Source organism: Oreochromis niloticus, linkage group LG16 (assembly GCF_001858045.2).
Source record: "Oreochromis niloticus isolate F11D_XX linkage group LG16, O_niloticus_UMD_NMBU, whole genome shotgun sequence".
Classification (NCBI taxonomy): Eukaryota; Metazoa; Chordata; class Actinopteri; order Cichliformes; family Cichlidae; genus Oreochromis; species Oreochromis niloticus.
The window spans coordinates 28,815,358-28,878,327 of NC_031987.2; the positions used below are offsets into that span (position 1 = coordinate 28,815,358).

General features: G+C 42.3%; 1 protein-coding gene and 1 long non-coding RNA gene across 5 annotated transcripts; one reads left to right on the plus strand and one right to left on the minus strand.

Moving 5' to 3' along the window:
- Positions 1-5,531: 5,531 nt before the first annotated feature.
- Positions 5,532-28,462, minus strand: LOC109197686 (uncharacterized). 4 transcript variants are annotated; one of them, XR_003216863.1, is made up of 11 exons: positions 28,330-28,462; positions 21,936-22,038; positions 21,689-21,824; positions 19,686-19,807; positions 19,062-19,124; positions 18,804-18,897; positions 10,035-10,302; positions 7,257-7,366; positions 6,760-6,940; positions 6,180-6,669; positions 5,532-6,099 (listed from the first exon to the last, which is right to left on the minus strand). It is a non-coding gene; the product is annotated as an uncharacterized LOC109197686 (long non-coding RNA). The 4 variants fall into 4 exon arrangements; XR_002058795.2 differs by lacking the exons at positions 18,804-18,897; positions 28,330-28,462 and having other exon boundaries at positions 5,533-6,099; positions 21,689-22,417; XR_002058799.2 differs by lacking the exons at positions 10,035-10,302; positions 18,804-18,897; positions 28,330-28,462 and having other exon boundaries at positions 5,534-6,099; positions 21,689-22,417.
- Positions 28,463-39,294: 10,832 nt separating this feature from the next.
- LOC100694162 (olfactory receptor 4C12-like) lies at positions 39,295-45,089 on the plus strand. Its single transcript, XM_003449527.3, has 2 exons — positions 39,295-40,375; positions 45,019-45,089. Exons 1-2 carry the CDS (start codon positions 39,469-39,471, stop codon positions 45,087-45,089), a joined length of 978 nt encoding a protein of 325 aa, XP_003449575.2. The 5' UTR covers positions 39,295-39,468.
- The last annotated feature ends 17,881 nt before the right edge of the window (positions 45,090-62,970 follow it).

Here is a 62,970-nt window from a genome sequence, read left to right on the forward strand (position 1 = left end):
CAGTGTAGATGAGGCTGGGGGTCATGGGAGGCCACCATAGCAGTCTCTTCAACATCATGACATCATCATAAAAGCTGCTGGACTGTCTGATGGGCTGACGGTGAAAAAGCCGTCGGGAAGGAAACAGAAGACATTTCAGAGGCTGCAGCAGATTTCTTTGATTTGGGGCCTTTTTCAGCTTTATTGGACAGAGCAGTGAAGATAAGTGACAGCAAAGCAGAGGGAGAGAGAAAGGGGGCGTGGTCAGAATCAAAGCCAGGCCAGCTGCTCTCCACCTGGTGGCACATGGTCACCTGCTCATCCTAGTGAGCTCCACCAGCAGCCCTTTCACACAGTTTACACTGTCAAACACTGTGTGTGGACCTCAGCTAACAATAGGCTACATTTAAGTCTGGACTACATGCTTTTATATTGAGGCAGATTTTTACCTGTTTTTATTCCATCAGCAGCTCAACATCATGAGCAGCTTTGACATAAAGACATCAAACTCAAGCTGACTTTAAACTGGATCTACTTTTAATACAGGGGCTCAAAAACAACTAACATCTTTATTATATATCAGGACAGAAAGTCATTTCATCTCAAATGGAAAACAGCTTTATTTGGAATAATCAGCACTATCAACTGGTTTGGGATCTCCACCAGTTTCATGTCTTTACAGCTTCTCCAACAAAGTTCCTGTAAAATCAGCATCTTTATTGGTTTGATAGTGATTGATTATTCAGTCCCAATCTGCTGTCATCTAAAGAACAAAATGATGTTTCTATGAGTCAAAAAGCTCCAGATGTTGTTCACAAAGAAAACAAAGATTAGGAACTTAAACACAAAGTGTTTGGAGCCAAAATGTTCCCAAGCTGCTCTTTTTGAAATGGCAGAGGTACAGTGGTGTCTAACAGCACACTGTGGAAGGCAAACATGTTCTTGTTGGATGAAACTTCATGAATCCTTTGTAGATTTGAGCTTTTGGAGCCTTTCTTTTCTCTTCAGGTGTACAGAGGCTGAGGAGGCAGGTGAAGCAGGTGGAGCTGTTGTAATGCTGGCAGAGGGTGTGTCTTAGTAACTCTGTGAGGTAGAACTGGATCCAACATTGTGGATGTGTTGATGTTGGAGCCATTAAGATTCTCTGCACACTGTAGGATTTCCCTGTGATTCACTGCGGGGGCATTTTGGAGTCTGTCAATGAAACTCTTCATATTTGTGTTTGACACCAGTTTATAGAAACAGACAAATGTGTCATGCTTTTGTTCGGCCTCCACAAATATACACATTTGTTCATTGGTTGGACTTTTTGGAAGGAGACACATTGAAAACCATGTTAATAAGATCTTGTTGTTTCCTGTGGATCCGACACAGAGAGTGGACTTCAGACAGAAAGCGTGGAAGAGATTTTAGAGGCCGTGTGTGGCAACAGGAAGTTTCTGTATGTTTGCTGATCTTACATGTGGAAAACAACACGTGATGTTTGTGAAGTTCTACAATGATCATTGTTCTGACAGCATTTTGAGTGGGAACAGTTCAAACTGGGAGTAGTGGGAGTTATTTACTGATTGAAACAAGCTGAATGTTTCTGTGCACGATGAAGATCAGCAGCTCAGCTGATCAATGAATTGACATGTATCAGTCATTTCATGAGATGAAGTCATCAGCAGACATTTGTTCTAACTGTGTGATAAATGTCAGAACGTCAGGGCTCTGCTTTAGTCACTACTTGATGATCATTGGCTCATTGTTGAATCACGTGGCCCAGTCTGACCTCTGACCCTTTGCTGCAGGTCTTCTGTGTTATCTCCACTTTCATGTCTGATCTTCTGCTGTATCGTCCAAAATAAACATCTGAATCATTTCCAACACTTCAGCAGATCTTTAGTTTGGGCAGCACAGTACAAAATAACACATATTGTACTATACTGCCCACTTCCTGATCTTATTGGATCTGTGTGTGAGGTTGGTGAAGGAAACACATGTTTACTGAGTGAATCGCTGCCATTAGGAACTAGTTTTTATATCACAGCCTAGAAATCACACAGGACCATTTCTGCAAGTGAAAAGTCGTAATTGGAGGAAAATAATTATGTAGTTTGTGCGACTGTTGTTTGTAAATGAAGAATTGTCCCAACTACATGTGCTGCTGACCTTTGACCTTTTCTTTAGGTGCACAGAGGAGTCTGTGGAAACATCCAGACCTGAGGCAGTGCTACAGATGTCTTCAAATAAAGTGGTGTATTATCCATGTTTTCTATGGATCACATCAATATCCTGATCTAACAAGCCCCCTTTTTGTGGATTTTAGAGCCTCTGACTTTTGCTGCGTCTGCGTCTCATTTCAAGCACAAGAGCAAGAAGTGGATGAAGAAATGGGGCGAGTGGGGTCAGTGTGGTGCATGTCAGCTGTGCTCATGCTTTCACAAAGAACATGTGTATTCATTGGCAGCATTAAGGTGCACTTTAGTCTTCACAATAATAAAGTATTGTGACTTTATTATTGTGAATCCTCACAGTCATGTTGCAGCTCTGCTTTGCTTTAAGAAAATGTTCTACCAGGATGTTACTTTCCTAAACGTGTTCTCCAAATGTTCCCAAAGACTTTGTTCTAAGTAGTTCTACATGATGAAACATTCACACTAAGTTTAAGAAGGACACACAAACACCATCTGTGCTTTCATCATGTGTACAAACGTGTTCAGATGTCAAATGTACCGTGAATGGATGCAAATGTGGATCGTTCCAATAAAATGAGACAGTTTTGTAAGTGGATCCCAGTTTGAAGTTCATTGAAACCTATAAGAACATGTTATTCAAAGCAACTTTATCCAACAGGTAGAAGCATCAGGGGAACAGGAAACATTCAAACATGTTTACTGTAAGAACTGCACAAAGGAAGGAAACACAATCCTACACACGACCACTTTAAAATGGACATTTAGCTTTTCAAACATCAGGGAGTGCTGCAATAACAACACTGTGCCCATTCTGATCAGACTGAAAGATTTATAGAGATTTATCCATGTGCTGCAAAAGGATTTGATATCAACATATATGCAGATTAGTAGGAGCATTTTCTTCATATTGATTTAGAGTTCAGTACTAGGAATATGTAGAATTAACATCTGTGTACATGACGAGTGATGAAAACTTTCAAAGGACGTCAGAATTGGTGTCTCTATCTGTGACTGTCCCAGAGGAACCTACCTGAGGGATTATTAAAGATCTGTCTATCTAGAAAGACTTGCATTGATTCACAGTGTACAATTCTTTCTAATCTATTAACATCTTCCTCCAAATCCTGTTTCTGCTGCATCAGAAGGGCTCAAACCTCCTGCTGTTGTCTGCTGGACCATCAATTCTACTTTATGATGATCTTCAAAGATAAAAACGTGAGTTTATTTGTGAACTCTGTGAAATGATGTTTAGTTTGAACCAATCCTGTGTCAGCTGCAGCCACATCATTGCCACGCATACAAATGGCTGCGTTCCTGTTTAGACCTGCTGGCTGTCAATGGGCTTCATTCCATTTCAGACTGCCGGTGGTCGCTGTGATCTAAACTCAACATGGCTCCTGTGTTAGAAGAGACGATGATTTTAAACTTTGCACATTGAATAGTTTCTTTGCAACACTATGGAGCTACCAGCCCAGTATATGTAGCCCACAGTAGATGGAGTTATCAAGCTGCACTGACAAACATCAGGACTCATGTGATCCCTACATGTGGACCTTTCACACATGGATCCAAGTGCAGATTCAACTCTGCATTACATTTGACTTCAGCTGTTACACACTTTCATTTTCTAGCTGTGTCACTTCCTGCTTTTTGGATCAGAGAGTTTATCCATGTCCACAAATGTTTAGCTGCATGTTTGTATCATCTATATTTTCCAGTCTTCATACAGCCGATATTTCATGTGGACTCCAATCTGCCACCTGCCATCACGTTTTCAGGGTTCATTCAGTGTTGAAATGTAGGACAAACAGCAGCACATGTTCTCTAAATGTTTGCAGTCATTTTAAATGAAGCTGATACTACATGAGACATTTTCCACATTTCTTTGAACAGAGAATAATAAAGCCATCAAACATATACAGGCTGTGCAAATACAAACTTCTGTGGTGCATTTGATGACCTGCAGAGGAGAACAAGTCGGGCTTTTCAGCCCTAACACAACCTCTTTGTTCTCAATACTACAAAACCTTCAAAGGCTGATATGCAAGTTTGCATGAATCACCAACACAGTTGTGTTTGTTTCTAGTATAGTTATAAATAAGCTGATCAAATATCTGCTGACTGATTAGATCCAGTATCTATTACAGATGAACTGGATATCACAGCATGTTGTTAATCCATCATATCAAACTAAACAGTGTTGCTGCTGTAAATATCCTCCAATAAAGTCAGATGAGGGCTGCTGTTGCCAGGTAACGATGATGTCACACTGGATCTTCTGATCTTTAGCATCGTAGCGCTCGGAGTCTGATGTTGGCTCATGTGTTGTCAGACACCAACATGACGTTCTACTAGTCAAGGCCTCACCTTAACCCACTGATGCTGATCACACAGACCCACTAATAGAACTGTTTTATCAGGTTTATGCAGCGTCACCATTAATGTCACATTTAATCACATTTACATTACAAGCCCACTACAACCATTATCAACATGTTAAATTACATTATACATCTGCACTGATTTAAAGCACCATTAGCCTTCAGTTAATCCAAAATGCTGCAGCAAGGGTCCTGACAGGGACTAGAAAGAGAGAGCAGATTTCTCCTGTTTTGGCTTCCCTTCATTGGCTTCCTGTTAAATCCAGAATTGAATTCAAAATCCTGCTCCTCACATACAAGGTCTTAAATAATCAGGCCCCATCTTATCTTAATGACCTTGTAGTACCATATCACCCTATTAGAGCACTTCGCTCTCACACTGCAGGCTTACTTGTTGTTCCTAGAGTATTTAAAAGTAGAATGGGAGGGAGAGCCTTCAGTTTTCAGGCCCCTCTTCTGTGGAACCAGCTTCCAGTTTGGATTCGGGAGACAGACACTATCTCTACTTTCAAGATTAGGCTTCAAACTTTCCTTTTTGCTAAAGCATATAGTTAGGGCTGGACCAGGTGACCCTGAATCCTCCCTTAGTTATGCTGCAATAGACGTAGGCTGCCGGGGATTCCCATGATGCATTGAGTTTTTCCTTTCCAGTCACCTTTCTCACTCATTATGTGTTAATAGACCTCTCTGCATTGAATCATATCTGTTATTAATCTCTGTCTCTCTTCCACAGCATGTCTTTATCCTGTCTTCCTTCTCTCACCCCAACCAATCACAGCTGGTGGCCCCGCCCCTCCCTGAGCCTGGTTCTGCCGGAGGTTTCTTCCTGTTAAAAGGGAGTTTTTCCTTCCCACTGTCGCCAAAGTGCTTGCTCATAGGGGGTCATATGATTGTTGGGTTTTTCTCTGTATTTATTATTGTGCTATCTACTGTACAATATAAAGCGCCTTGAGGCGACTTTTGTTGTGATTTGGCGCTATATAAATAAAATTGAAATTGAAATTGAAATATTTTAACCTGATTCATTTTTAACACCTTAACAGTTCATTCCTCAAATCAAACAAGATATTTGACCCTCAAGAAATGTACCAACAAATAATTTTGCAATAAAATATTTATTTTTCAGCTTTTCCAAGTGAAATCAAACAAGTGTATTTAACAGTGAAACCAGAGTAGAAGCTGCTCATATAGAGTCCAACCCAGGCTAACAGTAAGTTGAGCAGAGCAGCATCATCAAAGTGTCGGCTCTTTGAACGCGTTGCAAGAACGCCATCTGCAGGACACTGGAACATCATCATTGCATTATACAGTTTCCTCTCTAACTGGATGCAGCTGTGAACAGGAACAGCTGTGGAACCAGAGTCCTGAGTGTCATCTATGGATGAATGCAGGTCAGTGTGTTGCTGGTGGAGGTGATGAGTCACAGCGTCCATCTCACGTTGGAGTCGCAGCTTTTCTTCAGCTGCTCTGCTCTTCAAATGTAAGGCATCGACGGCTCTCCTTTTCAGCTCTGTTGGAATATCACCTTCTTCTGTCTGAGAAATATTCATGAAACAAACCTGACAAAACACAAACAGCAGCAGTAACAGTAAATTGTACTTATAAAGTCACTGAAAACCCACATTTGAACTCTACCTACTTGTTCATCAAGGCATGAGTACAAGTGCAAGGAGACGTCACAGACATGTGGAAACTGTCCTTGTGATGTGAAGACGGTGGACTGTGGAGGCCTCTGCAGACTGTTGGACTCCAACCAACTGCGGCTTGAATCACTGAATTTACACCAAGCACTGCAGATATATTTTAAGTCTTCTACGTTTTATAAATAGTGAAAAAAATGCTTTGTGTTGTCGATAGAGACACATTAAAGCAAAATTTGCTAGATGACAATGAACACAGTTAAATCAGTACAATAAGTGTGGAGCCCTTCCTTCAGAATGTGTCTGCGTAGGTTCTCAGTCATCCAGGTCATGGTAGTCTAAGAAGCAACCACAACCTCCCTGCACAACATTTTGCAAAGTGAAATTTGTTTATTGTCCCATCAACAGTTTACCTGCAGAATCTTCTTTGCAGGAGTACAAATATCTTTACTGTGAGGAAGAGACGCAAAAAATACAACGTTTCCCTCTCTGTGACAATGAAAACATGCTTGTTAATATCAAAAGGCTCATCATTATAATGGCCATGATGAATATAAATAACAGCTATAAAACAAGTACCAGGAGATTTTCTTTGAGATTGAGTAGAGCGATCCTTCTTCCTTGATTCATTTCCTGCTCACAGAGCTGACCTCTGACTTCCTGGTCAAGGTCTCTCAGCGTTGACTGGAAAATCAAATCGAACTTGGCCTCAGCAGGCTGGTGACCTCCTCTTTGTCCCATCTCTGAAGGAGCTGCACTTCTATAACAGAAATATGTATACCTAGATCTGATGACTTCCTCCTCCCAAGACCTGTTTTCTATGAGCCTGGGCCACATAACCCAAAGCACAATCAGGCCAGATATGGCATGCAGTCACATAAACAGTGGCATCTATGCCAGGCCTGGCCCGTATCTGGATGACATACGTCTTATGGAAGTCAGCCAGCAGTGCCGGCTTGATACCAGATCCGGGCCAGACCTGCTTGCTATGTGGGTGTTTGTCTGATAAACACCAAACAGTGTTTTATAAACAGGAAATGTTGTTCTTGTGCCATATAGTAAAAGAAGATACTGACATGTATATGTGAGGACAGCACACACAGTGTCGTATATGAAGTTCAGGCTGATGTTCTTGTCCTGGCATCTTTTCACCAGCTCACTGATGACATACACTGGATCTGCTCACCTGTTTTAAAATAAAGATCATGTCAATAGTTTCAAGTCGATAAGAGAAATAATATTTTTGAGACACAGCGCTGCGGCTCATGAATTGGTGATAACGACCTACTGAGCCTGCTAGCAGGTGCAGGAGGGCCAATCTGAGCCACAGTTATGGGGCTGATAACTGTGTCACGATCGGCTGAGGCAGACTGTGCGGAGGTGTGTGTGTGTTGGACCCAGGTATGGACACAGGCACAGAGACAGAAATATCTATAACAAAAGGTGAGCCTATACAGGGAGTGCAGAATTATTAGGCAAATGAGTATTTTGTCCACATCATCCTCTTCATGCATGTTGTCTTACTCCAAGCTGTATAGGCTCGAAAGCCTACTACCAATTAAGCATATTAGGTGATGTGCATCTCTGTAATGAGAAGGGGTGTGGTCTAATGACATCAACACCCTATATCAGGTGTGCATAATTATTAGGCAACTTCCTTTCCTTTGGCAAAATGGGTCAAAAGAAGGACTTGACAGGCTCAGAAAAGTCAAAAATAGTGAGATATCTTGCAGAGGGATGCAGCAGTCTTAAAATTGCAAAGCTTCTGAAGCGTGATCATCGAACAATCAAGCGTTTCATTCAAAATAGTCAACAGGGTCGCAAGAAGCATGTGGAAAAACCAAGGCGCAAAATAACTGCCCATGAACTGAGAAAAGTCAAGCGTGCAGCTGCCAAGATGCCACTTGCCACCAGTTTGGCCATATTTCAGAGCTGCAACATCACTGGAGTGCCCAAAAGCACAAGGTGTGCAATACTCAGAGACATGGCCAAGGTAAGAAAGGCTGAAAGACGACCACCACTGAACAAGACACACAAGCTGAAACGTCAAGACTGGGCCAAGAAATATCTCAAGACTGATTTTTCTAAGGTTTTATGGACTGATGAAATGAGAGTGAGTCTTGATGGGCCAGATGGATGGGCCCGTGGCTGGATTGGTAAAGGGCAGAGAGCTCCAGTCCCACTCAGACGCCAGCAAGGTGGAGGTGGAGTACTGGTTTGGGCTGGTATCATCAAAGATGAGCTTGTGGGGCCTTTTCGGGTTGAGGATGGAGTCAAGCTCAACTCCCAGTCCTACTGCCAGTTTCTGGAAGACACCTTCTTCAAGCAGTGGTACAGGAAGAAGTCTGCATCCTTCAAGAAAAACATGATTTTCATGCAGGACAATGCTCCATCACACGCGTCCAAGTACTCCACAGCGTGGCTGGCAAGAAAGGGTATAAAAGAAGACAAACTAATGACATGGCCTCCTTGTTCACCTGATCTGAACCCCATTGAGAACCTGTGGTCCATCATCAAATGTGAGATTTACAAGGAGGGAAAACAGTACACCTCTCTGAACAGTGTCTGGGAGGCTGTGGTTGCTGCTGCATGCAATGTTGATGGTGAACAGATCAAAACACTGACAGGATCCATGGATGGCAGGCTTTTGAGTGTCCTTGCAAAGAAAGGTGGCTATATTGGTCGCTGATTTGTTTTTGTTTTGTTTTTGAATGTCAGAAATGTATATTTGTGAATGTGGAGATGTTATATTGGTTTCACTGGTAAAAATAAATCATTGAAATGGGTATATATTTGTTTTTTGTTAAGTTGCCTAATAATTATGCACAGTAATAGTCACCTGCACACACAGATATCCCCCTAAAATAGCTAAAACTAAACACAAACTACAAACTACTTCCAAAAACATTCAGCTTTGATATTAATGAGTTTTTTGGGTTCATTGAGAACATGGTTGTTGTTCAATAATAAGATTATTCCTCAAAAATACAACTTGCCTAATAATTCTGCACTCCCTGTATTATGGCTGATACAGGGCAACATAAAGCAGAAAGGGCAGTGGCGAAACTAAACTAGAACCTTGTGCAGAGTGCATGAGAAGGCTATGCAATACATGAATAACTTAAACATGAACTGCACAACAATCCTGAAAACACTTAACCTGACATGACACGAGGGATGTCACACAGACTACGAGACATGCCAGACGGTGGCCCCTTTTTTATCCAACAGGAAAACAGATGTGAGGGCAGCATCAGTGAGAGTCACAGGGCGTCACACACTGATCCATCCTCCTCCTCTTCCATCTTCTGCTGGGCCCTGAGGCTACTTTTGTTGTGATTTGGCGCTATATAAATAAAATTGAATTGAATTGAATTAAAGCAGCTGGACTGATGCTCGTGGACATCCATGGAGGAAGAAGCTGCTCTGACACAGATCCACATCTATTCTTTCATTTGAGACACCAAGCTAACAGATGTGATACTGGAAAGTCCACTGGTTCTTAAACATGTCGTTGTGTGGCTGTGGAGAAGGATGAGGGAGTCTGACCTGAGCCAGTGTTTGACATGAACACATCAGCACTGCTGTCAGTGAGCCTAATGACAGCCGTTAGCATCATTTCAGTGTTTCAGTCATTTACAAACACTTCCTGTCACTGTGGTGGTTACAGTGACATCATGCAGTTTGTGTTTTGACCTCCAGAGGGCGACAAATCAGCACAGACAGAGAGCTCCATTCAAACTTTGCTGCCATCAGTAATAATTCTTCAAATATAATCATCAGTGTTTGAGCAGTTATGATATCAGGGACAATCTAGACATGTGTGACAATACTGAACATGTCACATGACTCACCTTAAACATCATGTGATCCACTCTCAGTCTGCACTTTCATTCATGACTTCAACAGGTTGAAATGAGCTTTGAAGAAACACTCAGTGAAATAAATCTTTCATGGATTCATGTGAGCAGCAGATGAACTTTGTACCAACAACATCTTCAATAACAGAGTCTGAATGAAGCTCAGGTGTTGATGCTGCTCCCTGATTGGACGGTTGGTTTCAGCTCTGCTCTCAGTCTTTACTGCACAGGTGAAGGTAGAAAGTGTGACTGGATCTATAGACTGGAAACAGAGAAACATGCTGAACATTTGAAGCTTTGCAGCAGAAGTGTTCATGTTACAAATACAGCAGAGCTGATCTGGGATCAGTGTGTTCACACCTGCAGCTACAACAAGGTTTCATGTCTCCACACGTCAGCATGTGAACTTTACTCTGACTCAGTCTGAGCAGTCAGACGGCATATTTTTAAAGTTAACACATCAGCACACACAGATCTCTTATCTTTAATCTGTCACCAGTTAAGCACACAGACGGTAATGTGTTGGTTCATCCTCAGCGCTCAATGAAACTGGGACAGTTTTATAGCTAATAAAATCATACTAAACCTAAAACTATGAGCAGAAAGTGATCAGTCATCAGTGATGGGACTCTGTTCTCCCCTTTAACTGGAAACAGCCAGCATGAGCAGATAAAACCTGTTTGTTCCAGTGAAGTCAACATTCAGATTTTACTGAAGTGGAAAAAACAATAATGTTTATGTTATGTTTAAATAATGTTTAAATGTTTGATTTTTTTGACATTAAATGACATTACAGTGTTTAACTTAACATTAATTTAAAATACTTCATTACAACCAAACAGAACGTAACACTTTAGCTATTTAATTAATTTTGATATAAATTCATCTATATGTGCAATCAAAAACATGAAGAGATTATCTAAATGCATTTTAAGCAAGATTAATTTGTATTAGTCAGCAGAGCCAAATTCAGAACAACAGACTCAAATAACAAGAAGCAAACCTTCATTCAGGCTAAAAACAGTCTTTTTTTTTTGCCATCAGAATTATTGTCTAAAGAAAGAAGCACTCAGAGCAACTCTCTGCCGAGGCAGCTAATTCTCTGGGGATCGTTTGCTTTCACCAGAATACTCTTATATTTTGGATGTATTCTTTGGCTTTACAATACTTTCTTTGAAGAAATAACACATTTTGTGGCCAATGTCATATTTAGAATCTGTATTATTATTTCCTAATGAAAATGCAAACAAAGGCAGTAGAATTTTAAGCATAGTTTTAAATATGAAAAAGCATTTTATGAAAGTTTGCCCTTATTTGACCTTAAGGAAGAGGTCAAAGGTCCACAGTAATGTGACTGTCTTAATAACTGTGCGTGGCAGTCAGAGTGAAGACCAAAAGTGCAGGACTCGGAAACAAAGCTGGAATTACTAACACAATGGTTTAAACAAGGCAGGAACTACAGACTTACTAACTAGTAAGTTAGAAAAGCTACTGTGAAAGCTCGTGTCACAGTAGTTTGCTGCTACCTTTCAGGCTACGTTCACACTGCAGGCGAAAGTGCATCAAATCCGATTTTTTTGACCCTATGCGACCCGTATCCGATCATGGTGTGACAGTGTGAACGGCACAAATCCGATATTTTCAAATCTGATCTGGGTCACTTTCTCTTTTGAAGCAGCGCTCCTCTAAAACAGCAATAAGGATCATTATTAGGTTATTTACATTATTATGTAAATAACAAATTAACTTAAAGCAAAAATTGGGAAACATAAAGTCCGAAGTCTTTATATTAAGGGCCATCAGTCACACAATACTGTTTGCTCTGGGTCTAAACAGAGCGAGTTGTGTGTGCTTTAGCTGAAATTAGGCTACGTTCACACTGCAGATCCTGATGCTCAATTCCGATTTTTTGATCAAATCCGATTTTTTTGTCTGCTTGTTCACACTACAAATAAAATGCAACAGCAAACGTGCTCTAGTGTGAACGCTCAAAGCGGCCCGCATGCGCAAAAGAAGACGTCCTTCAGTCAAAGCTGACACTATCAATAACAGTCAGTCTAAAAAACTAGCAGACCTTCCACTCCACAATTAAAAACAGTAAGACTCCATAGTGTCAGGATAAAGCAACATTAAATATTGGATCAGCTGTTTGAAATAACTTCATTTTGTATAAATACACACCTGATATAACAGATAAAACATTAAAACCTGCTTAAAACGCACACATAGAGGAGACGTGCAAAACCACCATATATAATTTTCTCTTGACTAATTTTAAAGATTAAAGAGTGCACAGGGCGAACTACTATGTACAGCTTCTTATTAATGGCAATGATCTGAAAATTATCCTTTCAAGTGAATCTATTAATTCTGCTCATTATTCCATTAATCATTCCTACATTCTTCCTACATCCATTCTCATTCCATACAGAGTATTTTGCCTGACAGTTCAAGCTGCACCTTTTTAGTCTCATGCTGAGTCTGGTGCAGGTATTGCACTCAGCTTCAGCTCCTCTCTTTATGGCTGCTCTCCTCTCTGTTTATACCAACTTTATTGTCTGATTGGCTTTCTGACTCTGGTTTTGACTGCACACCATGCAGCCAATCACATGCAAAGACAGGGACCATATCATGCAGGCCAGGGAAGCAGAGAGACGGGGGATTTAAAAGCTAGTGTGTTGGAGAAAAAGTGACGAAGCAAGCAAAAATGTCAAATGAGCAGCATTTCAATGACAGACTGCAAAGCTGAGTGCAGAACTGATCAAAGGGATAGGAAAGGACAAACCAGCACAAGCATGAATTTGGTCTTTTAACTGTGTTTTTATAAGTGTTACAGCTTCTCCTAGTAATAAAAACCTCCTTTATTTCCATTCATGCTACGCAAAGTTGTCAAGCAAATAACAGTTAAATAACAGAAAAGTTTGTTTTTCCACTTTTTGCTACAGAAATTTCTGGATTTTTCACGACTACAGTTTAAAAAGCAAAAGGAAAAAACTGCTGTCAGGGCTTTTTTCTATATTTTTACACCTTTATTTCTTACGATTTAAGTTGGCCGTGCCAACAGATTTCTGTCACAGCAGCTTTGTCATTATCATGTAGAAAAACAGTTAAATATGTCACACTGACAGAAAGCAGCCCTGGCATTTTTGGTCTAGGTGGCCGATCATGATCGCTCCAAAAAAAGACAGAAATATATCAAAAATAAAATAATATACCATAGTGTGAAAAAGTGTCACACTTAAATGTTTCAGACCATCACATCTAAATATTACACAACAACACAAGTAAACACAGAATGCACTTTTGTAAATGAAAATGTTTATTATTAAGATAAATGAACTGTTTGTGTCACAGACCAGAAGCTCCTCCAAAGCCAGACTTCATGCCAGCATCCTAAGAAATTCAGCAACAAATGAATTGAGATCTGTGTGGACAGGGTTATAAAGCTATGGGACTCCACCAAACCACAGTGAGAGCCATTATCCACAGATGGAAACCTTCCTCGGAGCGGCCGGGCATCCAGCCACGACGCATCCAAAAGGTCCAAAACAGCCCAGAACAACAAAGAGCTGCACGACTCACTCGCCTCAGTTAAGGTTCATCACAAGGGATAAGTAACAAAGTACAAATACTTTGTACTCTACTGAACTAAAGTAGAATTTTCAGGTATCTGTGCTTTACTGGAGTACTTTTTTACTTTTCCTCATTACATTCTGAAACAAATATCTGTACTTTGGACTCCTGACATTTTGTTGTTACTTTTGGTTTAACAAATTTGCAGGGGGTCATTGTTTCTGTCACTCTGAGCGTACCGTCCTCTTTGAAATAATCACCAGGGGATGTCACATAACTTTACTAACTTTACTATGGCACACATAGATGACGTGTGCCATAGTAAAGGGTCCAAGTGGGCCGCTGTGTGGTTTTGGTTTTTTGGCACAGCTCTGCAACGACTGCAGGTGTCCATAAGTTGTGGCTGCAGTACTTCAGCATCTAATTAGCCCTACAGAAGACGATCAGGCATAAAGGGAGTAACATGTTGTGGCAGGTCATTTCAAATGCAACGTTTCTATCAGCTCAACAAACATCAGCAAACACACAAACTGTTTTTGTGCAGTTTGTCTCACAGTGTGTTGCAGCTAAAGGTCCAGTTGCTGTATTTCACAGGGACACACAGGGAAAAGAGTCTGAGATAACTTCACGCAGAGATGGAGAAAGAATACAGGGCAGGAAGAGGAGAGCTTATATTTAAAGGTAAGTCTTCACGTTCTCATACTGTGAAACACGCTGCAAAGCAAACTAACTGTGTTATTTAAAGAGCACATGAAAGTCCTCTGCAGGTTAGTGCAGGATAATCAGGTTAGTTTACAGTAAAGAACTGATGCACAATGGCTGTGGTGCTCGTGGTTACATCAAGAGTAACAGAGATGAATATGAATTTCAGCTGGTGATGCTTACATGTAGAAAAAAGACGGTGGAAACAGTGAACTGTCAGAGGGTGGAAATCAGCCAGGACAGCTCATCAAATACCTGCTTACATCTTGTTGATTTCAGTTTCTACAAAGAGCCACTGCAGCTGATTTTAGGGTCCCCCACCTGCTAAATCACACTGTAAGATGGAAACCCTGCTGAGGAAGAGGAACAAAGGCTGCTCTCTGTTTTGCCAGAAAACATCTCGATGATCCCCGAGACTTCTGGGAAAATACTCTGTGGCCTGTTGAACTGTCTCTGCTGCTCGTCTGCAGAGTGACGAGTATCTCAGCCTTCCACACAGTTAGCCTTTTCTCTTCATTTTGATTGTATCATGGACTTAAGGATCTGTTGTTTGATCTTGTCCTTCCACCTCTCCTGGTTTATTTCTCACAGATCTCACTTGCTACAGTGACTACAATAAAAACATCCTGTTTGTGGAACAGCACATCTGATCACTCTGCACTGCACGCTCAACACAAATCTCACCGCCAGTAAGGACCTCAGTCACAAAGAGAAAACCTCAACACATAATATACACACACATAAATCCCAGCTGTCATAATGTGCACCAAATTAATACTGTTTTTTCTCAGTCCTTGCAGCACTTTCTGTCACCTAGAGCCAGTTAATGTCTCCAGACCAGCCCTAAAGCTCCCTGATCTTTGAAAATGAATCCACTGTGTGAACAAATGTCATTGTCTCTAAGCCCCACAGATACAATCACAGTCTAACTGTACAATGCAATGTAGTCCAAATAATCCAGCACATATACAGCAGTTAAGAGACAGAGGGGTCAGTGAGCAGGGACCTTTAACAATGAGAAATTTTATCTTTTGCCAGAATCACACTCTTACTTTTCTGTGTTCATGTATCTTAAGTGAAATTGAAGCTAATTAGAGCTTAATGGCATGAAAGTGGAAAGTGCTAAAAATAGAGAATTATCCTTTTAAGTGAATCTAAATATTTTCCTTCCTCTGTCTAAAAGAAGCTTCATCTCCTCTCTGTTTATACCAGCTCTACTGTCTGACTGGCTTTTGGAGACTCCGATTTGAAGCCAAACACAAAAATCGATATTGTTTTCACTGAATGTTTTCTAACAGTAAATATTTTTCTAACATTTGTTTCCAGTTTCTGTCCCTTAACCTGAACTGGAACCAAATGAAGCAGAGTGTAATCACCTCCTACGAGCCATCCTGTCTCAGTGAGTGGAAGCTGCAGTATCATATACTGGCTCTTTGTGATTTACAATGTGAGCTCTTCATGGTGGCCTAAACAAACTGTGTGCATGCTCTTGTTGTTAAAGGGAATCCTCCTGCAAAGCCACAAGTCAGCTGTTTCCTGCTTGTCCAAAGTGAACAGTCATGAAAAGATCAATTCATACAGAAGTGAAGCAGCAGGATCAGTCATGGACGCACAGGTGTTTTTGCAGTCTGTTTTGTGGCACCACCAGCCTGGAGTGACTGGAGCCCCACTGGATCATCACCAGTAGGAAGAACAAAAACAACCATGTGGAACATTTTTGTAGAATCGCTGCAAATTTTCCAGCACACACTGGATGTGATCTGGGAATGCAGTTTCTTGCAACGTGTACTCAGATATTTATGCAATACTTATGTAAGAATGCTGTTTGTTGACTTCAGCTCACCACAGGTAAAGTTATTCCCTCCAAGCTGGTCACCAAACGTGTGGATCTTAGACTCAACAACTCCATCTGTACCTGGATCATGGACTTTCTCACCAACAGACCCCAGCATGTTAGGCCAGGCCATAACTGCTCTACCACCATCACACTCACACTGGCACTCCACAGAGCTGTGTGCTGAGCCCGTTCCTCTATGACTGCAGACCTGGGTATGCATCCAACTCCATCACCCAGTCTGCAGATGACACCACGGTGACTGTCTCATCAGTGACAATGATGAGTCTGCTACAGGGAAGAGGTAAAGCACCTAGCTGTGTGGTGCTGACAATAACCTGCCCCTGAATACCAGCAAAACCAAAGAGCTCACTGTGGACTTCAGGAGAGAGGAGACAGACACCCATGTCCCCATCTGCATAAATGGCACAGCTGTTGAACGGGTCTCCAGCTTCAAGTTCTTGGGGACCCACATCTCTGAGAATATGTCCTGGTCAACTAACACCTCCAGCCTGGTCAAGAAGGCCCATCAGTGCCTCTCTTTCTTGAGGACACTGAAGAAGAACCACCTGTCTGCTGACATACTGGGTAACTTCCACCGCTGTACGATAGAGAGCATCCTGAACAACTGTGTCACAGTCTGGTGTGGGAACTGCTCTGTTGCTGACCGCAAGGCCAACGCATCACAGGGACTCCACTTCCTGCCATTGAGGATGTCCACAAGAAGAGACGTCTATGCCAAGCACGCATCATTCTCAGGGACTCCTCTCATCCTGCCAAGAAACTCCTCCAGCTCCTCCTCCCCTCCAGGAGGCGCTACAGGAGCCTTCAGACTAAAACCAGCAGGTTTAGGAGCAGCTTCTTCCTCACAGCTGTCACCCTACTGAACTCAGCCCCCTGCTGAACCTTTCCATCCACACTCACTGAACCCTTCTACACTCCTCCTCCCAGTGACCATGATCATTCTCAACATTCACCACATGCTCACATTGGTTACTGCTATAGTTTAGGACACTGACAGAGTCTCTGTTATAGTGCCTACACTGTTCACTATTACAGTCTGTTCAGAGAGCTACACTTCCACTGCTGTAGATATATTCATAGCACTGTAGATCTGTTTACCTCACACCGATACATCTGTATATATGTAGCACATCTGTATATTTGTCCATAGTACACCTGTAAATCTGCCTGTCTGTACAGCAATATAAAACATCTGTATGCTATACATTTGTCTGTAGTTCAGCTGTATGTTTGGTCTCTCTGTTCATGACTATTTCCCCACTTATACTACCCTTATCTGTATGGACCAGTACATCTGTATGTTTGCTCTCTACTGAACTTACTGTATATAATCTGCTCTTATTGCACTTACTGATTAGATGCAAACTGTATTTTGTAACCCTGTATTTAGACATGTATGACAGTAAAGTTGAATTCTAAATCCTAAACATTTAAACAAAAGCAGCTACAGCAGATGTTTTTAGAAGTGATTTTAGAGGCCAGTAAAGAGAGCATGGAGGCAGACGGAGGATGCCACGTCCACTGAATCTACACACTTCCTGTTTCCACCTCATCCTTCCGGTGCTCTACTAAACTCCCTGCTCTCTCTACCACAGCTGCCTTTGAACTTGCCTGGGACAGGTCACATGACACAGGGGTGTGCTCTGATGTCAGCAGGCAGGTCAGTGGAGCCCTCTGGTGATGGATATATGCCAGTGAAACAGGAGGAGGCCTGAGAACAGACAGCGGGCTTAGCCAGCAGGACAAAGTAGTAGTATGTAGTACTTGAAGGAGTCATCACAGCCAATCAGCTCTCAGGAAAATGGAACATCACATAAATATTTCTCTTCTTTGATTTTCATCAATGTATTTCCTTTGATATATTTTCTGTCAATACTTCTGCCTGATTAGAAGCTCATAGGCAGTTCCTGTCACTCTACAATAAAATACTGTAAAGTCTGCCCTCTCTGCCCTCCCACTAGCTGACCTAACTGACACAAACTGTGCTAAGATACCCTACATGGACTAAGGTTCTTGGCCACACACATATAGATTTGCTTGGCTGTAGAAATCCATGCCATGAAGCTCCCAGCGCACATTTTTGATGCTTCTGTTTGTGGCAGAGGAGGTTTGGAGCTCGGCAGAGCCTTGGTGACTTTTACTGACTATGCAGCCCTACCCACATGTATGATTTAGATTTATACTTATGTGGCAGCCATTCACTGACAAAGTTATTTTAAATGATATCATGTCATAAATAACACAAGTTATTTTCCATGAAAAGTAAAAGTGGTGAAATTCTCAAAATGAGACGAGCATGCAATTTCACATATTTTGTTGTTTTGTGTGTGTGTTTGTCTGTGTGAAGTTTCGATGTGTATTGTTAGGAAATAAATATATATTCTTAATGCTTATTTTCTGTTTATTTTGTTTTATAGAGGCCAGACTGGGAGAACGCCAGTTTGAGCACAATGTCACAGAGTACTGACAGGAAACTGCATGCTGCTGCAGAGAACAGCAAGTTTTAGTGCAGAGCTGCACAGGCGTATTAATAAAATACAGGAAACCAGACAAAAAGCTAAGTAAACTGTGTGTCGGTGTGACGCAGTGCAGAAATATATATGCAGATTTAGCTGGCAAAGAATCCAGACCTGAGCTTGTGTGTTCGTGTGGCGGGTCTCCATTTCCACAAATGTAAAAATAAAGATCATTTTTTGAGCTTGACCACTCTGAGTCCGTCTTTCTCTGTCGCCAAAGAAATTCAAAAGAGTGGAATTTAATAGTATCTGAAAAGCACAATTTTGAAAACACTGCAAAGATCCTCAAGACATTTTTTCTTTTGCTTTCTATGTAAACAAAAATTCCCACCAAGGCTTTTCAGTGTGAAATTTAGTGTGTAGAGAAAATACCTGTGCCAGGTTGTCTCCATCTAGTGGTGAATAACGCCTTACCACTACATCAGGTGAGTTTCTCTGTGCACAGTGACACAACAACAACACAAACTATTTAAAAATGATGTAGGCAGATTAAGGCAATGTTACAGATTCAGTAAGAACGGAGGTTTATCGCAATCCTTCAAATATGCAGGGCGTCACACTAACACTGTTGCATCGCTCTGTTATTATCAATTTGATTCAAAACGTGTCCAGTTTAATGTCTTAAACTAAACTGGCATTAAAGTTTCAATGAACTAAAGTGGTCCCCCTGAGTCAGCACCCAGAAAGCTCGTCTCTTTGAACAATGTGGCCATAAATACGAGCGCTGCTGGGATCTTAAAACACTGGGGCTAAATCCAGACTTTGGAAGTTTCACTCAGTAACACCTTTTTATTATTATTGACTATCTGTTATATTCACATTTATATAAAATGTCAAACGTTATACGTTAGCTAAAGGTTGACGTCACAGAATTATACTGAACAACAATGCAATTTGAGTTCTTCTTGTTTGTTCTTTATATTTGATTTATTGTAAGCAGCGGGAGTAAAAGCTAAAGGAAAAATAGTAAAAATATGAATGAATCTCTGCTCTTACAGCTTTTATTGTGCCGTGATGTCTCCTTTGAAACTGTCCTCTTGCTCGTCTTTTGGATGCTCACCTCTTCTTCACCTTTCACCAAACTGCTGCACTCTTGTTCTCTGCTCTCGCCTCCTGTTCTGGTTATAATTACAAAGCAGTCAGCATGTGCCAAACAAACTCCCCCCAAATCGATCATGTTTGATATGATGATGAGGTTTTTAACATCTTATTTATGCACTTATTTAACACTGTATCGATCAATTAGTAAACAAATATCAGACTGTAGAAAAGCCAATAATAATGCACTGAGCAAGTTCATGCCATAAGAGCTAAATGGCCATCAGAGAAAATCCTGAATGCCTGATACAGGACAGGCCAACATTTAATGCAGCCACAGATGGACATCAGTCAGCTTCCTGCACTTTCCACCTGATCACATCTGTCCTCAAAGTCATGTCACTTCCTCTGTGGTTCATTTATGTTTACTTTTACATTTGCAGTGACAATAACTTTAGTGACACAGTGCACACATTATTTCCTGTGGACTGCTGGCTTATCTTGGTTTATTTCAGTTTAAAGGTGCAGTCAGTCATTTTTAGGTTATTTGATAGAAAAAAGGATCTTGTACTCGTAGACAAACATAGAATAGCAGATAACAATGACACATTGTTAAACATGTCACTGGTCACTGCTTAATTCTTCATTCTTTAAGCATTACTCATCCTTAGGATGTCATTTATAAATACAGATATACATTCTTAGAAAGAACCACTTCTGAACCTGATCTCCTTACTCCAAGGAGCTTTTCTGAGTTATCATTGTGCCAGAGGAGGAGGGCATCCACTACTTCTTTCATTTCACCTGAGTTCACCTGTGGGAAAGCACAGCGCCCAATCCCCTGAATAGTTATTTGAATTCAGGAGGACTTGGGAACTAATCTTGAGTGATTACTGAATTATCTGACTAAAGCCAATGAACCAGAGAAATTGTAAACTCTTAAACATCCAGGGATGTCTGAACTTATGTCTGCACCTTCAGACTCCAGATATGAAGGATCATACCTGCTTCACCTCCAGTGTTGTGCCAAAAAGTCATCATCTGACAAAAACTGATTTCCAGTGTCTTTACTTATGTTGGTAAACAGACTTTAGGGAGCATGATTTACAAAAGGGTATATAACACATTTAATAATTACCTATTTCTTCAAGTATATTTATAACTCTGTGTTATTGTAACTACATTAAAACCAATCCAGTCCTTTTGGGCCACTTAAAATATGTTTAGAGAACTATTATTATATTAGTTGCAGTTTCTGCTGTCCTCTTGGCCAGATTAAAATGACTTTTTTAAACAGTAATGTCAAATGAATGAATAAGAAGTAAAAATCACTGCCAAAACATGGTTGCAGCTTCTACCTTGTGACAGGAATGTTGTTTGTGGCACAAGATGACTCAATATCACTCATGAGGGATACATTTGACATGTTTCACATATTATAGACCAAAAAGTTGTCTACAGCAGTTTAAATATGATCAACTGGTGTTTGACAAATACCGGGAATTAGTTTATGGCAGACATGACTTTTTGACACAACACCGGCTAACTGACAAGACCTAGTTATAAGCTAATATTACGGTTGAATATTATTGCACCTAACCTTGGACTCTAGTATTCTAAAACTGGCACTTCCCCTCTGATAATCCATATGATTATGTAACAAATATGTCGCTTACCAAAGAACAGAGCACAGTTTATTCAGGGTGTGACAGCACTTTACCACCTGTGTCCAACATATACATATTCTGGACTGCAGCACGTACATCCTTAAAAACTCCAGGACTTCATCACAGCCTCTCTCACATCCGCTTTACATGTGTAGTTTACAGGACACTTAAACAACACTGGGTGAATATGTTTGTAGCAGGATAAAATTAGGGTCCCTTACATGAATGGGATTTAAACAGGGAGATATTGGCATCAGTTCCCAACACTTCACTTAATATCAAATTGAGACTCACTTGTGTTTAACCCTGGAATATGTGAACAGGTTACTTATTGAGTCCTTTCTCAGTCCATGGGTTGTAAAACCGCAACATCCTCCATCCATAGTAAGAGAAAGCGTCTGTGGCAATAACCAAAAGGTCTCCATACAGCCTGTGTGAATAAGAAAATGGCTGGCCAGGAAAATATTTTTAAAAAAATCTTTTTAAAATCTTTTATAGAGCTAAATATGAAACGTGTCTGTGAGTCCTTCAGTCCAAATACTCGAGGTCGAGAAGGATATATAGCAGCCGCTGATCCCTCAATGGCACCAGTAGGACGGCAGGACAGCACGGCCTCTTCCTCAGCAGAAAAGTCTCCTCCACTGCTGGCAGGAGAATGACACATGAGTATTTTAAAAGCCTACAGCGTGTACACATATCACCGCTGGCTCACACAAGCTTGCTCTGACACAGCTACAGACCTTGGCTGTGTTCCAATCCAGCGACCGCACGCTCCTGAGTAAGCATTTTGAGACCTATTACGTCACAGCGACGTGACGACGGCTGTCCCAATCCGACTTCCCCAAATTTGAAGTGTGGTCCGCTGTACACTTCGTGGTCCCACATATCCCACAATTCATAGTGCAGTGCTGGGTGTGGATAATTTTGCCGAAAAATACAGCAGAGTGCTGAAGCGGAGCGGCCGAAGAGTGAACTTTCGCACTTATTTATGTGCGAATGTTTAAGAACATTAAAACATTACTGTTAGCCACATGTCGGCAAAGCTATATGACATTAGTGATGTTTGTACTTTCAGCGGTAACTTGGTTTTAAAGCCTCTACTTCTAAATATATATATAGTCGACCTTAATCTTACAGAGAATGTGATGATTTTATGGATAATTAAAGTCAGTCATATATCCACAAACACAACAAGCTGAAAGTCAGTGATGCTGCTCGGTTTGCAGTCCTGAATATGACGGCACAAGCAGGATTCACTGCACTGTTAATGTTAGCTATGTTATATTGCTGCCTCTGTTCGGTGGTGTCGAGCCAAACGGACTTTAACGTGTGTTTGAACGAGCTGACGGTTCACTCGTTAAGCTGAAAGAAAGATGCTTTAATCACAGGAGTCACACGTGTCCACTGGACCATCTGGGACTCTTCTTGTTTAGCACTCGTAATAACACAAACACTAAATCCTCCTTCTCTATATAATATTGGCCATATTATATTTACATTACCAAAGTTAAATGACTTTAGTCTCATGAACAACATGAGCTAATTGTTATTTACTAGCTAATCTTAAAATGACTGTTGTACAGAAATGAAGCCCAACAATCATGTTTTACAGTCCTGTGGTCTCAGCCTCAACTAATCAAAGTGATGTCTGTCATGTATTGATATTTGACTATGTCTTAAGGGGATGACCTTTGAACCGGATGTTGTTGTCCAGGGGCGGCCCCCGTTAGGTGGCTAGTTGTCAGATCGACAGTGTTCAATAAAGCCAGATAAAGACCGTGCTCTATGTCCTGATTTAATTCAGAGTGCTCTGCCTAATTTGGTAATAAGGTGTGCACACAACAATGGCGACGAGGATGACACAAACAAGGATTTGTTTTTGTGAGAAGTAGACCCAGTGGCGGCACGGTGTTAGCGAAAACTTGTGGGCTAACATGGAAAAGACAGGTATTCAACCGTTCGCCTGCTACACTGATCCAGCTACGCTCGGACCGAGATGGACGCGGTGGTTAACATCCTTCGAGTTGTTTGCTGATGGGAAAGGTCTTATTTTGACGGATAATGCTACGGACGCGATCAGACAGCGGAGACGTGCTCTTCTACTGCACTTGGCCGGACAGGATGTGCAGGACGTCTTCTCCACTCTACCACAGACGGGAGAGGCAAAGGATTACACCGCTGCGGTGACTGCGCTCAACACTTATTTTGTTCCTCAAGTGAATGCAGCATACGCACGCCAAACTTTCCACAAATTGTCCCAAACGCCAGGTGAGACTGTGCAACAATTTTGTACACGTTTAAGGCGAGCTGCAAAAGACTGTGACTTTCAAGCTGACAATGATAACCAGATACGGGACGCTATCCTGAGTAAATGCACTTCTGAATATGTACGGAGAAAGCTGCTTGAGGAGGGTCCAGGCTTAACCCTAACTCGCACGTTGGAGGTGGCCTCACACTGTGAACGCGTGGAGGAGCAAATGGCGGCGATGAGCGTCGCCGGGGAAAAGAAAGGAGAGGACACGGTCAGCCGGATTTATACAGCAAAGAAAGAGAAGAACAACAGACCGAAAGGAAAAATGAAAGATGATAATAAAACAGACAGACAGTGTTACAGGTGTGGTTATACTGACCACATGGGCAAAGATCCCAAATGCCCAGCACGAGGACAAACATGTCACAAGTGTAATGGTAAGGACCACTTTTCAAAAATGTGTCGTACAAAAAGACAAAAGAAACAAAATGTGAATGCTGTTGAACAAGATGATTATGCATTTACTGTAAATGATGATAATGTACCTGAGAAACTTACCTTCTCTGTTGGGGGAATAGAGTTGAAAATGTTAGTTGACTCTGGAGCTACAAGTAATGTGATGGGAGAGAACATATGGGAAAAGCTAAAAGATAAAAAGATAAAATGTCACTCATATGTACCCAAAGAGCAGAGGAATTTATATGCATATTCCTCAGCACAGGCACTCACAGTTAAAGGTGCATTCAGATGTGAAATCAAGATTGGTGACAGAACTGAAGAGGCTGAATTTATTGTGATTAGAGGTAATGGTGAACCACTCCTGGGGAAAAAGACGGCTATAAAGTTAGGAGTGTTGAAAATAGGTGAAAATGTGGCGGCTGTCACAGATTTAAAGCAGACTCTTAAAGAAAAGTATCCAAAAGTGTTCAAAGGAGTAGGAAAGCTAAACACCAAACAGATCAGCCTGTACGTTGATCCAAATGTGAAACCAGTAGCACAGCCGCTGAGGCGCATACCTTATCATTTGAGGGATGCAGTGGAGAAAAAGATCAATGAACTAATCGACATGGACATCATAGAACGTGTAGAAGGACCTACACCTTGGGTAAATCCGGTAGTGGTACTCCCAAAGAAATGTGACAAAGATATCAGAATGTGCTTAGACATGAGAAAAGCAAATGAGGCAATAATCAGGGAAAGATACCCCATACCCACTGTGGATGAAATCTTGCAAGGACTAAACGGCTCTGCAATCTTCAGCAAACTCGATCTCAAGTGGGGATACCATCAGCTAGAGCTCACCCCGGAGTCAAGAGAGATAACTACATTTGCAGTGCACAACGGAGTATACCGATACAAAAGGCTGATATTTGGAGTCTCATCAGCTAGTGAGCAATATCAGCATGAGATCGCCAATGCACTAGCTGGCATTGAAGGAGTTGAGAACATTTCAGATGATGTAATCATACATGCACCAGACCAGGAAACCCATGATAAGCGCCTGCATGCTGTGATGAAGAGACTCTCTGACTGTGGTCTGACACTAAACGCAGAGAAATGTCAGTTCAACATGGACAGACTTGTGTTCATGGGAATACTGCTGACGCAGAAAGGCATCGGCCCAACTGAAGAAAGAGTGAGAGCTGTGGTGGAAGCCCGAGAACCGAAGAATGCTACTGAGGTGAGAAGCTTTCTTGGACTGGTAGGCTTCAGTAGCAGGTTCATACCACAGTTTGCTACACTCTCTGGACCACTTAGACGTTTAACTCGAAAAGAAACTATGTTTACATTCGGGCCAGAACAAAAGCAAGCATTTGAAAGACTAAAGACTGAGTTAGCCAGAGCAGGTACCCTAGCATATTTTGACAAAGAAGCCCCAACCAGAGTCATAGCAGATGCAAGCCCTGTAGGCTTAGGCGCAGTGCTAATACAAATACAGAACGGAGAAGAGGTACCAGTGTGCTACGTGAGTCGGAGTTTAACAGACTGTGAGCGAAGATATTCTCAAACAGAAAGAGAAGCCCTAGCACTGGTATGGGCATGTGAGAGACTACATCCATATGTGTATGGCAGGAAGTTTGACCTCATCACAGACCACAAGCCATTAGAGGTTATATACAGCCAGAGATCTAAACCTTGTGCACGCATAGAAAGATGGGTTCTCAGACTGCAACCATATGACTTTAAAGTAGTGCACATTGCGGGAAAACAAAACATTGCGGATTCACTGTCAAGACTGCTCTCTGACACCACGTCAAAAGAGGTACACAAGCATGAATCCGAAGAATATGTGAGATTTGTTGCAGTTAATGCTACTCCAAAAGCACTCACAACAAGAGAGGTTGAAGAAGCCTCTGCTACAGACTCAGAATTAACAGAAGTGCGAAAAGCTATTGAAAATGGACACTTTGAAAAATGCAAAGCATATGCACCCATTGCAAATAAACTGTGTGTCATCGGCTACATAGTTTTGCGGGGAACTCGCATTGTATTGCCAGAAAACCTCAGAGCTCAAGCACTGTCACTAGCTCATGAAGGACATTTAGGAATTGTTGGAACCAAACAACATCTCAGAACAAATGTTTGGTGGCCAGGGATGGACAAAGCTGCAGAAAAATTTTGTAAAGCTTGTCACGGATGTCAAATAGTAGCCAGACCAGATCCACCTGAACCACTGAGAAACACACTTTTACCGGATGGACCATGGCGAGATGTGGCGGTAGACTTACTGGGACCGCTACCTTCGAACCACTCAATACTTGTGCTGGTAGATTACTACAGTCGGTACTATGAGTATGATGTAATGTCATCTACAACTGCTGAAAAAGTCATTGACTCTATTGACTGTATATTTAGCAGACATGGGCTACCAGTTACCATCAAATCTGATAACGGCCCACAGTTCAAATCTGAGTTGTTCAGAGAATATTGTGAAACTAATGGAATCAAACATATAAGAACTACACCAAAATGGGCTCAAGCAAATGGAGAAGTGGAACGTCAAAATGCATCATTGATGAAAAGAATCAGGATCGCACAAGCCGAAGGACTTGACTGGAAGCGAGAGCTAAGAAAATATGTGACAGTGTATCGCAGCATTGAACATCCAACCACGGGCAAAAGTCCAGCAGAACTCCTGTTCAACCGCAAAATGAGAGGAAAGTTACCGAACATCAGTGAGGCAAAAACAACGGAGTTGGACGTGCGTGACAGAGACGCTGAACAGAAAGGAAAATCAAAGATTTCTGCTGATGAACGAAGGGGAGCTGAGTATTCAAAAGTGGACACGGGAGACATAGTGCTGGTTCAACAAGACAAAGTGGACAAGTTTACAACACCATTCAATGCAACACCACACAAAGTTGTAAGCAGAACTGGAAACCAAGTCATTATTGAATCACCAACAGGAGCTCGCTATCACCGGAATACAACACATGTGAAGAAATACGAGACAAACGAGACCAGACAAGGACACTACGAACAAAACACTATACCTGAAAGGGCGGAAGATGAAACACCCACAAAGACTGACACCTTCACTCCAACACCACAAGAGGGCTCACAGGGGCCAGAGAGATCAAGTAGATCACAGAGGGCTAAAAAGATACCTGAGAGGTTTCGTGATTTTGTGGTGAAATAAACTGTAATATGTTAAGTTGAAGAGGTAACTTAAAATGGTTAAGTTTCAAGTTGCAAGTTCAAATGTGTATGTGTACATGTATATGTTGGGAAAAAAGAGTACGTCTGGTGAGACAGTTAGAAAATATCATTGTCAGAAAGTAAGACAAGAAAGAATGTTCAATGTTGAGAAAAAAAAAGGACATCAAAGTTATTAAGACTGAAGTTTGAATCTAAGGAAAAGGGGGATGTCATGTATTGATATTTGACTATGTCTTAAGGGGATGACCTTTGAACCGGATGTTGTTGTCCGAGTGCGGCCCGTTAGGTGGCTAGTTGTCAGATCGACAGTGTTCAATAAAGCCAGATAAAGACCGTGCTCTATGTCCTGATTTAATTCAGAGTGCTCTGCCTAATTTGGTAATAAGGTGTGCACACAACAATGTCATGACAAAAATGAATGACCAACAAAACATTTTTCTCCTTCATTTCTGTCACACAAAGCTGTATGAAATGTTTCTCGCGGTTAGTATCATGGTTGCTAGGCAACCTGAGCAGCGCGACGACGGCTAGCCCGTCCCATTTCACAAGCCTCTCACTTCCGCTACATTGTGTTACGCGCCGTACGTGCGGTCGCTGGATTGGGACACAGCCCATGTGTGCTCATAGCCCCTAAACAACAACAGTACAGTCTGCTAGTTCAAATGCACAACATGAAAGACAACTTACTGTACACTGAACACACATCGCTCACTGAGTTAGGTCCTTGCACCTTTTTTAAAACACATCCCTTTAGCTTGCTTCTTAAAAGTAGTGCAAGCCATATTCCAAACAGTCACACACGAACTTGATCACCGAAGTCCGCTTAACATGGCTGCTAATTTTCAAGCTTACTAGCTGTTGTGGAAGTTTTTCCACTTAAATAAAGCCTGCAGATGAGCGGTAGCTAACATTCTTTAATCCAAACACACAGAGAACAGACAAACAAGCTTGTGGAGAGCCTGCATGACCGCGGGGCAGGGTCAGCAGACTCTCACTGAGCCTAGCATGGCTCTCAGTTAAATACCTTCTCCAGGAACAAAAGGCAGTACACAGCTGTTTCACACCTTAAGGTTCACACTCCCTTGCTACCTCCCAGAGTCCTGGAAGAGACAAAAGACTGGTCCTCTGGAGTTCCTGTTTCCCCCAACATCCTTACTACACCCCCACATTTGTCTTAAGCATGAGTGTCAGACATGTTAAAATCCAGTGGCACCAAGGCATTATACAATAAAATAATGTGATTAGTACATAAGTAAAAGAAATTCCATTACACTAGCTTATTCACGATTAGCACACTAATAATCATCATTAACAACGCATCATAACATAACCAAACGATAACATATAGAAGGAAACAATGTACGTATAAAACACCATTCTACTAGCAGGAGTACAGTATTTAAGACTTAAAAGTCAGCACACAAATAAATTACACTAACTTGGTTTATATCTGACCCAGATAGACTGCAGGTCATAACTTCTTACCTTACTTACTTACTTCAGTTCACCTGAGACTCGGCCGCCTCGGGTCTGTCCTCCTCCTGCCTCCCCTTTTCCTTCATCCACCTGCTGGCCTCCACTTCTTGCTAATGTTACTCAATCTGTGGAAGCTCCGTGATGCCACCACCAAACAGCTGAGTTATTTTTACACGTCTGCCAGCATCTGGCCAATCCACCACCTTTCGTTGTTTATACTGTTACGGAAAAAACAAAATCACCATCGGCCCACCGAGTCCAGCTATGGCTGCATAAGTGTTTAGTAGTAATTGTTTTTGTAGAGGGCTAGCAAAACAACCGTTTTCAAGGCATTGCCATATTGGAATCCCAACTTCTCTGACGAAGCTAACCAGAACGCCGTTACTTGAGTTTCCGAGGTAGGTCGAACGCAACACACAAAGTAACGAATAACGACCCTATCTAAATCCAGTAACGATTAACGCGTTCCTAATTTTTTGGCATAATAACTAGTTACCGTTATTGTTACCACAATAATAACGTAGTTACTGTAATGTGTTACTTAATAACACATTAGTCCCTACACTGGTTGTCATTATGTTTCATTCTAGTCAGCTGTGTCCTCATGTGTCTCCAATTCCCCTGATCACCTCATGAGTGTATTTAGTCCTCAGTCTTGCTGTGTTCAATGTCACATCATCTGTGTTATCTCCCCTACCCCTTGTCACGGTTTCCCAGTCAAGTCATAGTAAGTCATAGTTTGTATGTTGTTTAGTCATAGTATAAAATCACAGTAAGTCATAGTTTCCCAGTCTATGTTCAGGTTTTCCGTCAGTTACTTTGTTTTTTTCCGTGAGTTTTCAGCCCTGAATAAAGGCTCACCTTTTGTTAAGTCCAGTTTAGTCTCCTCGCCTCTGTCTGCTCTTGGGTCCTCTACTCACTCCACACGGTTTGCCCCAGCAGTCCGTGACAGATAATATTACATCTGTGGGATGATTATTGGTAATTTTTTCGCTAATGATTAAAATTTTATTTGTAAAGAAATTCATGAAGTCATTACTAGTTAACGTTAAAGGGATGGTTGGCTCAACAGTACTCTGACTTTTTGTGAGCCTGGCTACAGTGCTGAAGAGAAACCTGGGGTTGTTCTTATTTCTTCAATCAGTGACGAATAGTAAGATGTTCTGGCTTTGCGGAGGGCTTTCTTATAAAGCAACAAACTATTTCTCCAGGCTAAATGATGATCTACTAAATTTGTGACACGCCATTTCCTTTCCAGCTTACAAGTTATCTGCTTTAGGCTACGTGTTGAGAATTATACCACGGAGTCAGGTACTTCTGATTTGAGGCCTTAGTTTTCACAGGAGCTACAGTATCCAGAGTCGTACGTAGTGAGGAGGTAACATTATTAACAAACCTCTATTGGAGTAGCGATCAGGTAGCTGCTCTGCTCTGTGTTGGTACAGGGCATTGAAGATGATAACAGTGGGTGGATTATATTCTTAAACTTAGTTACAGCGCTTTCAGAAAGACATCTACTGTGATAAAATCTACTCCCCACTGCTGTGTAATCAATTATTTGATGACAAATTGATTGATTATATTATTATTATTTCAAATGTTATCAGAAAATGATCAGACAGCAGAGGGTTTTCAGGAAACAGTGTTAAATGTTCAGTTTTCTATGCCATATGATAAAAAAAGATCTAGAGTGTGACTAAAGTGGTGGGTGGGTTCTTTTACATTTTAGAGAGGCAAATTGAGTCTAATAACAGATTAAATGTGATGTTGAGGCTGTCATTTTTAGCATCTACATGGATGTTAAAATCACCCACAATAATTATTTTATCTGAGCTGAGCACTAAATCAGATAAAAAGTCTGAGAAATCAGACAGAAACTCTGTGTAAGTTCCAGGTGGACGATAGATGATAACAAATAAGACTTGTTTCTGAGGTTTACAGCTGGGGTGGACAAGGCTAAGCATCAGGCTTTCAAATGAATTAAAAGTCTGTGTTGGTCTTTCGTTGACTAGTAGGCTGGGGTGAAAAATTGCTGCCACACCGCCCCCTCGGCCTGTGCTTCGAGATTTCTGGTAGTTAGAATGACTCGGGGGGAGGGGGGGTTGATTCGTTTAAACTAACACAATCATCCTGCTGCAACCAGATTTCTGTAAGGCAAAGTAAATCGATTTTGATATGGTTTCCGAAAGACACTCAGGCGCAGGCCAGGGTATTCCTTTAAGCGAAGAACAGTGCGTTTATTCACAGTGAACACAATCACCAAGTGGCTATATACAACGTGCAGGGGAAAGGGGTCCGGGTCGCCAGGGTCCGTGGGAAACAGGGTTAGGGGAAAAAGTGCTCCACACTTTCTGTACAAAGCTCCTCCTCCTCCTCCTCAGTCACTCCTCTCAGAATCCGGTTCCAAAAACGATCTAAACACAAAAGGTCAGGTTAGCGGAATAATAACAAAGGGCTTTCAAGATACAGGTTGGCAGATGCACACGTTTGACTGACGCTGATAGCTCAAAGATCCAGCAAAGACTAGCGCACACTCGCCATCTTAAATAGTGCAGTACTCAGCTGGGATCAGCGGCCAGTGCGGTGATGAGAGCAGGTGTGTGGGCCAGCAGCGGGAGCCCGCAGTGAGCGTCGCCGCAGCGAGAGAGAGAGAGAGAGCGAGAGGGGAGAGAGCAAAAAACCACAAACATATTGCCTAATAGAGGGTCGACCAGCGGGGCACAGGGACCATGACAGATTTGTTGATCAATTATTAAGTCATGTACTAACAGAGACTTGGAGGAGAGAGACCTAATATTTAATAATCCACATTTCACTGTTTTACTCTTTGGGTCAGATACTATATTGTACTTTCTTTGTGATTTTTTTATGTTTAAGTTGTTTATTACTGGTTTTTAGTTTGTTTTTATCTGTTTGGGAGCTGACACAGTTTCAGTGGAGATGGAGTTTTGGGGGTAACAGGAGGAGAGAAGCTGCAGAGAGGCATGTAAGACTGCAACTCTGCTTCCTGGTCCCAACTCTGGATAGTCATATTTTGGGGGATTTAATAATTTTGTCCATATTTCTAGAAATGAGAGCTGCTCCATGCAAAGTGGGATGGATGCCATCTCTCCTAACAAGACCAGCTTTCCTCCAGAAGGTTTGCCAATTATCTATGAAGCCCACATCGTTTTTTGGACACCAGTCAGACAGACAGCAATTTAAGGAGAACATGCGGCTAAACATGTCACTCCTGGTCTGATTGGGGAGGGGACCAGAGAAAACTACAGAGTCCGACATTGTTTTGGCAAAGTTACACACAGATTCAATATTGATTTTAGTGACCTCCGATTGGCCTAACTGGGTGTCATTACTGCCGACGTGAATTATGATTTTACTGATTTTACGTTTACCCTTAGCCAGTAGTTTTAAATTTCCCTCAATGTTGCCTGCTCTGGCCCCTGGAAGACAATTGACTATGGTTGCCGGTGTCTCTAGCTTCACATGTCTGAGAACAGAATTACCAATTACCAGAGTTTGACCCCCGGTGGGTGTGTCGCCAAGTGGGGAAAAACGGTTAGACACATGAACAGGTTGGTGGTGTACCTGGGGCTTCTGTTTAAGACTATGCTTCCTCCTCACCGTCACCCAGCCGCCCTCTTTCCCCAGCTGCTTGGGGTCTGCAGGGAAACAGTTACTGGGGCCTACAATATCTTTTGCTACACCAGCTACAGGGGCCTGGCTAGCTACAGGTGAATGAAGGGTGCGAAGCCGAGTCTCCAATTCAGTAATCCTGCAAATATGCTACATTTGTTACAAGTATCATTACTGCTAAAGGAGGCCGAGGAGTAACTAATCATCTGACACAATGAGCAGGAAAGTGCAGGAGGGACAGGTGAAGAGGCCATGCTGCTAGCGAGTTTGCTACAAGCTAAGATAAGCTAGCGAAACGGTAAAGACAAAGTGAGTGAATACTTTGGCTATGAATTAGGTAGTGAGTACACAGAAAGTGTGCTTCGGATGAAGCACGTGAAGATTATACTATGAAAAAGGAATGTATCTAAAAGTTTTTAATTAAACTGCTAAGCAGATAAGCTACTCAAAAACACCACTGTGTTTGAGCAGGAACAGGAAGTGATACTCTACCGCAGAGAGAGCGAACACCAAGTGACAGCACCACCAAAACACATCACACCAATATCAACTCTCTATTCCCACCTACAAACCCTAATTACCCGTCTTTAACTCAGCGGGCGTTATTGCGGATGCCGTGCATGTGCATCTGCCTTTCCTGTATGGCACTGCAGACCACACCCCACTACAATACCTTTCAACTCTTCTTATTGTGACGGAGGTGTGGTCCCTTGCGTAGCTGCAGGGGAGGGTGGAGCGGTGAGCTCAGGGGGGCAGTACCGGGAGGGAGGTGAGCCACAGGTGGTGGCGATTGTGTGATGAGTGTTTTTTTCCTTCTGTGTGTTTATATAGTGACGGAAGAGTCGAGCGGGGAGTGTGCTGGACTGGGACGAGCAGTCCAGCAGTCAGAAAGGCTTGTTAGCTTTATTGTCTGTCATTGTTATCATAAATAAAAACGTTTTTGTGAGAAAAAACGGTGTGTGTGCACATGTGTCTGTCGCATACATCACAAGTGGTGCCGAAACCCAGTGTGGGATGTCTGACCCCCAGGATGCGGCGTCCGCTCAGCCTGTGCAGTTGTTGGCACAGATGCTGGCGGAGTTGGCGATGATGTGCCGGGACCAGGCCGTGGCCCAGTGGGAGCATCTGGTGAATCTCCAGGAACATTCGGAGCACCAGACCAAGGTCCTGGAGCAACTGGTCGAGGCTGCTGCGTCGCCAAAGTCGCCGCCTCTGTCAGTGGTGATGCACAGGATGGGGGACGGTGACGATCCCCAGGTCTTTTTGGAGGCGTTCCGTGCAACGGAGGAGGCGTGCCGGTGGCCGCAAGCGGAGTGGGCCCCGCGGCTGGTCCCGCTGCTGTCAGGGGAGGTTCAAACGGCTCAAACTCTCCAGTTTGTGGAGGGGCTGCCGTCGGAGACGGCGAGATGGGTCTGGTGTCATAGACCTGCCAAGCTGGAGGTGGCGGTTACGCTGGTGGAGGATCTCCTGGCTGCCAAAGCTGTGGAGCCAGCCGGCTGCCTAGCAAAGGCCCCGGTACCAGCACCGCACCGACGGAGTCCTACTAACCCTTTTCCTTCCGCTTTGCCTCCCCAGGGATCGGAGACATCTGGCACTGTCCCTCAGCCACGGAGAGCAGCACAGACGCCGGGGCAGGAGTGCTGGAAGTGCGGGTAGCCGGGACACCTGAGGAGGGATTTTCCGCTGATGGAAGTGGGGCAGGTGTTCCGTGTTGCCAGCACCCCAGCACCCTCTCCCGGTCCGGGAGGGACATACAGCATCCCGGCAAGGGCTCAAGGGGGTGTACGCCAGGCTTTGGTGGACACGGGCTGTACGCAGACCCTCGTGCACCAAAGCTTGGTTCGCCCCGGGGCATTGTTGGAGGCGGAGTGGGTGGAGATGCGGTGTGTTCATGGTGACGTGCACAAGTATCCCATAGTGCCACTGTTGTTAAAATATAGGGGCAAAACGCATAGTTAAGGCTGCGGTTAGCCCGTGCCTGTCGCATCCCCTTATCTTGGGCACGAATTGGCCGGGGTTTCATCAGCTGTTGGGACATTATGCGGGGATGCGATCACAACCATTGGTAGCATGTAGTGTTTGCGTGGCGCTCAGTGGTGACTCCGGGTCGTCCGACGCTGACTCCGGGGAGGGGGAAACGGCGGGCCCTTCAAGGGAGGACCCGCCGGCTCCAGAAGTTACCCCCACGGGAGATTTCCCACTGGAACAGTCTTGTGACGACACCTTACGCTCAGTCTTCGACCAAGTGATTGAGATTGATGGTCACGTGGTGCGCCCTGAAGCCGCGCGGACCTACCCACGTTTTCTGTTATTAAAAGATAGGATAGGTTATATCGAGTGAGTCGTGACGCTCGCACGGAGGAGACGCACACCCAGTTGTTGGTGCCACGAGGGAAATAATTTTCCAGGCGGCTCATTATAACCCCATGGCAGAGCATATGGGATATGACAAAACTCTGGAGCGAATAACGGCTCGATTTTATTGGCCCGGCATCCATGCGGACGTGCGCCGCTGGTGTGCGTCCTGCCCGGACTACCAACTTGTTAATCAACATATTGGCATGGACCTCATCGGGCCGTTTCACCGGAGTGCACGCGGTCATCGCTTTGTACTAGTTCTGGTGGATTATGCAACGCGATACCCGAAAGCAGTGCCACTGCGAACCATCTCTGCGAAGAGCGTGGCACAGGCCCTGTTTCAGGTCATCTCCCGAGTCAGTATTCCGAAAGAGATACTGACTGACCAGGGCACGTCGTTCATGTCTCACACACTGCGTGAACTGTACGAATTACTGGGCATTAAATCTATTCGGACCAGCGTCTACCACCCTCAGACTGACGGGCTGGTGGAGTGACTGAATAAGACTTTAAAGTCCATGATTCGCAAGTTCATTCACGAGGATGAACGCAATTGGGATCGGTGGTTAGACCCTCTGTTATTTGCAGTGTGGGAGGTACCCCAGGCCTCCACGGGATTTTCTCCCTTTGAACTGCTGTTCCGCAGGAAGCCGCTTGGGGTGCTCGACCTAATTAAAGAAAGCTGGGAGGATGGTCCAAGCCCCGCAAAAAACGAGATTCAGTACGTATTGGACCTGAGAGCGAAACTCCACACTTTGGGGAGGTTATCACGGGAGAATTTGCTCCAGGCTCAGCAGCGTCAGCAGCGCCTGTATAACAGAGGGGCAAGACTCAGGCAATTTTCACCGGGAGACAGAGTGCTTGTATTACTCCCTTCTTCTAGCTCAAAGTTACTTGCCAAATGGCAAGGTCCCTTTGTGGTCACACGGCGAGTGGGGGACGTTGACTATGAGGTCACACGGTCGGACAGGGGAGGGGCCACGCAGATTTATCACCTCAACCTCCTGAAAGCATGGAGGGAGGCTGAGTCTGCTTCTCTGGTGAGCCTGGTTAAGGAGAGAGATGAGTTGGGGCCGGAGGTGCCAAATTCTATCATTCCCGCCTCCCTCCATTGTGATGACCATCTCACACAGGCTCAGAGAGCGGATGTTGCCGCGTTGCAACAGCGCTTTACGGACGTGTTCTCCCCCCTGCCCGGCCGAACGTCTCTCATTGAGCATCATTTCGAAACACAGCCTGGTGTGACGGTGCATTCACGGCCCTACAGCCTCCCTGAACACAAAAGGCAAATCGTTCAGAGGGAATTGGCCGAAATGCTGAAGATGGGAGTAATAGAAGAGTCGCACAGCGCCTGGTGTAGCCCCATCGTTCTCGTGGTGAAGAAGGATGGGTCTATACGGTTCTGTGTCAACTATTGCAAAGTGAATGGGGTGTCACAGTTTGATGCTTATCCCATGCCCCGGGTCGACGAGCTCCTGGACCGGTTAGGCACGGCCCGGTTTTTCACGACACTGGATTTAACCAAGGGCTACTGGCAGATTCCCTTGTCTGTGGAGTCCAAGGAGAAAACGGCCTTCTCCACTCCGTACGGTTTGTACCAGTTCGTCACTCTTCCGTTTGGCTTGTTCGGAGCTCCTGCCACCTTTCAGCGCCTCATGGACCGGGTGCTGCGTCCGCACGCTGTGTATGCTGCCGCTTACTTGGATGACGTCATCATCTACAGTGACACCTGGGCGGAGCATGTGCGGCGGGTGGCCGCGGTCCTGGAGTCCCTGAGGCAGGCGGGGCTCACGGCCAACCCGAAGGAGTGTGCGGTTGGACGGAGGGAGGTTCAGTATTTGGGGTACCACTTGAGGGGCGGGCAGGCGCGTCCACAGGTAGAGAAAACGTCGGCTCTAGCATCCTGCCCACGCCCCAAGATGAAAAAGGAGGTGAGACGGTTCCTGGGGCTGGCGGGTTACTACCGCCGTTTCGTGCCGGGGTTTGCCACAGGTGGTGGCGATTGTGTGATGAGTGTTTTTTTCCTTCTGTGTGTTTATATAGTGACGGCAGAGTCGAGCGGGGAGCGTGCTGGACCGGGACGAGCTGTCACGGTGCATTGTTATCATAAATAAAAACGTTTTCGTGAGCAAAAACGGTGTGTGTGTGTGTGAGTGTCTGTCGCATACATCACACTTATATATTGATATTATGTTTTTTTTTTTTTTAGAAACCTGGAATTTAAATGTGCCTGTTTTCAAAGGACGTCATTTTCTGTTGTTCAAATGTGCTATAGGCTTGTTAGAAAAATTCTCACTTATAAAGTGAGACACAGAGTAGCGAGTTCCAACACATTTACTTTACTTGTAAGGAAGTAAAAGCATAAACGGTAAACATCTGCTCACCGTGGCAGATATTTACCGTTTATGCACATGTGGCAGATGTTTACCGGTACCGTTCATTTATAAACTACTTCCAGTTTTATACTGGGAACAGACATGTATCATGGTCTTGTGAATGGTTGTATTTTTCCACACTGTCTCAGCACTCCCACGTCTGGGGGGAAACCCCCCTCAACCACAGCTCTCATCTTCACCTGTCTACAATCAACCAGCAAGGACAAGCATCTACAACTATTCTTTGCCAGATGGTCTGTAAACCTGTGTTAGTACTACACGGCCTTTTCTTCTTATGCTTACCTCAGTTCCCCGGGGAAATCTTCCTCTTACCTGCCAAGCAAGACATCGCTTACTCAGGTCATTCTTATTCCCTCTAGCCTCTGTTTCCTTCAGTTAACCACGCTGTTCCTCTGTTTCAGACCCTTCACGTTCACGACCCCTGTGCCATGTACACTCTTTTAATGTCATTGTTTATTCCTGTGTTTTTCAATGAAGGTTTGTGTTAAATCTGGTTGTTGCTGTCTGTGATTGTAACTGCGTTTGGGTCCACATATTACGTACTGGCCTCTCTTTGACACGTTGTCAATGAGGGTCCTTCCCTGACAATATGTATATGACACAGTGAAACAGTTACTTGGTGTACTTGTACTAAACCAAAGAGGTTGACCATCATAGGATTAAATCACTTACATCACTTACTCAGGTCATTCTATTCTCTCTTGCCTCTGTTTCTCTCTGCTGCTCTTCTCCCTCTACACTAATGATTACCTCTCAGAAGACTGTTGTGCTAATTTAGTGCATTAAATAAAAGAAGTCACGCTACTGGAGTTGTATTTTGAATAGTTTATTCTTGCAAAGAGGAATTCAGTCAGCACAAGGCAATGATTGTGTTGTTCTGAGAAATTTATTTTCATGTAAAACACTTGAACATTTCAAAACAAAACCAAAACAGGAAAACTAGAAGTTAGGGCTATGGAACAGGAAACCAGGAGTTACAGGGGAACACGGAGCACAGGAAAACCCCACATGTATGAGGGTACGATGCGACAACAAGCAGGGAATGGCAAAGGACTAAAATACACAGGGTGGTAATCAGGAAATGGGAGACAGAAGGGAAACACAGGATGACTTAGACAGGAGACGTGGGACCAGGGAGAGCACAGAGACACAGACTAGACACTAAACAGAGGGAGCACAGAAACCAAAACCTAAGAACTAGCAAATCTTAACAGGAATTAAACCAAAACATATGACACTCACAGAAAACTGTGAACACACCCATTGCGTGTGTGGGTCCATCTTACAATGGCGAAACTATTGCCATAAAACTTGAATACAAATCAAAACCCACACTCTCTTTTGCACAGGAACACTAAAAAAAACATTTGAAAGTTTGACCACAGAAAAAAGATTTTGAATCTTGAGGGACTCTTTCATCCAAAACGTGTTCAGGTCCTGTGTTAGGAAATGGGCAGAAAACATTTCTGCAAACCCCTCACATTCTGGACATAAACTCTTCAAACTGCCACTTTGAGGTAGGTGCTACAGAGCACTGTTTACAAAAACCAAACACTACAGAGAGAGTTTCTTCCCCCCAGGCTGTCACACTGATGAACATAATCAAATAACCCACTGGTATATTGTTCTGGTCATATGCTCATTGCATTACTCATTTTTGCACTTAGTTTGTATAAGATTTTCTGGTTTTGGGCTAATGGTACAGGACACACAAAAGTAGACTTTTGAACAGTTTTTGCACAAAGGACATCACCAACATGAATACTGCTATGAAGTTAGCTAATCAATGATTTGAGAAGAACATTTACTTTATGTTGAAAGCATATGTTGGCACCTTGAAATTACTGTGTGCGAGAGAATTGTTCTTATTGACTTCATTCATTTTTATTTTTTACTCTTCTTTGTTTAAACATCTGGTCTTGTATTACTTTTAATTTTATACTTATAAAGTGAGATAGTGTTGCTGTCCTGAATGTTCACATTAAACAGAAAGGAAGGATTAATTGTACATTCCCAAAGCATCAATTACAAAAAGGCAGAACAATGATGGTTCAGAACTCTCCCTCCCTTGAGGATGAAGCAAAATAATAAAAACCTTCCACAGACTCGTATGAATAACTATGTGAATCTTGGTAATGAATGCTCTCCAAGATATATTTTAAGTTCAGAGACCTTTATGAAAAGCAGAACAACGCCTGTTGCATGTTGGCATAATTCTTTCTAGTTTTTTTTAAAGTTTTCTATTCATAGTTGTTGTGCAATTTGTTTTATGAGCAAATGTTTTGTCTTTGAAAACAATAATGGATAAAGAGTTAAATGTTACCTTTCTAACTCTGGACTGGTACACGGAAATTAACAACTACAGATATATTTTATTTTTTATTATGTTTACATTATATATTCTAATAATCTGCACTAATTCTACTATTGTGTATTTAATCTTTACTCATAAAAACCTTCATGAGCCTATGTACATTTTCATTGTAGCTTTGCTACTTAACTCTGTTCTTTACAGCACAACTGTTTACCCAAAACTTCTGATTGACTTTTTATCTGAAAAACAAGTCACAACATATTCAGCCTGCCTCTTTCAGTTTTTTATATTTTACACTCTAGGTGGTTCAGAGTTACCTCTGTTGGCTGCCATGGCCTATGACAGATATGTGGCTATATGTAAACCTCTGGAATATCAAACTATCATGACAAAAACTACTGTGAGTATTTTCCTGGTTGTGGCTTGGCTTGTACCTGCTTGTCATGTTGCTGTCCAAGCAATAGCGAGTGCTGAAGCTAAACTGTGTGACTCTAATATAAAAGGAATATTTTGTAATAATGCAGTTTACACTCTTCAGTGTCAAAGATCAAGATTAATTACCATCTTTGGTGTGGTTGGTTTACTAGATCTTGCAATACTTCCTATGCTCTTCATAGTTTTCACATACACAATAATATTTATTGTTTCTTATCAAAGTTGTAAAGAAATTAGGAAGAAAGCTGCAGAGACTTGTTTACCCCATCTCTTAGTTTTAATCAGTGCCTCTGTGTTTTTTGTGTATGATATAAGCATAGCTCGGGTGGAACTAGGTTTTCCAAAAACTGTACGCGTAATAATGACATTACAAATAGTGCTCTATCACCCTTTGTTTAATCCATTTGTATATGGGCTGAAAATGAAGGAAATTTCTAAACATCTAAAAAAGCTGCTTTGTCAGGGCAAAATAATTTCTTGTATTAAAATTGGATGCTAAGTACAGTCATTTGTTCTATAATGAGTTTTACATCATCAAATCATGCCTTCCAGAACACATTTTGTGTATACATATATATATATATACATATATATATATATATATATTGTATCTGTGGAAAGAAATATAAAATGAAAAATAAAATTGCTTGACATCAGTATTATTTATTTTGCTGTTTAAATATTACTAGTAATATTAAAATTGATAGTACTGATGATTCATAACATAAAAGTGGAACTGTTCCTACAGGTACCTTAGTAAGAGGAATTACTCTTTTCATTTTGATATAATAACCTCTGTTACTGTTGATTAATGTTCTAATAGCTCTCTTCTACACCTGTCGATTTACATTTTTATTGATTTTATTTTTTAAGTTACCACTTGTTAAGCTCAGTAAGAGAATAGGGTGTGAGAATTATAGTTTCAGACCTGAAAAGTTCTAATAACATGAAAGCTAAAATCTTTAGGTAGAGGAATTAATAAAAAAGTTATACAAATGCACTGTTCTTTATATAGACACCAACTGTGCTTTAGGTACAGCTAACTGAAAAAAAATCAACTGAAATTTGACATTAATATTGTCGAATTTCTTTAAATTATTAATTCAAGAAATAAATATATAAAGAATGAATAATGATAAAGCACAGAAATGTAGAAATTTTAATTTGCTTTACAGTATTTTGTTTATTCTGCTATCATTTATTTGGATTTAATTAAAGCTCCATGTACCTGGGTTGTTTTCATCATTACTTTGACTATTTATCCTGTCTCTTTCACTGGTTCATTTATTACTCCATATGTGCCATGATATCTGAGTGGCGTGTATATAAACATAGCATAAAAAGTAAGGAAATGTGTGTTTTGTCAGTTTTGCTTTTAGGCAATGAATCTTATACTGCTGGAAAGCCTGTTTATTTATCCTTACATAATGTCACATTTGTAAGGAAAACACATTTGTTGGTTAAACACCACAGTGTGTTGTGTTCAGAGACTGGTAATCTGGCATACTGGGCATTAGCCCAGCAGACCGACCGGTATAATTATTGTTCTTTGTTGATACAACTATCCAGGTCGGCCTGAAGGGCCGCCGCTCACCATCACAGCAACCCATTCTTCATTTTCATTACTGACACTGGATTCCCCAATCAAATCTCAGTCGGCCCTGTCTTCCTTGTGATCTCATGCACCTTGTAGAACAGAGTTTAGTGGAAGAAGTGTTTGATAAAGATGGGAAAACAAAAGTGAAACAGTTAAGGTGAAAAAGTACAGAGGAAAAGGTCGGCTTCTGTTGTTTGTATGTGCTATAGGCTGGTTAGAAAATGTTAAGCGGAGAGGTGTGGTGTGGAACACATCAGACATTACTCTTAACTGAACTCACGTCTTAACTAAAGTAATTAATCCTTAGTTTATTGGACAAAATCTTGCACATACATACAACAACTTCCAAAATGCCCCCCTATCCGTTTCCTGCCAGCTTTATATACTCTGAGACCACAACTTCTCAATTCAAACTGGCCTATAAAAGAACTGTTAATTAATTAAGTCGGGCTTCCTCTTTACAGGAAAAACAAGATGGCTACCACAGAGGTAACTTGCAAACATATTGCTGCATTAGTGCTTCCCAACATTACTCACTACCCTGCCTTCTGCTTGAAACATATCCGGCAAATGGAAAGATAGTCAGCAATAAGATTCTTGGACAATGAGATGCTTGGAAAATGCTGGATGGTGAACTGGTACGGCTGGAGCACTAGGCACCAGCGCAGTATCCTCACATTTTGATGTTGCTTGGAGTGCATCCATACCAGGGGTCTGTGATCCGTCTGAAGAGTAGATTCTCTTCCAAGGAGGTAATATTTCAAAAAGTCAGTAGGCCACTTAATTGCCAGTCCTTCTTTTTCTACCACAGAGTACCTTTTTCTCCCTGTCAAACAGCTTCTTACTTAAGAAAAGTACAAGTTTTTTTTCACCAGCTTCTCTCTGTTCCAGGGATTTGCAAAACAGGTGCTTCAGAAATCCCTCTTTAAAGATTGGAAGGCATGTTCACAGCCATCATTCCACATCACTTTAGAGGTGTTTTTTCTCATTAATTCTATAAGAGGGGCTGCCAAGGTTGAGAGATGGAGAATAAAACTTGGATACCATCCAACCAAGCCCAGAAATGACCTCACTTGCTTCTTGTTTTCTCAGTCTGGGGATTGTTTGTATAGCTTTTATTTTTTTAATTTGCGGCTTTATTTGTCCATGGCCAACAATGTATCCTAGATCTTTCACTTCTTCTTCTGCCCAGGTACACTTGCTCACATTCAGAGTCAAACCAGCCTTCTGGATCTTTACCATCACAACCTTTAGATGCTGCAGGTTTTCCTCCCAAGGTTCACTGTAAATCGCCACATCATCCAGGTAGGCAGCTGCAAACTTGGAACAACCATTAAGGGTAATGTCCATCAACCTTTGAAAAGTTGCAGATGCCCCAGTGAAGACCAAAGTGCAAAATGGTGTACTGAAAAAAAAACAAAACATTCCTGGAATCTGAAAAGCTGTGTATTCTATAGAGGATAAAAGCACTTGCCAGTAACCCTTACACCATCTAAGGTGATGTATTTAGACTTTCCTAGTCTTTCCAGTTGCTCATCAATGCGTGGCATTCGATAAGAATGAAAACAGGAAATACTTTTTACCTTTCTCAAGTCTGAACAAAATCGAAGTTGTGGGGAGTTTTTCTTTGGAACAAGTACAATGGGATTTGACTACTCACTCCTTGATGGCTCAATCACGCCAGCATTATTTGAACCTCCTTTTTTTCAACAGTCCCACTATCCATTCTGGTATCCTGTAAGGCTTAAGACGAACAGGGTTCATGTCTTTAAAGATGATGTTGTGAGTTATGACATCAGTTTGCCACGGTGTATCTAAAAACAAAGATGGAAAAGATTGCCTCACCTCATTCAACTTATGCCATTGATCTTCAGTCATGTGCTCAAGAGGATCTTTAGAATTTGCCAGGTCTCTGAATGGACTCATCTCAACGTCTTCCATTAGTGGAAACCCAAACAAAACACTCATTAAGAGGCTCTAATGCCTGGGTCTCAATCTCGCGGCCCATGTCACCTCTACTTGCAGCCTGCTTAATGACGTGAAGAAATATTTTTAAAAATTATTGCTCAAAAAATTATTTAATATGAAGGCAATAGGCAGAGTGTTAGAGGCATAACCCTAAAGAATGTAGCCTCATGGGCAGTGTAGCCCAGTTGTAAGTAAGCTATTAAGACTCGACTGTACACTGTGTTCGTGTTTTCCTCCGAAACAATAAGTTCCACTGGAGCAGCCTTCCAACGCATATTAGCCAGAGGTCCCTTTACTACGGTTCAGAGCTGCGGACCTGTTTTATATACACACAGAATAGTTTTCTATACAAGATCGCTGCAAAAACTGCAGCCTTACCTAATGTCCACCCTACTGTTACTCATTTTATATTAAGATTTAAAAATCTAGTTGGTATTGGTATGGCGAGTATCCTTCAGTAATAGCAAAAAATCACACAGCAATAGTACATTCATGTAGTTGTAAAAAGCTTGATAATATATTAAGTAATCCAAAGTATTCAGAATACATTACTCTCGTTGAGTAACATAACGGTATATGTTACAAAATATATTTTGGGGCATGTATTCTGTAATGTGTAGTGGAATACATTTTAGACTTTTTATACATAGACATTTTATACCTTCCCAACACTGGCTATTGACCACACGGAGACTTTCAGAGTTGCGGAGACTTTGTTTTTTTCTTACTCGAACAGCTGGTCGCAACAGTGCGAACTAGGATTTTTCGTTTAGTGGCACCATTGAGAAAATAGGTCGCATATGCCACCAAACTGGTCACACTCTAAAGCCCTTGTAATGATACTGGATTTCCAAGGAGGGGTATTACAAGGCAGGTAGATGAATAGTCTCCTGCTAGCTTGTTGCCTGAACACACAAAAATTTAGTTTTCTGTCTTCGCTCCAAAACAGCACTCTCCTCAGTGTCTCCAAAAGACAATTCCTTTTTTCCAATGTAAGGGACATCTGAACAGAGACAACTAAATAAATTTACGTTCCCTTTTTGGGAGATTTAACATATCAAATGCTGTAAATCAGTACCATTCACAGAGAGTTGGGGAATGGCTGCAATTACAGCATTGTAAGATGCCTGAAGACTGAAGAAGTCACTTGGATGAGTGACAAAACGTTTCTCCCACTGATAACGCTACGTCCAGATGAACAGAATCAACCTTTTGGCGTGTTCTGTTTCATGGCGACTCATCATGCCAAAAGGGTACACCATTAAATGAAAACACAATTTTCACACTGAAGCATGTTATGGAAATTGAATTAACTAAGTCTGCAGACACGATGAGCAGTAGCTAACACTTTTTAATTCCCAACCACTTGAGATACAAGACGTTCAGCATGACACTGATACATAAGTTTCTCTCCAGATCTCAGCACAGCCCTTGTTTAAATACACTAAAAATGAACAAAAGCATTCCACAGCTGTTGTTTACGCCATTGACCATCTCCAAGAGAAAGAATTTACAACCCCTTATCTCCTCTTACAGGCTCACCTAAAGATGGCTTCCTGCATCCCCCAATTCCTGAGATAAGATCACCAGGCTCCACCATCTATTAAACTGTATGCGCAATAAAGTGTGAAACAGATTTATATGTTAGGAAGTGTCTTGAATAAATCACAGAGTGTTGCTGTTGAACTGCATATACTGTCAGGGTCCTTGGTCATTTGACCCAGCGTTCTTAGATTTCCTGTGTTCCTGTGTCATGTTAAGTTCATTTGTTATTCTATGGGTCCTAAGTTGTTCAGGTTGATTTACTGGATTTCCCCTTGTGTCTTTATCCCCATTGTTTCCCTCTGTGTGACCGTGTATTTAGTGATGTGAGTTACTGGGCGACCGTGACTCAGGGGGTTGGGAAGCGCACCTGTAACCGGAAGGTCGCCGGTTCGATCCCTGGCCTTTCTGTCCTGGTCATTGTGTCCTTGGGTAAGACGCTTTACCCTTCCGCCTACTGGTGTTGGCCAGAGGGGCCGATGGCGTGATATGGCAGCCTCGCCTCTGTCAGTCTGCCCCAGGGCATCTGTGGCTACAACCGTAGCTTGCCTCCACCAGAATGTGAGCGTGAATGAATAATGGCATTATTCATTCATTAAAGCGCTTTGGGTGCCTTGAAGCGCTATATAAATCCAATCCATTATTATTATTATTATTATTATTATTGTGCTTTGCTCCCACTCCTTGTGTTCTGTGTTTTCCTCTTTCCGTCATGTTCTCTCTCTCTCTGCTTCTCTCTGTGTTATGTTTAAGGTCCACGTCTTGGTGTCAGCATTTTCAATTTTTCCTGAGCCTACAATAAACAGAGTTCCCATTTTTGCCTCTGTGAAGTCTGCGTTTGAGTCCTCATCTCCTGCTTGCACACAGCGCTTAGCCCACATCTTCAGCCTGTGGAGGCGAGTTTCCCACGCCTCGGACACTAAAACTATGTCCATTGGGATAAATGCCATCGAGGCAATTCTCGAGGGGAATCCCCATCTTCGTGGGCTCTCAGGGTTTTTGGGCCTAATTTCCAACCTGCATAAAGCCAGGGAGGCGGTACGAGCTTGCGAGCACGCAGCAGCGCAGCAACAGCTGCTAACGGAGCTCTTCGTATCGCAACAGCGGCCGCCACCTTGGGAGAGCGTTTCCATGCCGCTGCCTTGGAACTCCTCTCCATCCACTTTTGGTTCAGACCGTCACTCGCCCGCTGCTTTCCTTGCAGCAATGTGGGCGGAGGATGAGGAGCCAGCCGCGACCTCTCTGTCGTCGCCAGTTTCCTCCACCTCCCCGCTCCTCCTGTTTCCCGAAGAACGCTCCAGTGCTGCTGAGCAAACCCTGTTCGTGAGCAAAAGTGACTGCTTATCGCACGCTCCGCTCGGGTGTTTGGACTCCAGACCCTCTAACATTCTGACCTCCATGAGTAAGACTGTTTATCACTCTGAGCTTCTGCTCAAACCATCTAATTCAGAGACTGTGTTTTTGGAATACAATGACATTGTTCTGAGTGACATTTCGGTTTCTAGTTTTTCATCTGTCATTTCCACTAGTGGTCTTAGTGTTTTGGGAGCAGAAAATCACAATAAAACAGCCAGTCAAGCTTCAGAACTTACTGAAAATAAAACTGTTCTTCCTGAGACTGCTCTCACTCAACCTGTAATCCAGCCTGAAGCTCAGTTAACTGCCCAGTTAGCTGCTCAGCAGCCACTAGCTTAGTTTCCACTGTCACCTGCTCAGCTGCCACTAGCTCCGTCTCCAGTGTCACCCGTTCAGTCACCACTAGCTCAGTCCCCAGTGTCACCCGTTCAGTCGCCACTAGTTCAGTCTCCAGTGTCACCCGGTCAGTCGCCACTAGCTCAGTCTTCAGTGTCCCCGCTACCTGTAGCTCAGTTTTCAGCCCCACTACCTGTAGTCTCCTGCTCAGCTCCCTGTAGCTCAACCATTAGCTCCGTCAGCTGTAGCACAGCTATTAGCTCTGTCATCAGCAGTTCAATTTGCACCTGAACCATTAGCTCAGTCGCCCTCAGTTCAGTCCCCGGTGCAGTCGTCCTCAGTTCAGTCCCCTGTGCAGTCGCCCTCAGTTCAGTCCCCTGTAGCAGTTCAGACTCCTGTTCAGTCCCCTGTAGCAGTTCCAGTCCCTTGGTCAGCTACACATTCAGCCAGGGGTCCCAATACCCTCTGGCCCTGCATTTGCTCCTGCTGGAGGCTCGAGTGGGCCAATCCAGCACTCTGTGGCTCCCGCGCTGCCATCTTCCTCATCCGCTGGGCGTTCTGGAGAGCCCGGCCAGCACATCCATCCCAGGGCTCGCAAAATCGCTAGCCCGACGTCCCGGGGCTAGCGATTTTTCCAGTCGGGCTACCAAAATCTATCTCAGCCCTGCCCGTCGGGCTATCATAGGAAGGGAAAATATGTGTCAATGCTTTTGCATTCTTTCGGAAATGTAGCTGAGTAATTATGTCATTGGCATCGATGAGCCACTGTCTATATGTGACATATTGAAATCGCGTTTGAATTTGTGCCTGTTTTTTGCTTTCACTTTCACTTTGTGTTCGCGCGAATGGTGTGTAGAGAGCGGCAGCACTGATTGGTGAGTGACGATTAATTGCGCACCAATTCCTCTGACATCGTCTTATCACTCATTAGCTACTATTCAAACGTGACAAGCGAAATCTCCCACAGCAAGCTTAAACATGTGAGAGGTTGATTGCGCAGAGAATCGCTGACCGTTATGTAAGTACGTGTGTAAAAGCAGCAGGATTTACGCCGGTATTTTAGTTCTGCTGAGCCAAATAAGACAGGTCAGGGTGAAGAAGGGGCAGCCAATGAAAAGCCGACCACAAAACGGAAAAGTTATGACAAATCAGACTATGAGGCAAAAAGAAAGCTCAGCTTTTTTGGTTTCATGGACAAAAGAATTTCTGTGGCTGGAATATGACGAGCTAATTAACATGATGTTCTGCTGGGTGTGTTGTGAGTTTCATTTCATCTGAGTCGCCAAGCGCCTTTGTAACTGGGACCAGTAATTTTAAGAAAGACCCCATCAGAACCCATGAGAAATGCAAGAAATGCATTATTGCTCAGTCTGCAATATCTTTCCCAGAACAAACAGCAATTGCAAAAAACATACTAAAAATAAACCAACCACAAGCAGAAGTCCTGAAAAATCTTTCAAAAGTGTACTATGTTGCAAAGAGTGAACTACCATTGTCAAAATTTAGCAGTCTATGCAAACTTCAAAAAGCAAATGGCCTCGATCTTGGTTCCACTTACCCCTTACCCTTGACTTCAGTGGAAATTTCAGATTCAGGATGTGACACAGACTGATTCATGTTCTACACAGTTCTTACAAGTTCATAGAAATTTCTGTTCAATTAGAAACAAGTATTTGAGTTGATGACTGTGATTTTTATACAGTTGTTGTGATTTGTATTTTAACAACTTTCTGATTAATTTTTGTTTATTAAATATTATACTTTAATGTATAATATTGTAACGGATACAAAACATTAAAAAATTGCTCTCTTTTTTATTCGGGCTACTTAAATTTATTTTGGGCTACCAAAAGTTGAAGAGTGCCTGCCCGAAGGGCTACCAGAGATTTTGAAATTTTGCGAGCCTTGCATCCTCGTATCCGCTGGGGGTTCTGGAGAGCCCGGCCAGCACTTCCTCGTATCCGCTGGAGGGTCTGAGGGGCCCGTTCGGCAACCTGTCTCCGCTGGAGGGTCCGAAGGGCCACTTCAGCCGCCACCTGTCTCCGTTGGAGGGTCCAAGGGATCTATCCAGCCTGCCGCGCCACCACCTGCAGTCCCTCCACCTCTGGCTTCCACGCCGTCGCCTGCAGCTCCATCATCAATGGTTTCCACGCCATCGCCTGCAGCTCCATCACCTACCTATGGCTTCCTCATCCTTGCCTGGTCCAGCCTCTGCCTCGCCATCCGATCCAGCTCGGCCTGGACCACCTCGCCTTTGCTGGCCACTTTCCTGGTCTCTAGCTGGACGTCATCACCGTTGAGGGCGGCCCCTTGATCGAGGTCGCCTCTGTCGCCGCAACTGCCTTCCGCGTGACCACCCGCCAAAACTGTTCTCACACCGCCGCTGCCTTACCCCAGCCTCCGGATCTCCTTCGCCTGCGTCGCCGGATTCCGGATCCCCTTTGCCTGCGTCGTCGCCACTGCCGCACGCATGGTCGGCCTCCTGAACTCCTTCCACTTCGCCGCTGTTGCTTCATGCACAGTCAGCCTCATGAACTGCTTCCACGTCGCTGCCGTTGCACCCCGCACAGTCAGTCTCCTGCCCTACTTCATCTGAGCCGCCGTTGCCATCCGCACGGTCGGCCTCCAAAACTGCCCAGTTGCCGCCGTTGCCATCCGAGAGGTCAGCCTTGAGAACTGAACTGTTTTGGACTCCTGTGTTGCCATCCTCTGGGTCGGCACCCTGAATCATTGATGAACTGCTCCCTGTGTGCCAGTGTTTTTTGTGCACGTTTTGTTTTTGGACTCTTTGTGCTCCTGGTTTTTTTTCCATTATTGTGGTAACAATAACGGTAACTAGTTATTATGCCAAAAAATTAGGAACGCGTTAATCGTTACTGGGATTTAGATAGGGTCGTTATTCGTTACTTTGTGTGTTGCGTTCGACCTACCTCGGAAACTCAAGTAAACGGCGTTCTGGTTAGCTTCGTCAGAGAAGTTGGGATTCCAATATGGCAATGCCCTTGAAAACGGTTGTTTTGCTAGCCCTCTACAAAAACAAATTACTACTAAACACTTATGCAGCCATAGCTGGACTCGGTGGGCCAATGGTGATTTTGTTTTTTTTCCGTAACAGTATAAACAACGAAAGGTGGTGGATTGGCCAGATGCTGGCAGACGTGTAAAAAATAACTCAACTGTTTGGTGGTGGCATCACGGAGCTTCCACAGATTCAGTAACATTAGCAAGAAGTGGAGGCCAGCAGGTGGATGAAGGAAAAGGGGAGGCAGGAGGAGGACAGACCCGAGGCGGCCGAGTCTCAGGTGAACTGAAGTAAGTAAGTAAGGTAAGAAGTTATGACCTGCAGTCTATCTGGGTCAGATATAAACCAAGTTTAGATGTAATTTATTTTTGTTGTGCTGACTTTTTACAGTCAGTTACAATAACTCGTACTGCGTACTAGCTAGCATGATGGACTTTATATACTGCTGGGGGGGTGCTATGATTTTACTGATGTTGACTTTATTTTGTTCATAAGGCTAGTTATTAGAGTTGCCAACTGTCCTGTAAAAAATGGAATCGTCTCGTATTCAGAGAAAATATTACGCAGTTCGTATTGAGGTGAAAAGGATCGCAGTTTGTTCCATACTTCAGCTACAAAGAAAAAAAAGACACAAAGCTGGAGTTATTCTGCGTCTTTACGCTGCACAGCTGCCTCTTCTTCTCTCATTCTCTCCCCTCCCTCTCCTGTTTCTACTTCAGTAAAGAAACTGATCAGTGATCAGCTGATCGGCTTTTCTCTCTTGTTTGTTTATCGCCCACTTTGCGCCAGAAAGAGGAAACCAGCGGATGTCGCGCTAAACAACAGCAGCACGTTTAAGCTTGATAAGCTGTTGTTAGACTTTATTTAACATTGATTTCTAGTATCAGCTGATGTTTGCTGGAGCCACAGCTGTAAAGCTGCTGGTCATGATGGTTTGTATATCTGGTGAGAGGGACACATCAAGATGAAACCAGGAGATGTCCTTACTGAATCCTCAGAGCTGAACAGGTGATGGAGAAACAGGTTTACCTTTTAGGTGACATGAACGAAAGGGAAGTTATGAACTGTTTTTGAGAGACAAATAACACCAGGATCCTTTTTTTTACATAGCTGACAGCTGGTAACTGTGCAGGGGCAGGTCTAGCAAAGTTTTGCAAGGGGGGCCAGGTAGGGAATTAACAGGGAAAGGGGGGCACAAAGAAATACTTTTCTTTCTTATTCTAATTTAAAATATCTAGCTTTTAACAGAGTCCGACATTGTTTTGGCAAAGTTACACACAGATTCAATATTGATTTTAGTGACCTCCGATTGGCCTAACTGGGTGTCATTACTGCCGACGTGAATTATGATTTTACTGATTTTACGTTTACCCTTAGCCAGTAGTTTTAAATTTCCCTCAATGTTGCCTGCTCTGGCCCCTGGAAGACAATTGACTATGGTTGCCGGTGTCTCTAGCTTCACATGTCTGAGAACAGAATCACCAATTACCAGAGTTTGACTCCCGGCGGGTGTGTCGCCAAGTGGGGAAAAACGGTTAGACACATGAACAGGTTGGTGGTGTACCTGGGGCTTCTGTTTAAGACTATGCTTCCTCCTCACCATCACCCAGCCGCCCTCTTTCCCCAGCTGCTTGGGGTCTGCCGGGGAACAGTTACTGGGGCCTACACTATCTTTTGCTGCACCAGCTACAGGGGCCTGGCTAGCTACGGGTGAATGAAGGGTGCGAAGCCGAGTCTCCAATTCAGTAATGCTGCAAATACGCTACATTTGTTACAAGTATCATTACTGCTAAAGGAGGCCGAGGAGTAACTAATCATCTGACACAATGAGCAGGAAAGTGCAGGAGGGACAGGTGAAGAGGCCATGCTGCTAGCGAGTTTGCTACAAGCTAAGATAAGCTAGCGAAACGGTAAAGACAAAGTGAGTGAATACTTTGGCTATGAATTAGGTAGTGAGTACACAGAAAGTGTGCTTCGGATGAAGCACGTGAAGATTATACTATGAAAAAAGAATGTATCTAAAAGTTTTTAATTAAACTGCTAAGCAGATAAGCTACTCAAAAACACCACTGTGTTTGAGCAGGAACAGGAAGTGATACTCTACCGCAGAGCGAGCGAACACCAAGTGACAGCACCACCAAAACACATCACACCAATACCAACTCTCTATTCCCACCTACAAACCCTAATTACCCGTCTTTAACTCAGCGGGCGTTATTGCGGATGCCGTGCATGTGCATCCGCCTTTCCTGTATGGCACTGCAGACCACACCCCACTACAATACCTTTCAACTCTTCTTATTGTGACGGAGGTGTGGTCCCTTGCGTAGCTGCAGGGGAGGGTGGAGCGGTGAGCTCAGGGGGGCGGTACCGGGAGGCAGGTGAGCCACGGGTGGTGGCGATTGTGTGATGAGTGTTTTTTTCCTTCTGTGTGTTTATATAGTGACGGAAGAGTCGAGCGGGGAGCGTGCTGGACCGGGACGAGCTGTCACGGTGCATTGTTATCATAAATAAAAACGTTTTCGTGAGCAAAAACAGTGTGTGTGTGCGTGTCGCATACATCACACTTATATATTGATATTATGTTTTGGGTTTTTTTTGTAGAAACCTGGAATTTAAATGTGCCTGTTTTCAAAGGACGTCATTTTCTGTTGTTCAAATGTGCTATAGGCTTGTTAGAAAAATTCTCACTTATAAAGTGAGACACAGAGTAGCGAGTTCCAACACATTTACGTTACTTGTAAGGAAGTAAAAGCATAAACAGTAAACATCTGCTCACCATGGCAGATATTTACCGTTTATGCACATGTGGCAGATGTTTACCGGTACCGTTCATTTATAAACTACTTCCAGTTTTATACTGGGAACAGACATGTATCATGGTCTTGTGAATGGTTGTATTTTTCCACACTGTCTCAGCACTCCCACGTCTGGGGGGAAACCCCCCTCAACCACAGCTCTCATCTTCACCTGTCTACAGTCAACCATCAGTATTTAGGACACACATCTACAACTATTCTTTGCCAGATGGTCTGCTATTCTATGTTAGTACTAGGCTGCCTTTGCTTCTTATGGTTACATCGCTTCCCCAGGGAAACCTTCCTCCTACCTGCCAAGTAAGCCATCATTTACTCAGGGCATTCTTATTCCGTCTAGTCTCTGTTTCCTTCCCCTAACCACGCTATTCCATATTTCAGACCCTTCACCCTTCATGAAGGCAATAGGCAGAGTGTTACAGGTATAGTCCTAAAGAATGTAGCCTCATGGGCAATGTATTCCGTGCTACAGGGAGAATGGACTGCCATACCCGCTATGGGTCTGCGAGCGCGTGGGAGGGAGAAAAAGGAGAGTCGAAATGTATGATTTGTCCCCAACCAGAAACAGGAGCTGGAAGCATGTAAATATAATAATAACCACTGAAGCCAAAAAGAGTGCCTGACAAGCCCAGTTGTAAATAAGCTATTAAGACTCGACTGTACACCATGTTCGTGTTTTCCTCTGAAATAATCAGTTCCGTTAGAGCAGCCTTTCAACGCCACTCTCTGTCTCTCGCTAGCAAACTTGACCCAGACAACAAAGTAAAGTTAGTTTTCGGCTACGAGCCCGACACGGAACCCGACGTATTAGCCAGAGGTCCCGTAGACCTGTTTTATAAGCGCGGAATAGTTTTCTATACGAGATTGCTGCAAAAATCGTGAGTAACCTTCAGTAACAATAAAAAATCACACAGTAGTAGCACATTCATGTTGTATAAAGCAGAATAATATATTAAGTAATCCAAAGTTTTCAGAATACGTTACTCTCATTGAGAAATCTGTAGTGGAATACACTTAAAAGTAACCTTCCCAACAATGCTCGTCATATGAACTGCACTTAGTTTATATAAGACTTCCTGTCCTTGGGCTAATGATACAAGAGACACAAAACTGGACTTTTGAACAGTTTTTGCACAAAGGACATCACCAATCTGAATACTGCTATGAAGTCACCTAATCAATGATTTGAGAACAATGGTTATTTTAAGCTGAAAGCATATGTTGGCACCTTGACATTTACCCTTTATCCTTTGTAAGTGCGCATGCACCATTAGCGTGCTGCCTGCTGTAACCTATAATTTCCTTCGGGATTAATAAAGTATTCTGATTCTGACGTTGTAAAGAAATTAGGAAGAAAGCTGCAGAGACGTGTTTACCCCATCTCTTAGTTTTAATCAGTGCCTCTGTGTTTTTTGTGTATGATGTAAGTATAGCTCGGGTGGAACCAGATTTTCCAAAAACTACGCACAATAATGACATTACAAATAGTGCTGTATCACCCTTTGTTTAATCCATTTGTATATGGGCTCAAAATGAAGGACATTTCTAAACACCTAAAAGGGCTGCTTTATCAGGCCAAAATAATTTCTTGTATTAAAATTGGATGCCAAGCAGGGCCGTGCAGAGACGTTTATAGGCGCGGGTGCTCAAAGCTAAAAAGGGGCACATTGAACCAGGCTGAATAACAACAACACACATTCATCACGAATATAATATGGGACCGCATCATACTATATCACTGTTGTGAGGCAAAGCAAACGTAGCCTATGTTTTACCTGATGGGTACAATGTTGCTGTTGAGGGGTTGCTGCTTGTCCTGCTGCTGATAGTGCTGGAGGGCAGGACTGTGCTGATCTGAGACTGTAGACATTAAAAAGTCCATAGGAGAGATGGTAGCTGATTAAACAAGTGTCATGAGATAATAACAAAATGCAAAGATAGGTGACAGCGCTTGGAACCATAAGGCAACAAAAAACTGAGAAATAAACTAGACCCTGCCTGTGAATCACTCTTTGCCTCTCTTCCTCCTTCCATCCCCTCATTTCATCTATCACTCTCCACTTGCTGTCCATCTGAGAACAATGCACAACTTGCTATTGCAATAAACTATTATTTAATTATCCATACTTAACAACTCTTACACTTAATCTATAATAAAATGATGACAGAAAAATGTTATAGAAGCAAAACATTTCAGTTGTGCTTATTATTATTTTTATACTGGAATACCTCTCCAACAGCTGGTACATGTGTTAATGTTACCTGTGCTCTTTGTAATCCAGCTGCTGAGGGATCCACTGCCTTTAGTAACCTCACACAGCTCCTACTGTTTCCTCCTCATGTCCTTACCAGCCATGTCTGGACAATGTTATATTATGAGTAATAATTCAAAAATCCATATACATAAAACACACACATGCATGCACACACAGTGACATTTTAGACCTTCTTCAGAATACTGTATATACTGTGGGCACAAGTTTCCATCATGGTGCTGATCCAGAATCCTTCCCTTATTATTTATTACTAGAGCTACAATAATAAAGCAATGAGGGAAAAAAAGTAATAAATGTATAATAATGCATTTATGATGATTCCATTTGTTTCACTATCCACTCTGTGCAGGGAGAAAGCTTATTACATTTTTAAACTGTAGAGATACAATAATTTTGCTGCTGTAAAATCAGCATTTTGTCTTATTTAAAATATAAATCTAATATAATCTGTTTCTTAATGTATGTTCTTTAAAATACAGCGTGTTTTTAAAAAAATATTATAATTATAATAATCTATTATTATGTGGACATGCATATTAGATCATTTTAAGTGAAATATAATCCCCCCAGAAAGGCAGGAAAAGCCCTGTAACTTACTTTAAAACTAAATATGTTCCCTAAAATGGTGATAGAGCTACAGACCCATGACAGCCTTACCCAGTGAGCCAGCAGCTATGACCAGCACAACATGTGCAGTTAATTCAATTCAATTCAATTCAATTTTATTTATATAGCGCCAAATCACAACAAAAGTCGCCTCAAGGCGCTTTATATTGTACAGTAGATAGCACAATAATAAATACAGAGAAAAACCCAACAATCATATGACCCCCTATGAGCAAGCACTTTGGCGACAGTGGGAAGGAAAAACTCCCTTTTAACAGGAAGAAACCTCCGGCAGAACCAGGCTCAGGGAGGGGCGGCCATCTGCTGCGACCGGTTGGGGTGAAAGAAGGAAAACAGGATGAAAGACATGCTGTGGAAGAGAGACAGAGATTAATAACAGATATGATTCGATGCAGAGAGGTCTATTAGCACATAGTGAGTGAGAAAGGTGACTGGAAGGGAAAAACTCAATGCATCATGGGAATCCCCGGCAGCCTACGTCTATTGCAGCATAACTAAGGGAGGATTCAGGGTCACCTGGTCCAGCCCTAACTATATGCTTTAGCAAAAAGGAAAGTTTAAAGCCTAATCTTGAAAGTAGAGATAGTGTCTGTCTCCCGAATCCAAACTGGAAGTTGGTTCCACAGAAGAGGGGCCTGAAAACTGAAGGCTCTGCCTCCCATTCTACTTTTAAATACTCTAGGAACAACAAGTAGGCCTGCAGTGCAAGAGCGAAGTGCTCTAATAGGGTGATATGGTACTACAAGGTCATTAAGATAAGATGGGGCCTGATTATTTAAGACCTTGTATGTGAGGAGCAGGATTTTGAAATCAATTCTGGATTTAACAGGAAGCCAATGAAGGGAAGCCAAAACAGGAGAAATATGCTCTCTCTTTCTAGTCCCTGTCAGTACTCTTGCTGCAGCATTTTGGATTAGCTGAAGGCTTCTCAGCGAGTTTTTAGGACTTCCTGATAATAGTGAATTACAGTAGTCCAGCCTGGAAGTAATAAATGCATGAACTAGTTTTTCAGCATCACTCTGAGACAGGATATTTCTAATTTTAGAGATGTTGCGCAAATGGAAGAAAGCAGTCTTACATATTTGTTTAATATGTGCATTGAAGGACATGTCCTGGTCAAAAATGACTCCAAGGTTTCTCACAGTGTTACTGGAGGCCAAGGTAATGCCATCCAGAGTAAGAATCTGCTTAGATACCATATTTCTAAGATTTTTCTAAGATTTTCAGGGCCGAGTACAATAACCTCAGTTTTATCTGAATTAAGAAGCAGAAAGTTAGCGGCCATCCAGGTCTTTATGTCTTTAAGACATTCCTGCAGTTTAACTAATTGGTGTGTGTTACCTGGCTTCATGGATAGATAGAGCTGCGTGTCATCTGCATAGCAGTGAAAATTTATGCTATGTCTTCTAATGATGTTGCCTAGGGGAAGCATGTATAATGTAAATAGAATTGGTCCTAGCACTGAACCCTGTGGAACACCATAATTGACCTTAGTGTCTGAAGAGGACTCTCCATTTACATGTACAAACTGGAGTCTATTAGATAGATATGATACAAACCACTGCAGTGCAGTACCTGTAATACCTACAGCATGTTCTAATCGCTCTAATAGGATATTATGGTCAACAGTATCGAACGCAGCACTGAGGTCTAGCAGGACAAGCACAGAGATGAGTCCACTGTCAGAGGCCATAAGAAGATCATTTGTAACCTTCACTAAAGCTGTTTCTGTGCTGTGATGAGCTCTGAAACCTGACTGAAACGCTTCAAATAAGCCATTCCTCTGCAGATGATCTGTTAGCTGTTTGACAACTACTCTTTCAAGGATTTTTGATATGAAAGGAAGGTTGGAGATTGGCCTATAATTAGCTAAGACAGCTGGGTCTAGAGATGGCTTTTTAAGTAAAGGTTTAACTACAGCCAGCTTGAAGGCCTGTGGTACATAGCCGATTATTAGAGATAGGTTGATCATATTTAAGATCGAAGAATTAATTAATGGCAGGACTTCTTTGAGCAGTTTTGTAGGAATGGGGTCTAAAAGACACGTTGATGGTTTGGAGGAATTAATTATTGAAGTTAACTCAGAAAGATCAATTGGAGAAAAAGAGTCTAACTTAACATCGATGGTACTAAGAGTAGCTGTAGATAATATTACATCTGTGGGATGATTATTGGTAATTTTTTCTCTAATGATAAAAATTTTATTTGTGAAGAAGTTCATGAAGTCATTACTAGTTAACGTTAAAGGGATGGTTGGCTCAGTAGAGCTCTGACTTTTTGTCAGCCTGGCTACAGTGCTGAAGAGAAACCTGGGGTTGTTCTTATTTTCTTCAATCAGTGACGAATAGTAAGATGTTCTGGCTTTGCGGAGGGCTTTCTTATAAAGCAGCAAACTATGCTCTTTCCCCTTTCACGTAGATGGCCTCCTTGACCCCACGCTCAAACCAGCGTTCGTCTCTGTCCAGCATGTGTACATCCTCATCATTGAAAGAGTGCCCACTGGCCTGTAGGTGTAAACAGACCAAGGGCGTAGATTTGGTTTTGGCATTGGTGGGGACAGATGATTCAACCACCGAACCCTGTCCTGTTTCTTTTTTTTTCTCCTTTTTGTCTTTGCTTCTTGATAAAAAAAGGAGAAATATACTTGCCTACATATGCTATTCTACATGCTTTTAAACCATTTAAAATTACAATTCATAGTTTTATATGTGAATTATATAATGTTAAATTACTATTAAACAAATGACTGACGTATTTTAGACTTTAGTTTACTTCAGCCATATTCCATATAAATCAGGTATCATACAAAAATAAAAATAGCTTCAAATACAGTCATCACAATAAAAGAATATGACTTAAGGACTTAACGACATTACTTCAGTTATAGTACACAACATCTCTTATACATTAGCACTAAGGGAACACTGAATGACCTTAGGGCTGTTCGATATAACGATATATATCGGATGACGATATAAAAACGTCTATCGTTTCATTTTACGCTATCGTTTGTTTCGTGGTGTCGCAAAATAAACTGTTTATGGCAGTATTTTTTTACCGTTTTGATGGTCACTGTAGTGGCTATATTAATTTCTTAAAGCTCTCTCTTTCTCTTATATTTAATATAACCACACTATGGACGGGCAAGCGCCTGTTTTTATGTGTTATCATTAGCAACAACAACGGTAAAACCATCGCGTGTCCGCGTGTTTATTTTCCATATAAACCTTTCACATTAAAGCTCAAGATCCTGTTGAGACTTTTCAAAATAAACTGAATCATGTGAAAGAGTATGCAGAGTATTTACAGATGAGAAGCAAAAAAGAGCCGTCGGGTGCTAAAAAATAAACCTTAGACTCAAACGTTAGAACAGGTTTTTCCCCGCAGCACGCTGTATGATAGATACTCACAAAGAAAACGGAGGCCATTACAACTTATGTCTAAAAATGTATCGTTTCATGCAACGCCCAGCTGGAAACATTTCACGCAAGTCGAGCTGCCCAAGTTTCACAGAATTTACAGAAAATGTTAAATTTCTGTGATTTATATCGTTATCGGGACGATAGATGTCTTATATCGGGATATGAGATTTTGGTCATATCGCACAGCCCTAAATGACCTGGTGGTTTTTGTCCATAAAACTACTCATCTAAGATTACCACAAAGTAAAAGATCTCTCAGCAAAATTATGCAACATTTTAGGCACACTATTGCTCCTATCAAATCAGTGAGCTGGGATTTTTTATTCTAAACATGAACTACTGTTACAGCAACATGACTTGCTGTCATTTTTTTACATGACAAAAACCTGGCATTTGAACATGGGTGTGTAGATTTTTTTTCTATAGCCACTGTACATGTGTTTTATCCTCAGATTAAAATTATTATTATGTGCTTGATGTGCCTCACCTTTGGCCCTGGCTCTTCACATCTGACAGCACTAGGACATATTGCCACCTGATAAAATAACACATTGATTCGTGCCATATAAAAAGTGAGACATGTCAATTTAGATTCTTTGTCAAATATACACTAATGAATCAATTTACATCAGCAGCCTAACAATTGTCATGATAATAAATACTGGTTAATCTATAGCACCAAAACATCAGTCAGTCACCTGTGACCTCGCCTCTTCACCTCTGTCCGAGCTACAACATGGCAGAGCTGCCTCTGTCACCTGATAAATAACAGTGAGACATTCCAAATACATGCAGTCACACATGTGCTTCAAATACAGTAACGAACCACCAAGTCATTATCCAATTTCACCTATGATCTTGTATCACCATTACTCTCTGAGCTTTGTGTTGGTTCTTCTGTCACCTGACAAATAGGACATGCATGACAATAAGAATAAAATGGGTAGCTGCTTCAGTGTTTCTGAAGTGTTTGTAGGGTGAGTGCATTTTTAAAACAATTTGTGCAAACTGCACCACAAGGTGGAATATTTGCAAAATCATGACTATCTCATGATATTTTGTCTCAAAAATTAACCCTATGAATATGTCAGTACCATTAGGATGAAATTATTGTGTCACCAACATTTTAACGTTAGACATATAATTTTAACAGCCTCTGTAAACTAATATCCTGGCTTACTCGAGGCTGCCGTTTTCTCTGACAGTTTCAATCAAAATTAGAAATGCTACTCTGGGAGACTGAGATAACTAATAGTGCTGCCTGTTGTGCAGTTAGTTTCCAAAACACGTTATTCATGGTTACATACAATTTTAGACTGATGTGGGCCAAAGCCTAGCATAGCCTGTGTTATGGGTTCGAAATTGAGGATGAGAGTAAAACAATGATGGTCCAGAAGAGGTCAATCAAACAATTGATTTTAATGAATGCACGCAGCGTGGAGAGGTGCAAACTGCAGAACAGTTGTACATCTCTACCCAAAATACACTCTAGATTGCTTTTATAACATCAGGGTATTGTAACGCCCCTTCTTGCGTTTACAAGCACATAATTTGCATGTACAGAACATTCATGTATTTTAAGAATTAAATGCAAACACAGAGGTTCCTCCTTGTGGCATACTCTTCCGAATATGATGATGACCTAAGGCCTTTGAGGTCACCATGGACTGGACATCCTTCTGTCACCTGTAACTAGGCAAACTCAAATACCACAAGAAGCTGAATACATTCAGGCCTTTGCTCAACTACTATTTTACTGTAACAATATACTCAGCATATGAGTTATGATACATATATATTTAACTCAATCATTTTAAAGTAGTTATAACTGCACCTGTAATAAACATGTTAATATTTGATTATGATAACCCCTATAATATAAATTATAACATAATGCCAGCAGCTTCAATAAACACTTTGATGAAATGATAATTAATGCAATGATAAGATGATGGTTATGTAAAATAATCCCTGTAATTCCACAATTCCCCCTTTTGACGTCTTCCAAAGACGTCACTACACCATTCCCAGGTCCACTACCTTCGCTCTGACCCTCTCTTGCCGCCCCCTGACTCAGCAAATCCGACAATAACCTCCTGTCCTCTAGGTGGTCTAGTACTAAACACCAGCCCCCACTTGAAAACACTTCATGCTTAGGTAATCTCCGCTCCTCTTCTGGGTCTCTCTCTAGTGGAAATCTTCTCCTGTAAGGGATAGAAAACAAACAGCCTTTCTCTGCTACACCTTACTAACCTACTGTGTTCATCTAAGGTTCCTGTCATTATTCAAAGTTGGTTCACAATATCATATCAGGCAAAATCACAAACCCTACTGCCACGTCTACTTTGTTAAGCTCTTCAGTTAGACTCTGTACCGGTTTGCCAATCTGTGTGTACATGCCTCTACACTTTTAATGTCTAAATGCACATCTGGATGTATGTGCACTTGTATGTCAATCTACATCTATGAGTCAGTGGTTTTTCAGAAAAAAGGCGTTAAAGTGAGAAATGTTTCCTGACTATTAACTCCTGATAGTCAAGGAACTTTCCTGTTTGCCGAACTTCCTAGGTTTGGCCTTTTACACTTTTACTAAAGAAATTTTAACAGAGCCCAAAGAGATTTTTATTTTGCTCCTGTGCTTGACAGGTTAAGCGAAGTTGTTTTTTGTTTTGTTTTGAAATTTTTCTCTTCTGTGTGTGTGTCTACATAGGTAAGCATATTATAATCAACATAACATCCCTGATTTGCAAATTATTTTCTGCCCCCGCTGCAGGGCAACATCCTACATCATTTGTGGTGAGTCTATGTTGGCTAGTTTAATACAGATATGTAACAGTTTCTTGATTCCATGGCCCACTCATAGTTGCGCAGTGTCAATGTATGTGGAGAGTTCAATACACATTTTTTGGCTAATTATTTTCCCAATAAAAGTGAAATCAAACATTACATTTGATTTTACTTATGTATTATCCTGTTCTGAGCTCTATCCATTATATTAACTTTATTTAATCTCAATACTCTTTATGTGTGTGAGCAACGCTTTTAGTCTTATTAAACACAACCCAAGTAAAATGCACACCATCCCCATGTCAGCCTGACTCTCCGCTAAAAAGCACACTTCAAAGTTTTCTATCTGGATTTACGCCTCTTTTGGCCTCAAGCATATACATAACATGCCAAGGTTACTGTTAATGCCAGTTAAACAAGTTTCCATTATCTACGACATTTTGTTTCACCCGGCTCACCCTTACACATTTCCTGTTCACTTATTGCATATTTATCTTTAACACCATTTACCTCAGTAGTTGCTAAGCAGAAACAAAGCAACCTGTGGTCCACCTTTACCCTGTAAAATAAACCCCTGTCATGATTGTGTCTGTAAGCATGTTTTGCATTCATTCATTACACTCCCCGCCATTCCTGCAAGTTAGGAGCTATAAAGTTGAAAGCTACATCAAGTCCAGGCCTCTGGCCTGGCCTATATATAAATCATGTGTGTTTGTAAGCGTGCGTGCAATTCACCTGCTATGTTCTCATCATCCCTCAACATGTATCACCTGGACACTCTCACCAGTGAAGCTTAAAACCTGTTTGGACGGAACATCAACTCTAAACAAGCACAGTTATGCATTGTGTATAAAATTAACTCAACCTCATGGTAACCTACCTAAGTACCTGTCTTAAGAGAGACCTCTGCACAGCTCAGACGCCAATTGCAAGAGCTCTCTAACATTAGAATCATCAACTGTGACTTATATAGTGTTATTTCGGTACTTTACACTTCACACATTTTTGAACGTTGTTTATATGGGGAGTTCCTCTTTTTATGTCTATATTTATTAATATGCCTTGTGCACTAAAGCTTCCTGTTTTTCAGTCTGGCTGAGCACTCGTTTGTGAGTATAAACTGGCCTCTACAAGCCTTCATTAGCAGATACACATTACAAATACTTCATATATACAGAGAAAAACCCAATAATCCACATTTCACTATTTTGTTCTTTGGTTCAGATTTGGATTCTGTATTGTTCTTCATTTGTTATTATTTTGTCATAAAATAAATCAACCAAATAACTTAAGCTGTGCGACAG

Excerpts from the sequence above, each read along its gene's own strand:
- LOC100694162 (XM_003449527.3), top strand. The coding sequence starts at position 39,469 with ATGGATAAAGAGTTAAATGTTACCTTTCTAACTCTGGACTGGTACACG. Across the intron at positions 40,376-45,018 it reads ACATCTAAAAAAGCTGCTTT|GCTCACCTAAAGATGGCTTC; the intron begins GTCAGGGCAAAA and ends CTCCTCTTACAG.